Genomic DNA, 72,089 nt, shown 5'->3' with positions numbered 1-72,089 from the left:
TAAAAATAAAATAAAAAGAAAGAGAATAACAATATATATTCACTTTGCTGTTTCTAATATACAGAGACAAATGAATAATGAAATGCTCATAAGTTTTTAATTGTGAAGAATGCATATATTTCAAATAAATGCATAAAAATTTTTAATCTCCATCAAATAAATCATTTAACAGGCATTCCTTAGAATAGCCAAGGTCAGGCTATAACTGAAAGACAGAATAGAACATTAAAAGATATGCTTTTAAAACAGAAAAGGGGAGGGCAGTATACCTCCCCCCAAAACAGATTATCTTCAGCTCTATTTACTTCAAATTTTTTAAATTTGAATGATGAAAATGAAACGCCAGCATTTAAGCACTGGCGTGTGGTCACACCGCCATCTACTGACCAACCAGTATATTACAAGGACAACATCAACAATCAGTGGATGCCCGCCACTGTAGTAAAATGGGGAAGGGGATTTGCTTATATTTCCACAGGAGACCATAACTTTTTGGTTCCAGATAAAAATATTAAACTCAGAAGTATTACCCATGAAGAACAAAGGGCAGAGAAACCTGATGAAAATTCGAGTGAACAAATTAGCCATGAGATTCCAGCGTCTAACCTTGATACACAAGAATGGGAAGAAGAAGAAGATGACATCAGTGCACCCAGAAACGGTGACCATGCAACAAATGCAGAAACTGGGGAAAGCCTCTGTGACAAGTATACGCAAACAAAAGCGTACGTTAACACCTGTGAATTTTTTTTTAATCAATGTTTGTTTTCCTTATGTGAACTGTAGAAGGAAAGGAATTTCATTATTGGACTTATGTCCCTAATACACCTCTGCTGTGAGGGGTTAGTTGGACAGAACCCATAGTCCCCATATTTACAAATGGATCTGTCTGGCTCCCAGGACCATATGATACCCGAGGACCATTTAAACCTGAAGAAGAAGGAGTGAAGCTTGTTAATCATACTACTGGGGTCACTGGCCCTTCCATTTGCTTTGATCAACAATGTCAGTGTTTAAATATGACTGTACAGTACTGGCTAAGTCATTATGACTGGCCAGCTTCTGGGAATGATGTCAAACATGAGATGTTTATGCTAAGTGCTAATTCCATCTCTCGTTTTATCCCAGGTTTTACTCCTATAGATGTGGAAGCTCCTCATTGTAAAGAGCACAGTTTTACATTACAAAAGGAATGAGTGCAATGGACTCGATGTAAAGGAAATCAAACTTTTTTCTTAACTAATACTTATAAAGGTCCTATAATGGACTGGAGTCCAAAGGCAACTTTACTTGACAATAATAAAAGACCTATTAACATTGAGTTGCCAAGAGATGAGTCTACCTACCCTATAAATAAAAATAAAATTAATATTAATATGATAAAACCTATGAGTTGGACAGATGTTGGGTTTGCACCCCCCGCACCTGGAATTTATGGCTTTCCTAAACAAAATCATTTGTCGAAGGTGGCACCAGCCCTAAAACCTATGAAGTGTTGGACTGGTGGATTATTTTATCATCAAACCACCACACCTCATATGTATCGTATGGAATTTACTGTCCATGATGAAAGATACAGTCAAGCTTGTGTTCAATTACCCTTTGTGTGGCTTAAGGGCAACATAAAGTAGAATGAAAAAACAGGAGAATTATTTTGTCCTGTGTGTCAACTGTTTACTTGTATTAATAGTTCTCTAAGTTTTAATCCTCAAAAGAAACAGCTGTATTTATTGATAGCCAGCACAGGTGTATGGATGCCAGTGAATTTAAACAGACTGTGGCAAGAATCTCCTGCCCTGACAGTCCTTCAACTTCTGGCTGATCGAGTCTTGAAAAGAACGAAGAAATTTATTGGACTTTTACTTGCTGATTGGCATAAAGACTCCGAACAATTATGGACTGCTCAAAAAACAAATTGACACTGAATTATATAATGAAATTGCTGATTTAGAGCAAGCTGTTGTTATGTTGGGGGATGAGTTAGTTAGCTTAAAGAAAAAATGAAGTTTTGAAATGTGATTGGAATATAACTACTTTTTGTATAACCCCTGTTAAATATAATGAGAGTAAATTTCCTTGGGAGAATGTTAGAAAGCATTTGTAAACCATGATAATTTGACTAAGGAAATTGTAAATTTACAACATGAGGTATATTCCACTTTTGAAAATAAGTTACAAAAAATAGATGGAGATCAGATTTTACAAGGCATAGCAGATGGAATTGAACAAATGAATCCTATTCCATAAATACAAGGACTTATAGGAAGTTCAGTAGGATCATTAGTATTATTTTTAATTATTGGATTCATTTTATACTTGATTTGTAAGAAAATGAAGCATGCACAAAGTGAAAATGAACGTTATGCGCAGGTGTTTGCTTTAAAGATGACAGATATGAATTATGTTTGTCAAAAAACAGAAAGGGGAAATGTAGGATAATATTTAGATATAAATATATCCTACATCAAGCACACAAAGTGAATTCAGTGTGAATTTAAAATGACTTGCTTTTCTCCAGAGGCTTAAGGGACTTTGACCCCCCTGGGTTACACGGTTAGGCTTTCTTGGAGTTATAAATTCCTTAGGCCTTTTCTCTGAATCTGTACACCCAGTGAAGCCTGAGATGAAAGGGCATGCTGCCCTTCCTCAGAGATACGGGCCAGAGGGTTAACATATGTTAACAACATATTGTCAGAGGTCTATAGGTATTCTGCCCTGAAAGAAAGACACAGTCATTACTTCATACTGAGTAAACTGAGTGAATGCTTGAAGATATTATTCTATTTACTCTGTTCCCCTGTGGCTACTTTCTTCTTTGTGGTCTTCCTTTAGATACCTGCTCAGAAATTAGTCAATGTTTAGAAAAAGAGGTTTACTACAAAGGTGATTGTATTGATATGATAAGAAAATATTTCCTTTCAAGTTAAATTTCAGATAGGTAAAAGAAGATAATGATGAAACTAATAGATAATAGATTAAGTGTGCACGTGGCTGGAAATGCATAAAGTCAAAACCTGTAATAAAGATTTTTGCTACAAGCCATCTCATCTCATCTAATTGTGTGTCGTCTGTTTCTTGAGTTAATAATTACAGGAGCGAGTTTACACCCACGGCAAAGCTGCTGTTCGTTTGTGTCTCCGGTCACGCAACATCACTTATTGTAAACTCTCTGTGCTATGCTCATGAGTTCCTCCCTCTTCTTTCCCTCAAAACCTCCTAATTTTTGTAGCTTTTTCCTAATATCTGGGATCGACTGCATGACAAAAGCCAGGTTTACTGCTTGTCTATTTGTGGGTGGGTAGAGATCTATCAGAGTCTAAGTCAGATATGCCTTGAGCAGCCACTCTAAAAAGGCTGCAGGGGACTCTGAGGGCCTCAGTTAGGTTTGTCAATTCCCAGGCTACTGTTTTCAGGTCAGTTAAAAGAGCCTGGAGATACTCATCAAGGAACTCCTTACCTTGGTTAGTATTTGGATCCCAGTCAGGGCAGTTGGAAGGGAAAATACGTGCAAGGGTTCCTGGTGGTCGGGGAGTGCATCCCTCAGCCTTACGGGCCTCAGTGAGAATGTGCTTGCTCTCTTCTGAAGTGAAGAGAGTCTGCAACAGTTGTTGGAAATTATCCCAAGTGGGATGGGTGAAAAAGACAGATTCTAGAAGGGAAATAAGGGCCTGAGGTTTCTCTGAAAATGGAGAGTTTTGTTGTCTCTAGTTATATAGGTCACTTATGGTAAAGAGGACATAAACAACTCCCTTTCCTCCTGGAGCCTCAGGCAACTGAAGAATTTCAGATGGACATGTGGTGGAATCAGGATAGGGTGCCCTCTGCCAGTAAGAGGAGCCTGCTTTAGTGTGTTTGTGTGGGGAGAAGTGGTAGGTGAGGGTGAGGTCTCGGTGGGAGGGAGGTAGGGTGGAAGGCCCAGTAAGGGGTCCTATGGTCCCTCTGGAGCTGGAACAGGGTGGCTCCTCAGACTTGCCTTTGTTACAAGGACCATGGTCCCTAGGTGGAGAGAGCAGACACAGAGTCAGGTTGTGGGATTATTGACTTGTTCAGTTCAAACATCAATACAGAACTGATCCAGGTGACCCGGTTTTCCTGCCAGACCTGATGACAAAGGGAGGAGACAAAGGAGCCTTAGGGGGGGTCAGTCCACACTGAAGGTTGGCCATTTGAGTTCACAGAGGGTCTGGAGATGTCTCCCAGAAAACTTGATTCTTTATTCATCATTCTTATCTGTAGAGAAAACATCTTTAAAATACTTTAATAAACAACCTAGTGGGGTATCTGCCCTACAAGAGGAACCCATTTTAAAAGGACAAAAGGGTCTGTGAAGCATAGAGAGGTACAAAAAAGCACACTGATAACATTACAATGCACCAACAAAAACCAAACTGACAACCAGAGAAATTAACCAAATTAATCAGAGGGACCCAGACTAGAGGGACCCACACCAGACGGATCCAGACCAGAGGGACTCAGAACAGAGAGACCAAGACCAGGGACCCAGACCAGAGAAATTCAGACCACAGACCCAGACCAGAGGGATCCAGGCCAAGGACCCAGACCAGAGGGACCCAGACAAGAAGAACACAGATCAGGGACCCAGACCACAGGGACCTAGACCAGGAACTCAGACCAGAGGGACCTCTGGACATATTGGGGTCCCAGGCCCAGGGAATTATGTCCCATCTGACTTCCTCGTAGAGTCATTCCATGTCCATGGACCATGAACAGAAACAGAAACCATACAATCGCTTACCCCTGAAGGTGACCAGACAGACTCAGCTTTCTACATTAAGGTGGTCGTGAGTCAGTCTTCTGAGGGCTCCAGGTCCTCTGAGGGCCCTGGAACTTCTAAAGTGCCACCTCCCATCTGAGGAGCCATGGCTTCTTCCTCACTGGGAGGCCGTCTGAGGACCAGTAAGGCCGGGGTCTAGAGATCTCGCTGGGGCCTCCAAATGTTATGCCCTGTAGTTCCCCAGAGACCACACAGCCAGACAAGCTGAATTTGCAAAGGAGTCCTTTATTGAAGAGCCAGCCAGGGATTGTCTCAGTGTCCCAATGAGGGGTTTCTGAGAGCAGCCCCGAGTGCTCAAGGGGTCAGGATTTTAAGGCTTCATCTGCATCCTGGTTGTTGCGTAGACTGCCCAGGTGCATCTGGGTAAGGTAGTAAGCAAGCCTTGTACAAAAGTAGAATTTTGTCACATATACCAGAGCTGGCAGATTTGAATCCAGCCTGGGTGTGCCAAACAACAATGACAACTACAACCAAAAAATAGCCAGGTGTTGTGGCAGGTGCCTGTAGTCCCAGTTATTTTAGAGGCTGAGGCAAGAGACTTGCTTAAGCCCAAGAGTTTGAGGTTGCTGTGAGCTATGATGCCATGGCACTCTACCCAGGACAAAAGTTTGAGACGCTGTCTAAAAATAAATAAATAAATAAATAAATAAATAAATAAATAAAATATAAACAATGTCTGTCTCCTTGTTTGCCATACCCTAAATGAAACAGCAAGTTGAGAGAAGTCTAGATATTTAGCATAGATTGTTCTATATTAAATAGAACTTTGGAAGAGTTGCGGAGAAAAAGCCTACTGCAGAAGATTCCCAGGATACCTCAATTGTGGCATCAGAAAACAGAAGAAAAATGGACTCTAGGGGTGTCTCTTCTTCCCTTGGTTCTTTATTCATTTAATCTTTATGCATTCCCTGGTTTGTTTTATTTCTGAGAACTTGTTAGGTGGGATTATCTTAAAAACACAAGATGATCATATGATTTCTCACATATACATACATGTATTTCTTTCTTCTCCTTTTCCTTCTGCCTCTTTCTCTTCCCCTGCTTATTTTCCTTCTCCTTCTCCCTCCTCCCCTCCATCCCTTTTCCCTTCCCCTCTTTCTTCTTCACCTCCTTATCCTTCTTCACTGTTATTTACATATCTACAAAAAGCATGCCAGTGTGGGCATTTCGGTTCAAGCATCCTTATCACATGCCTTTTAAAAGAGTCCTATAAACAAAAACATGCAACTTTAAAGTCTCACTGCATATTTCTTTCTTTTTTTTTTTTTTTCTTTCTGAGACAGAGTCTCACTTTACCTCCCTCAGTAGAGTGCTGTGGAATCACTGTGCACAGCCACCTCCAACTCCTGGGCTTAGGTGATTCTCTTGCCTCAGCTTTCCTAGTAGCTTGAACTATAGGCATCTACCACAACATCTGGCCATTCTATTGTTGCAGTTTGACCAGAGGCCTATTCGTACCTGCTACCCTTGTTATATGCGACTGGAGCCCTATCTACTGAGCCACAGGAGCTGCCCTTTATTTCTTAATTGTTCATCAACAGTTCATTGGCCAGCTTGGTGCCCATAGCACCATGGTTATACTGCCAGCCACATACAGAAAGGGCCAGCTAAACAGCAATGACAACTGCAACAAAAAATAGCCACTGTGGCAGGTGCCTGTAGTCCCAGCTACTCGAGAGGCTGAGGCAAGAGAATTGCTTAAGCCCAATCATTTGAGTTTGTGAGCCGTGATGCCATGGCACTCTATCAAAGGTAACATAGTGAGACTCTGTCTCAATAAAAAAAAGTTCACTGGCCATTTGTACTCTGTTTTCAACATATATTGGTATGTAATATGTGATTCTGTATATAACCTATATAATTTTCAATATATATATCCTGTGTTTGTGAGTATATGTAGATATTGTAGCTCCTGGAGAGATGGGCCCATTTTATCATTATATGACTTCCATCTTTTTGTCCTGGCTATGTTGATCTAATGTGTATTCTGTGTAATATCATAGCTAGTGTACTCACTTTTACTTACTTTTTGCATGGTGTATAGATTTTTTTTGTCTTTTTACTGTTAGCCTATTTAAGTCCTTAAAACTATAAGGAGTCTTCTGTAGACCTAATATTGTTGAAACAAACTCATTGTAATGCTATTCAGCCATATCATCTATTTAGATTGGGGAATTTGACTCGTTTATATTTAATGTAATTAAGTTACTATTATCTTATTTCTTCTAGGTATGTTATCTCTCATTTCTTCTCTTGCTCTTTTCATGTTGGTTTTATGGATTGTTGTAGTGACTTTCTTTGACTATTTAGTTTCTTTCACATAGATTGTTTAGATATTTTCTTTCTGAACACCTAAATGTACCATTATTTATAAAACATTCATTACATAATTTTATAAAATATTTCTTTGTGTTGATATCAAAACATTACAATACAAAATGTGTGTTTCCTATATATGTGTACTTTTAGGACACTTTTTAATTTTTTTGAGACAGACTCTCACTATGTCACCCTTGGTAAAGGGCCATGGCATCATAGCTCACAGCAACCTGAAACTCTTGGGCTTAAGCTATTCTCTTGCCTCAGCCTTCCAAGTAGCTGAGACTATAGGAGCCTGCTACAACGTCTGGCTATTTATTTATTTATTTTATTTTTGGTTGCAGTTGTCATTGTTCTTTAGCAGGCCCTGGCCAGGCTCAAACCCACCAGCCTCTGTGTATGTGTATGTGTATGTGCATTCATGAATATATACTCTTTTGTGTTAAACATTTGTGTGATGAAGATGTTGTTTGAAAAGCCATGTAACTCTAGGTAACTCTATTTTTTGTATTGTTTTCTGTTAAAAAAACACATAAAAGTGACAATTTTTAATATTTAATTATACAAATTAGTTGTGTTAAATATGTTGACATTTGTATGCAATATATATCTCTACAATGTTTTCATCTTGCAAAACTGAATCTAAATATACATGAAACTACTCTCAAATTTCCTTTATGAACACTACTCTATTTTTCTTTTGTTTCTACAAATGTAACTATTTTAGATACTTTATATAAGGGGATTCAAAGGTATCAGTCTTTTGGAGAAACTACATTTGTTTTCATTTACCATAATGTTAAGATTTGTCTTTATTAGAGATGTTAGATTTCCTGATTTTTTTTTTTTTTTTTTGAGATAGAGTCTCACTATGTTGCCTTCCGTAGAATGTCATGGTGTCATAGCCCACAGCAACATCCAACTCTTAGGGTTAAAAGATTCTCTTGTCTCAGCCTCCCAAGTTGCTGGAACTACAGGCACCCACCAAAATGCCCAGCTATTTTTTGTTGCAGTTGTGATTGTTTGGCTGGCCTGGGCCGGGTTTGAACCCACCAGCCTTGGTGTATGTGGCTGGTGCTATAACCACTGTGCTACGGGCACTGAATTTAAAAAAGCTTACCTTATCAGATTGTTCATGATAAAAGAAAAGAAAGTTGAATTGGAAGTTCCAATATTTAGAAGATGTAATTCAAGTTATATGGGGTTATTATAATAATAGTACCTTAATTCAATAGGATCAGTGGTTGTAAGAAGAGGAGCTTGGTGTGATGTGGTGGCTAACACCTGTAATCTGAGACCTCAAGGAGGTGAAGTTAGGAGGATTGCTTGAAGATGGCAGTTCTAGGCCAGTGTAAAGAAGAGTGAGACTTTGTCTTTACTAAAAATATAACAAGTAGCTGGGTATGGTAGCAAGTGCCTGTAGTCCCAGGTGTTTGGGTATCTGAGGCAAGATTATTACTTCACCCCCTGAATCTGAGGTTCTTGTGAGCTACAATGACACCATGGCTCTTTATACAGGGTGACACAGTGAGACTCTGTCCAAAAAAAAAAAAAGAAAGAAAGAAAAAAGAAATAGAAAAAAAGAAGAGGAAGAAAACACATACAAGCTTGGTGCCTGTGGCTCAAGTGGCTAAGGTGCCAGCCACATACACCTGAGCTGGTGGGTTCAAATCCAGCTTGAACCTGTCAAACAACAATGATGGCTGCATCCATAAAATAGCCAGGTGTAGTAGCAGGTGCCTGTAGTCCCAGCTACTTGGGAGGCAGAGGCAGGAGAATCACTCCAGCCCAGAAGTTGGAGGTGGCTGTGGGCTGTGATGCCCATGGCACTCAACCCAGGGCAACAGCTTGAGGCTCTGTCTCAATAAAAAAGAAAGAAAAATCAGAAGAGTAACATACACGTACAAGTGTATGTGCAGATAAAGGCATTAAGCAAAGGGTCAAACATGGTGGCTCATGCCTGTAATCCTAACACACTGGGAGTCTAAGGCATAGGATCACTTGAGCTCACATGTTTAAGACCAGCCTGAGCAAGAGACCTACTAAAAGCATAGAAAATAATCAGCCAGGCATTGTGTTGGGCACCTGAAGTGCCAGATATGTGAGACTAGAGGATCACTTGAACCCAGAATTATGAGGTTGCTGTGAGCCAGGCTCATACCCAGGGACTGTAGTCAGGGCATCAAAACGAGACTGTCTCAAACGAAAAAAAAAAAAAAAAAGAAAGAAAGAAAAGAAAAAAAGGCTTTGGTTAGTGATGGATTATGATAATATTTTCACATATATCTACATAACAAATTGCTTCTAACTTATCAAATTATATATATTTCCAATGTGTACAATTGTTTGTATGTTAATTATATCACAATAAAAAAGGTAGGAAAACATATGGATGTATTCACTGTGTGTACAATCTCCATTATTAATAAAAAGCTATGGGTGCCCATAGCTCAGTGGTTAGGGTGCTGGCCACAGGCTCCAGGGCTGCTGGGTTTAAACCTGACCCAGGCCTGCTAAAAAACAAAAAAATACCTGGGCACTGTGGCAGGTACCTGTAGTACCAGCTACTAGGGAGCCTGAGGCAAGAGAATCGCTTGAGCCCAACAGTTTGAGGTTGCTGTGAGCTGTGAAACTACAGCACTCTACTGAGGGTGACAAAGTGATACTCTGTCACAATAAAATATTAAAAAAAAACTAAAAATAATTATTCCAAAAACCAAAATATTGTGCATTAATTCTAACATCTAAGGAAAGAAGTCATTGAATGATATAAAATTAAGACCTTTAACACATCCTTCGATGGTGCTGACAAAGATAGCAAATATTTATGCTATCAGCCATGTCCAATAGTTTTGAAGTAGTCTTGAGACCTAGACTTCTAGGTATTTTTTGTTAGGCTTAATATCAGTTTCAGCACAGTTACATTCCAAAACAATTACATCAGCATTGCACAGGAGCTATGGTCTAAATAAGATAGCAAGATAAGCAGGCTATCACACAATCCCTAAGGAGCAGCTACTATTTCCTTGCACATGGTATATTTGTATATTTAATGAATATTTTGGAATCCATAAAGGAAGAATTCCAGCCTAGGTGACACCCGGGCCCAGTGGGTAGGGTGCTGGCCACATACACTGAGGCTGGCATGTTCAAACCTGGTGCAGGCCAGCTAAACAACTGCAACAACAAAAAAAATAACCAGGCATTGTGGTGGGTGCCTGTAGCCCAGGAGTTTGAGGTTGCTGTGAGCTGTGATGCCAACGTCACTCTACCGAGGGTGACATAGTGAGACTCTGTCTCAAAAAAAAAAAAAAATTCTTATTCCTAGTATCACGCTGATTCAAGTTGTGATTTAGTGTTTAATTGCTAGGGTGAAACAAAAGCAGGCCTAACTCCACTTTATTGTGCCTCTTATTTCTGAGAATCAGTGGGGAGTAAAGACAAACAGAGTCCATTCTGTTGTTTGGTAACATTTTATTGCTTTAAAAAAAAGAACAGTTCCGATTGCTTCCCCACCCATTGCATGGTATTTTAACTGGACCAGGTTAGAATGGTTAGAATTATTAGCATTGTATGGAAAGTCACTAACTACCCTCGTGACAACAACCCTCTGATTCTATTAAGGTGGTCTTCATACCATCTGTATATGATGTTGAAATGTTAAAAGAACAAGCTTGACTCCATTTACTATTTACTCCCTTTTACCTTCAAAACTAGTTCCTCTTGTTTGCCCTCCCATTCTCACTTTACCACCCTCAGTAGAGTGCCGTGGCATCACATAGCTTACAGGAACCTGCAATCCCTGGGCTTAGGCGATTCGCTTCCCTCAGCCTCCAGAGTAGCTGGGACTAGAGGCGCCCACCACAGGGCCCGCTATTTTTTGGTTGTAGTTTGGTGTGGGCTGGGTTTGAAACCACCACCCTCGGTATATGGGGCTTGTGCCCTACTCACTGAGCCACAGGCGCCATTTGATTATAGCTTTTTATGATCATGCCCTTTATGACCTTTACCTGTAAGATCTCCTCCCTGCATTTCCCCCCAAAGACATTGTGGTTTGTACCTATTTTGTAAGAAAGAAAAATCACTAGTGGCTCTCATGATCATAGCATTATGTAAAATGACTCACCTCTCTACCCTCGCTGACCCCTGTAACTGCCATTTTTGCTACTGTAAAAACGCTTGCTTACCCCTCTCACCCCCTGGAAAAGTTTTGCCCTACAAAACCAGAGCCACCAAGAACTCTGGGCTGCTCTCAGAAACCCCTTGTTCGGAAACTGAGGCAGTCGCCAGCTGGCTGTTCAATAAAAGGACTCCTCCTTAAATTTGACTTGTCTGGTGGTGTGGTCTTTGAGAAAATCCTGGGCATAACATAATGATCATTTATTCGATACAAATATTTATCAAACACTTAAGAAGTGATAAGTTCTGTCCTAAATAATAAAGACACTGAGGAGAACCAGACAAACACCATTTTAAGGGTTCAGCCATTTTTGTCAGCCATTTTGTTCAAAACTGATGAGTCGATGTGAGTCGCCGGTTTTCCGCTTGAGTCATCGGCCTCCAATCAGAAACTGCCTTCTGGAGTGTGCCATATGGCAGGACAAGTGGCAGCCAATCCAAAAGCAGTCCCTTTGTTTAAAATGTACATGCCCACTTTGCTGTACTACACTATAAAATAACCCTGTGACAGAGCTCGGGGCTCTTGGCTTGGATCCGTTGTAACAGAGTCCCTGGGAGCCCAAGCTGGAGCTTGTAAAAAATGGCTCTTTTGCTTTTGCATCAGAATCAGCTCCCTGGTGGTCTTTGGGGACTTCGTGATCTAGGCATAACATCTGGTGGCTTGTCCGGGATCCCCCAAAACTCCCTGAGGACCCCCGACCAAAAGAGCTGATAAGTGGTAAGTGTTTTGTCTATCGTGTTCACTTTTGGGGATTGAATGTCTGTGAATGATTTGGTCAGCCTAAAGTCAAGGTGGATGCGCTGGAGGCAGCCTGCCAGGAGAGCCATGGAGACATCTCGGCCTCTTCTGAGGTGCAAAATTCAGTGTATGTTGTAGAGGTTATCCCACCAGACTGGGACGTGGACTCCCCAGGGCGTGGTTTGGAAGAAATGGTTCTGGTGCCTGGGCAGTTTCGTGGGTCGCTCAGACAGCATGGTCTGAGACTGTCAGATTACTTTCGGTTTTGTTTCCACAGACCGTCTGTCTGGTTTGTCCTTTTGTGTGCTGTGTGTTTCATTGTTGTCTTTGTGTGGTTGTGGTTGGTCCTGATGGGGCGACTCTGACTTTTACTGTAACATGGGACAGACTCAAACAACCCCCCTTGCCCTTTTCCTTGACCATTTCTCAGATGTCAAGTCCAGAGCGCAGGACTTAGGACTTATGGTGAAGAAAGCTAAACTTATTACTTTTTGCAGCAGCGAGTGGCCAACTTTCAACATCGGCTGGCCTCTTGAGGGAACCTTTCACCTTCCCATTATTTTCCAGGTTAAAGACATTGTTTACCGCCCACGGACTGGTCACCCCAAGCACGTTCCATACATTACCACCTGGATGGACTTGGTGGAGGATCCCCCTCCATGGCTAAAGGCTCTTTTGCCTCCAGCAGATGTCTGAAACAGTGTAGTGGTTCTTGCAGTGCGTGAGAAGCCCCTCACTGAGAAATCCACTAAATCCACCAAACCCAAACACTCTGATCCACTTTATCCTGTGTTACAGGACAGCACAGACCAAGATTTCTTTTGTCCTCCTCCGTATCATCCTCCTGCCCCTCCACAGGTTGACTCTCCATCTCCTGGAGAGGCGGCGGCCGGGGAGCCCGCTGCTGAAGTTGAAACTGCAGTCAGACCTGGTGCTGGGAGTCCTCTGTACACAAGGCAGTGGGCCCAGCGAGAGGCAAATGCTGACTCTATCATTCTTCCTCTGAGGGTTGCAAGCCCCCCAAATGCGCATGGGGCACAAGATCTTTATTATTGGCCCTTTGCCACAAGTGATTTGTATAACTGGAAAATGCAAAACCCTACATTCTCTGAAAAGCCTAGTGTCTTAGTTAATCTCTTAGATTCTGTTCTCTTTACTCATCAGCCTACCTGGGATGATTGTCAGCAGCTTTTATAGGTGCTCTTCATTACGGAAGAGAGAAAGAGAATTCTGTCAGAGGCTTGGAAATCGGTCATGGGTGCAAACAGAACTGTGACCACTAACCCTGCTGAGATTAATGCTGTTTTCCCCCTTACCCGCCCTGATTGGGATTTCCATACAGGGGATGGTCAGACGAGTCTCCAAGTCTACCGCCAGACTCTAATGAGGGGTCTCCAGAAAGCCCATAAGCCGACCAATTTTGCTAAGGTAGGGAACGTGCAGCAGGAAAAGAATGAGTCTCCTGCTGCCTTCCTAGAAAGGATCATGGAAGCATTCCATACTTATACTCCCACGGATCCTGAGGAAGACAGTAGCAAGGCTGCGGTTATCACGGCTTTTGTTAACCAATCTGCCCCTGATATACAAAAGAAACTTCAGAAAGTGTATAGGTTGGCTGAGAAAACTTTACAGGATTTGCTTGCAGTGGCTGAGAAGGTTTATAATAACAGAGAGACACCAGAGGGAAAACAGACCCACGCATGGACTAAACAAACTCAAGATCTGGCTAAAATCCTTCTGGCCATCACAGCTACCGAGCCAAAAGATTGGCAGGCTCGACTGAAGCGACTAACCGCTCAAGGTGAGGAGAAACCCTGGGAGGGGGGACACCAACGCTTACAGAGGGACCAGGGCGCCTACTGCAAGGCGATAGGGCACTGGGCCAGAGAATGTCCCAAGCGGAGAGCCAACAAATCCACCTCCTGTGGCAAAACTCAAATTTTGGAAATGGGGGAATTAAGTGATTAGAGAGATCAGGGTTCAGCACCCCTCCCTGAACCCAGGGTAACCCTCAAAGTGGAGGGGACACCAATTGTTTTCCTTGTGGACACTGGTGTCCAGAATTCAGTGCTTTTAAGAGATCAAGGTAAACTAGATACAAGAAAATCTTGGGTTCAAGGGGCAACTGGGATGAAGCAATACTCATGGACTATCCAAAGAACAGTAGACCTGGGCACAGGCCAGGTATCCCGTGCATTTATGAATATCCCAGACTACCCATACCCCTTACTTGGGAGAGATTTATTAACTAAAATCAGGGTTTAGATATCTTTCAGGCAGGATGGTGGCCCCCAGGTCACAGATGGGCAAGGGCGCTAATACAAGTTCTGAGTGTTCAGTTAGAGGATGAGTACGTGCTCCACCAAACACCGCATGGGGCCCCGGCTGACATAAATGACTGGCTCCACTCTTACCCATTGGCATGGGCAGAGACAGGAGGAATAGGATTAGCCTTTCATCGGCCTCCCGTTTTATTGGAACTTAAGCCTGGGGTAGAACCCATAAAAGTGAAGCAATATCCCATGGCCGCAGAGGCAAAGAAGGGCATAATTCCACATATTAGATGCCTCCTTCAGGCAGGTATTTTGATCCCTTGCCAGTTTGCTTGGAATACCCTCCTGTTGCCTGTTAAGAAACCCCTTACCGCCCAGGACAAGATTTACGGGAAGTAAATAAGTGGGTAATGGACATCCACCCCACAGTGCCTAACTCGTATACACTTCTCAGTGATTGTCACCAACTCAAAAGTGGTAGACAGTACTAGATCTAAAAGATGCCTTCGTCAGTTTGCCTCTTGCCCCACAAAGCCAGGCTCTATTTGCTTTTGAGTGGAGTGACCTAGAGGAAGGCCTCAGTGGACAACTGACATGGATCTGCCTACCGCAAGGCTTTAAGAATTCCCCAACCATCTGTGATGAGGCTCTACATGCAGACTTAGGTGAGGTCCGTAAATCTCACCCCAGCTTAACCCTTCTCCAGTACGTAGATGATATATTAATAGCAGCCGCCACAGAGCAAGATTGCCTGAAAGGGACACGAGACCTACTTGCTACCCTGGGAGACATGGGATACAGTGCATCAGTGAAGAAAGCCCAAATATGTCAGCAAACTGTGAATTATTTAGGGTATGTGCTTAAAGATGGCCAGAGATGGCTGAGTGAGGCCAGGAAGCACACAGTACTCAGAATTCCTGTTCCCACTACCCCCAGGCAAGTGCGGGAATTTCTGGGGACGGTGGGATTCTGTAGACTATGGGTGCCGAGATTTGCTGAAATGGCTAAGCCCCTTTATGAGGCCACCAAGGAGGGACAGCCTTTCCAATGGACAGCAGAAAGAGATCAGGCATTCAAAAACCTTAAGACTGCCTTGTTAACCTCCCCTGCGCAAAGCCTCCCTGATATCACCAAACCTTTCCATCTATATGTGGATGAGCATAAGGGAATTGCAAAGGGGGTATTAACCCAGACTCTGGGACCCTGGACCCGCCCAGTAGCATACTTGTCCAAAAGACTCAATACAGTAGCTTCGGGATGGCCCCCTTGTCTACGTATTATAGCAGTAACTGCCCTCCTAGTGAAAGATGCCAAAAAACTCACCTTGGGGTAGGAACTGCTAATAACAACCCCTCACACCATTGAGGGAGTTTTGAAGCAGCCCCCAGATCGATGGATGAGCAATGCACAACTGACTCATTACCAAGGTCTTCTTCTGAATCCACCGAGGATTCAGTTCTTTCCCTGTACAGCCCTGAATCCAGCCACTCTTCTGCCCAATCCCGATGCAGAGGTGCCGCTACATTACTGCCAAGATATACTGGTGCAGGTCCACAGCCTCCACCAAGATTTGACTGATCAGCCTTTGCCTGATGTCGACGAAACCTGGTTCACGGACGGCAGCAGCTTCATAAAAGATGGACACAGATATGCAGGGGTGGAGGTGGTTTCAGAAACTGAAACATTGTGGGCTGAGCCCCTTGTGAGTGGAACCTGTGCCCAACGAGCAGAACTTATAGCCCTTACCAAGGCCTTGGTACTGGGAGAAGGGAAGAAGGTCAACATCTATATGGACAGCCGTTATGCATTTGCCATAGCCCATATCCATCGGGCCATTTACTGAGAGAGAGGATTGATGATGGCAGAGGGAAAAGCGATAAAGAATAGGCAGGAAATACTGGACCTCCTGACAGCCATCTGGTTGCCTAAAAAGCTGGCCATCATTCACTGTCCAGGCCACCAGAAAGGAAATTCCCCAGTGGCCAGGGTTAATCGCCGAGCTGACAAAACATCCAAGGATGTGGCCCTTAGTATGGCCCAGGAGCTAGCTCTCCACTTGCCTGATCCAGGAGCACCAGTGTTACCTGAAAAACCCAAATATACCCCTGAGGACCTGGCTTGGCTCCACACCATACCTCAAGCCCATTACCCAGAAAAATATGATGGCTGGTGGCAAACCACAGATGGCAGGACTATCCTCCCAGCACAATTAGGAATGGAGATGCTCCAACGCATGCACCAGGCCACCCACATGGGCAACAGAAAATTAAAAGATCTGGTTCGCCATGCAAAAATTAAAATAGAGCACCTAGACACCAAGATAGACCAAATCATTGGGGCCTGTAAGGCCTGCCAGATCAGAAATGGCAGAACGGGTCCTTCTGCTCTGGGAACCCGAGAGCGGGGAGACAAGCCTAGTGCGTATTGGGAAATGGACTTCACAGAGGTCAAACCAGGTCAGTATGGATATAAGTATCTTTTAGTCTTCATTGATACTTTTTCTGGGTGGGCTGAGGCATTTCCAGTGAAGCACGAAGCCATCCAGGTAGTGGTGAAGAAACTGCTAGAAGACATCCTCCCCAGGTATATACTACCAGCCCTGATAGGATCAGACAATGGCCCTGCTTTCATGTCACAGGTAACGCAGGGAGTGGCTATGGCTCTGGGAACTACCTGGAAATTACATTGTTCTTACTGGCCCCAGATCTCAGGGCAGGTAGAAAGAATGAATAGAACTCTAAAAGAGACCTTAACCAAATTAACTCTTGTGTCTGGCGGAGACTGGGTGGCTCTCCTTCCTTTTGCCCTGTGTAGGGTCAGGAATTCCCCATATAAGCTCGGGCTAACTCCCTATGAGATACTTTATGGGAGACCACCTCCTATAATTCCCAACCCTCATATAGATTTAATAACTAAGGCAGATGATAAAAATTTCCTCCTTTCCCTTCAGTGTTACCAGCAGGTACAGAAAGAGTGTTGGTGTCACCTGCGGGATACTTATGAGGCTAGTCCCGTACCTGAGCCCCACAAGTTCCAGCCTGGTGATTGGGTCTACTTAAAGAAGCATGGCTGAGAGACTTTGGAATCCCGGTGGAATGGCCCATATGTTGTGATCCTGGCGACACCCAACACTCTCAAAGTAGACGGCATTGCCTCCTGGGTACACTACACCCATGTAAGACTTGCAGACCAGTTCGCCATTCAAGAAGACTTCATTGCACAATGGAGAATCCAGCAGGCCGAAGACAACCCTTTAATACTCAAACTAACACGGTCCCCACCTACTCGCTGCTGATATTGTTTGTATGTACCCCTTTGAGTGCATTCCCTTACCCTAATCCTCATCAGCCATATAATGTCACCTGGTATGTCTATGGGGGAACTGTGCGTGGGATGTTCGGGGGCACCTTCATCCGGTCTGCTAACTGGTTGCTGTTAAATTCTACTTGGGGTATCCATACTAAGAACATCTGGTACCCAGATTTATATATAGATCTAGACCAAGTAGTGGGTCTCACACAGAGCCCCTGGAGCCCCTGACACAGCTTATATTATGTGTGCCCAGGTCACAAAACAGATAAGTACGGGGGGAAAAGATTATTTTTTCTGTCAACATTGGAGCTGTGTATCCACAGGTTAAATCTGGTGGACACCACCAAACACCCCAGATTTAATTGAGGTAAAAATAAGTCCTGATCCTTGGTCTCATACAACTGGCAGAGACAATTGCCACCGTAAAGAGCTCCTTGGGGAAGTGAGACTCTTTGACCCAGTGCACATTCAGTTCACTGGCTTGGGGAAAAATCGTTTCATCACTTGGGAATTTGAAAAAATATGGGGACTCCATCTTACAGCTCTGCCCGATGGGGTTCAGACTTTGCCATACACAACAAGGGGGGATTTATTAAGATAAAAGTAGAATACAGCCCAGTTCCTGATAAACCCACCCGAGTTGGGCCAAATAGTATCCTCCCTGACCCAGCAATTGCCCAAATATTCTCCAGATCAATAACTCATGCACCTGTGATGTCCCCATCACCATTCAATTCCAGTAAGAGTCAATTTGCATATCTGGACTCCACATGGGAACTGCTCACCAGTACATATCAAGTACTGAATTTAACCCGGCCAGATCTAACTGCAGCCTGCTGGCTCTGTCTTAGTGTAAAACCCCCTTATTATGAAGCTGTTGACATCCTAGGGCAATACACTTCTGCAGAACCTGCAGCCCCTGCTGATGGCATCAAAGTCACCCTAGACTCACTGCTCAGACAGTGGTGTGAAAGGGCTTGTGTGTTGGAAAGGTGCCCACATCTCACCACCATCTATGTAATGCCACTGTCCCATGGAATGGAAACAGGTATCTGACACCCTCGAGCGATACCTGGTGGGTTTGCTTAACAGGTTTGGCTCCATGCATACATGTGGGGATTCTAAACCAGAATAATGATTATTGTATTCTAGTTCAGCTCATACCAACAATAATCTATCATGAAGAAAGTACAATACTGCAGAGATTTTCAGGCACCTTGAGCCCAGTCCCATGCAGAAAGTGGAAAGTAATTATGGCTCTCACTATTGAGACCTTATTAGGACTAGGAATAGCTGGGGCCGGGACTGGAGTGTCTGCCCTAGTCCTCCAGGATAAGAACTATGGTGCCCTTCAGGATGCAATTGATCTGAATAGTCAGTAATTAGAAAAATCTAATTACTCTCCTCCAAAACTCCTTAACCTCCCTTTCCAAAGTAGTCTTACAGAACCTGAGGGGATTGGACTTGCTGTTCCTCCAGCAAGGTGGGCTGTGTGCCACCCTAGAAGAGGAATGTTGTTTCTATGCTGATCATTCAGGGGTCGTAAAATAATTTATGGCTCTTGTCCGAGAAAGCCTGCACCAGCACAAGATAGACAAAGAAAATAGTCAGAGCTGGTATGAGTCCTTGTTCAATTGGTCCCCCTGGTTAACAGCACTAACATCAGCATTAGCTGGGCCTCTGGTGATATTACTGTTGCTCCTAACCATAGGCCCCTGTATTATCAACAGGTTCATAACATTTGTGAGAGAACGTGTAGGTGCAGTACAATTGTTATTTCTCAAAGGCCAATATCAGCCCTTAGCAGAACAAGAAATGATGGAGACGCAGATGTTGGGGTAGGGCCCATGATTGGGCCCTTCAATTTATGAGTAGAGGGGGGAATAAGAGAACCAGACTAATGCCATTTTGAGTGTTCAGCCATTTTTGTCAGCCATTTTGTTCAAAACCGATGAGTCACTGTTAGTCCCCAGTTTTCCAGCTTGAGTCATCGGCCTCCAACCAGAAACTGCCTTCTGGAGTGGGCCATATGGCAGGACCAGTGGCAGCCAATCCAGAAGCAGTCCCTTTGTTTAAAATGTATATGCCCACTTTGCTGTGCTACACTGTAAAATAACCCTGTGACAGAGTTCGGGGCTCCTGGCTTGGATCCATTGTAGTGGAGACCCTAGGAGCCCAAGCTCGAGCTTGCAATAAAACAGCTCTTTTGCTTTTGCATCGGAATTGGCTCCCTGGTGGTCTTTGAAGACTTTGTAATCTGGGCATAACAGATACAGTAGTAAAAAAGTATACACATTCCACCAGCATGGAAAAAGTTGACAGTAAAAGTTGAACAACTACAGGTTGGTACAGGTATCTATCGAAGAGGGTAACTGTAGAGACACATGTAGCTACAGATATAAGGAAGGGCTCTTTCAGAAACTGTTTCTTCAAACTAAGACCTGAGCATGATGACATTTTATCACCAGAGGAAAAGGTGCAAGAGAAACATAGGAATGAGTAAAACACAATTGAGATCTATAATTAATAAGCATGATATAGCAACTTAGTGGAAGTCTCATGAAAGAGAATTCATTTTTTTTTTTATTTTATACTTTTACTATTATTTAATTTTTTAATACTTTGAGACATTCTTTTCCCTTTAACAAAAAGAACAGTGGTGATACTATATGCTGCAAGTAGAAAATTAAGATCTGTTCTATAAAACGCTAAGATCTCTTCTCTAAAATGGAAAAAATTTCAATTATTACTGTCTTATTCTAAAACATGCCAAGCAACAGACTTAACCTTGAAGCAGACCCATTTCTCCCTGAACCAAGGATTTTTCTATGCTCCTAAATACTCCTCCAGAAAAGCCCTTTTCTAAATTAACTGACTAGTTCAGAACACCAAGTATGGACAGACCAGGAATGTGAGCAGGCCGTCCAATGTACACATACACAGACAATGTGGAAGTCAGTGAAATGAATGAAGTCTTTAGGAGCAGGTGGGGAAGAAAACACTACAACTGCATGAGTTGTCAGGAACCCAGAGCTGTATGCTGCTGTCAATCTCTTTCTATGATCCGAGGGTCAAGTGTTCAGTGATATATAATGGAAATAAAACTGAACAGGATCTGAAGAGAAAATTAAAAATGAAAGTTAGGCCTCAACATTTTTTACTTTTGGTGAAGTCATATGGTTTCCACCACTGAGCAAACTGTAGCGCCTTCTTCCTCTGATCCTCAAAGCTTTCTCGGATTCCTTTCCTCCAAAGTCTTGGTTCTATATCCAACATCCCACCAATGATTTCCTTTCCAAAGTATGGAGGAAATTTGTGCTGATCTTCAATGACATGGGCAAACCCTCCTCGGAGGCCAAAATCCACAGAGAAATAAGGTTAACCTTTGGGAACAGACTTCCTGATGTCTTTTGAAGAGAGATCAATCAATTTCTTATTCATGGACCATTCTTCATCAGATTCCATTATGGCTTTCTTAAAATAGATAGGAGCCATATCTCCCACCTCCTTTGGGAGAGGAATACATTCATAAGCCATGTGGGACTGTCTCTTGGTACGCATATTAGTTTCTAAAAAGATACAGTCCAATCCTTTATCTTCAAACATCTTTACCAATGATTTCCTGAACATCTGAACTTCCTCCCAGATGTCTTCATCCAATAAAGTAGCTGCTCTGTGGTGCTGCAAAGGGGCTATCAGGCAGTGGCCCTCAGTGAGAGAGCAGGAGTTGGGTAAACATAAGTAAACCCGACACTGAATCTGCTGGCACCTTGATCTTGGATTTTCTAGCCTCCAGAACTTAAGTCCTATTGCAATAATAAGGTGCTTGGGAAACTGAGAGCTGTCAAAACAATACAGACATTTCTCCATCTGTGCAGCAAGATTCCGATGCTCAGCAACAGCTTTCCTCCTCTGTTTCTCTTCTTTGCTGCGACACTCTCTCTCGGCTGCTTTGGAGACAAACATGTCATCCAGAGTATAATAGTCTCCATCTGCTTTTCCCATAAACTTAGATGCCATTCTCATAAAAAGGTTGTTTTGATTTTCTGCTGTTCCCATCTTTTCATTTCTGACTAAATCGTTTAGGCTTAGATTATCATCATCATGAAAGTATCTGACCCTTTCTTTTTCCTCATGGGTTGAAACCATCTGTCTCTTTCTTCTTCCTCCTTTTGGTTCCGGAGATTTTCCTGGTGTGTTCACAGGCCATACTCTTCCAGACTGATCTGTTCTAACAAGGATCACTTCTTGCTCGTCTTCATTCTCTTCTCCAGATTTTCTTGATATCTGTGTTATAGTTTCTTTGAATTTATTTGCCTTTTCTAGTTGAGATTTAAGCTGTTCAGCTAATTCCATATTCCCCATCATCTCTGCCTTGATAATCTTGGCTCCCAACTTGTTCTTCTCATCAACACTCAGGATGTGGACAGACCCATCTTCTGGACTCGCAGATGTAGACTTTGCATCCCGCAGATATTCATCTCTCAAGCTTCTGCCTTGTGATTTTTCTCTCGCATCTTCTGGAATGTGCCGGTATTCAACACTGCTGCTGGTTTCCAGTGGCTTTTCATTTGAATGTTTCTTGTCTCCTGTTCCATCAGACTGACTCCACGATGTTAAACGTTCTTCACTCACCTCAGTAGGTTTTCGAAAACCACAATGCGAAGAACCCCGAGCTACCAATGCTGAAGATGAACTAGCTGGTTCAAAATTTCTGCCCTTGCTGTGATATGATAGTTCATCATCATCAGAGGGTCTTAAAAACTTAGGTCTCAGATTTCCAAGGGAAGAAAACTCTTGACTCTGCCATGGGTTGGATTCTCTTCTACATGTTTCTAAAGATTCAGATTTCTTACCTTTTTCATCACCACTAAACTTCCCTTTATTGCTGTTGTTTGTAATATCCATTGTAGTGTATCTATCCCTTGAACTGTTATGTTTTACTAAGTCTGATTTTCTACTTTCTTGACTATTTTGTGCTTTATCTGAAAATGCTGGTTTCTTCCACTGTTCTCGTCTATAATCTTCTTTTGTAGATACAGTTTTTTCAGCTGCTTCTAATTTCGACTGAAATATTTCCATTGACCCGTATCTTTCAGCTACAACATCCTCAAAATTTCTGTTTTGTTTCTCAGCTTGTTCCTTCATTCTTTGGTAAGACTTCCTTAGCCAGCTCAATCCACCATCTTCTACCACTGAAACTTTAGTAATCGATGATACACTACAGTCTTCTGGGGGAAGACCTGTCCCACCATCCTTCCAATATGGATTCAATTCTCTTTCCAGGAGTTTGGACTGCTCAAGTGCTTGAGTTTTCTCTTGCTCTATTTTCTTCATTGTTTCCTTCTCAGCTTTGAGTGATGATGATGACACAGTTTTAACAGACATAAAATCAACAGTCATCCATTCGTCCCTCTGAATAACTTGGTCGTCATCTTTTTGTTCTGACTTTTCACCTTTCACTCTCCAGGCCTTTTCCTTGCCAAGAGTCTGAGGTGGAACAGCTTCAACCCACTCATCTTCAGAGCTTGATGAACTGTCAGATGACTCATTGTATTTTTCACATTTCTGTTTCTTGCTCTTTTTTTTCTTCTCTTTCTTTACTTTTTTTGAGTGTTTGTCTTTTTTCTTCTTTTTCTTCACAGAGTGTTCCTGTGAGAATTGTTCAATTCGCTCATTCACATCAGGTAGCATCCATGTATCCTCACCCCGAAGTCGCTTAAGTTCTTTACGTCTTTCTTCTTTTTCAAAATTGGCTTTAGCCTGACGCAGCACCTCGGCCCTGACGATCCGGGTCTGTTCTTTACGCTCCTCAATACTCTTCGCACTTTCAAATTACCACCGGCAGCCGCCATAGTTGTTGTCACCGTCAAGAGAATTCATTTTTAACTTCAACAACTGCTTTTAGGTTCACGGAATTGTTTAGAATTCATGATGTATACAGAAAGAGGGAGCTTACCAGGCTGTGACAGGGGATACTTCCAAGGACTCACCACTGCCCACTGCCAGATGGTATCTTCTAAAAGGTGGTTCCCTCCAGTGACCCTCACATCCTGAATCCACACAGCTTAGGAGCACCTAACACTTGTGGGAGATAGCCAGGAAGGCAGAGGCAAGCATAGACTAAGAGGAAAAGACCTGAGTGTGCTGGGAGGAAGGGACTAATGAGGCAGCTGAGCAGAATGTTCTCATTCTGTCCTGGGATCTGCTACCCTAGGTTGCCCCCCACCTCTGCTCCATCTTCCTGGCTGGTTTCTCCCATCTCCTTGCCTGCTCACCCCAGAGGGCACAAGGGCTCAGTCTGCACAACATCAGTCTCCAAGTTCTAAGTGTACCCCTGTATATCCCTTGATGTCCTTCATGTGGATGTGCATACCCCTCAGCTCCTCTAAAACAATTAGCCCCACCTCTCTGAGAGGGCCCTTCATGGCTAGGCAAAGTTTACCAGCTAGTATCCCAGGCCAAACCCCCAGGCATCATCCCCAAATGCTGTCTCACACCCACAGTCCATCCAAACCCAAAGAAGCTGCCAGCTCCCCCTTTATATTCCCATAGCCACCACCCCTCTGACTGGGCTGTGGCTGTCACCTGCAGGTAACATCAACCCTTAGTTCATCTGAACAGGAGCAGCCCCCTGGGCCCCTGTGCACTGTTATATTCACCTGTGGTGGTCATATAAACTCGGGCCAACATCAAAGTTCCTACAGGCCAGCCCTCGCCTTCTCACTTCCTGGACACCCAGAAACCTGTACCTTAATATCCCTATCTTCAATATGGCTGTCCCCCTCCTAACCCCAGCCTGTCACACAGATCCCAGGCCCAGGTATCCAGAGCCATTTAGATGACACAGCCACTGATCCACCCTGACATTCAGTGTGACCCATGGGAGGGTCACAAGACCCTAGGCCTTGATTCCTCATCTGTCTATTAAGGGCAGGAGTTGGTGGGTAGGCTCGGTGCTCATAGCTCAGTTGTTAGGGTGCTGGCCACATACACCAGGGCTAGCAGGTTCAAACCTAGCCAGGGCCAGCTAAAAACAACAATGACAACTACAACAAAAACAAAAATCACCGGGCGTTGTGGGTGCCTGTGGTATCAGCTACTTGGGCGGCTGAGACAAGAGACTCGCTTAAGCCCAAAAGTTTGAGGTTGCTGTGAGCTGTGATGTGATGGCACACTACCCAGGGTGACATAATAAGACTCTGTCTCAAAAAAAAGAGTTGGTACATAGAAAGCAAGTCCCACCCCCAGCCAGCTCAGAATGCCCGGCATCTGGTCTCACTTATGTCTTATTGTTGCAGGAAGACAAGGCCCAGTGGAGAGAAAGAGCACCCAAACATCACGTTTATAAGAGGAAGGGCTTCATCCACCAGCCAGGAGCTTATGGCGTAGAAGAATTACAAATAGCCATGCTCCCCGACTGGATTGGTCTTTCCCTTTTTATTGACAGTCAGAAAGTTCCACCCCACGGGTCCCCTTCTCATTAGCCAGTTTGAATCAAGCTGGAGATGCTATTCCAGCCCCTACGGATTTCAAAAAACTTGGAAATCTCCAAGTTCCAGGAAGTTAAGTTTACCAATTCCCAAGAGCTGAGTCACCATGGAGAGGTCCCTGCAGGTGTATCCTTGTGCTCTTCTTGAGAAGATCTGTTCTCCTAGACCTCACCCTTCTTGGGTATCCTCTCTCATTATCTTTCTAACTTCCTATTCCTCCTGCAATGAGAATATAGCACCTGCAATGCAGCAGATGGTGCAAGTGGGTAGAAAAGTTTCCTTTTTCCTCCTTGAGTTATACCAGTCCAGCATCTGCTTCTACCAGCATCCCCACTCCCACCCTCACCCCGTCCAGGTGCTGAACTCAACCAGCTGCCTCATACCTACAACAGCCCACTGGTACAGCTCAAGGGGTGCTGAGTTCTGAAGAGGCCTGGCAGGCATTTGGCAATGACAGAGTCTGGCTTTGCCAGTTATCGGCCCCATATCTCAGTTCCCCTGACTGTGGAAAGATAAAAATTCTACCCTCAAGGCCAGTGGCCCAGAGAGCTCACTACACCATGTTACAGGGCTGAAGGGGGTGTGAGTGGGTGGAGGTGAGAGATGTTCCCTAGGCTGAGTCACTTCCTTGGGGACTGAGGTCAATTAGGCTGTTGTACTCATGCCACTTGGAAGAAAGACTCGGACCCCACTTCAGGTATAAATCAGATGGTGATTTTTTACACCTGTGCAGGTGGGTCGCCGCCCCGAGGGGCAAATGGCTGCAAAGAGAAAAGCAGGTTGCCTTTTATACCTTTTTTGTTGCCATGCAAAGAAGCAAAACAAAAGCAGAATATGGCAGTTAGCTGAGGCGGAGTTACAATGAGTTGGCTCTGGGGGTTACATTGTGGCGACTGCCTGGCGTACAACGTGGTGGCTGGCATGGGGACAAACTTGGCTTGGGAAATTTTGCTCCACCATTGTTTAGCCATTGTTAGGGGTTTGGGGTAAGTTCAGGGGGGTTACAGAACATGGGAAGCTCTGCTTGCGTGAGTTTTCACTATTGTTTGGTAAGGGAGTCAGGGAACTCAGAGAGAACTTCCTTGTAACCTGTTCTCAGAATTAAACTAATAAGGGGGGTTTGAGATGGACGACTCAGGCTGAAACAGTTAGGGGCCTTTAGGGGTCTTCTTGCTGTGTCAGTTACAACAGGCCACTGCCAGGGTGTTGAGGAAAGGCATGTGTCCTGCCTGAGGAGCTCTTCTCCAGTTCTGGGTCTCCAGAATTGAGGCAGGGATAGGATGCAGGTGGAGCAGTGCAGCATAAAAAGGACCTTGGGTTAACCTCAGGGAAAAAAGCTGCAAATTCAGCCTCCTCTCTGAAGCTGGCCATGCCAGGGGATTTGAATTTTGGGGTGGCAAGAATCTGGGGTGAGGGAACAAAGCCTTCTGGTTTTGGACACACCTGAAGTTTCTTGCAGCTCTCTGAGGTACAGCAACTGTTACCAGATGCATGGTTTCAGAGAACCTAAGGAAAGGGGGGAGGCACCAGGAAGGGCCCCTGAACCCAAGGGCAAAAGTCATGAAGCTTCCTTCCTCCATGCCTGTTTCCCCCCTTGGACACTTCAGTTTTTTGAGAAAGTGTTTGCGGAGTGGCAGGAACTGGAAGGACCGGCGGGCTGAGAACTTACCGCAAGTATAAATCTGATCGTTGAAACAAGGCTGCCATTACAGGGCCTCTCCGACAGGTGAGGAAACTGAGGTACCAGACCGACACATGGGTGAGTCACTGGCTGCCTGGAACCCTGGAGATCCAGGCAGATCTTCCAATTCCCAAGAGAGGTGGCCCCATTCTCTGCTCGCTCTCTCCAAAACCTCTTAGGCCTGCGGGTCTCTTCCCTCCTCCAACCCCCTCCTCACTAGGCCATGGCTTCTTTACTCTCTGCTGCCAGGCTGAAGATTGAGGTGCCTGTGGTCTCTCTTCCAGTCGGGGAGCTGATCGTCCCCAGGGGAGGACTTCTGGTAGTTGTCCTCTGCGCCTAAACCAGGAGCGCTTACCCTGTTTATCAGGGAGCCGTGTGGACCGTAGCGCCTACACCGTGTAGACCTGGCGGCCCCTCTTAGACCCTCAACGTCCCACAGGACCTTGACCTCCAGTGGCCCATTATCCCTGGGATATCCTTGACCTGGCTTTGCCATAGCAGCCCCATGGACAGATTCTTGAGACCATCAGGTCACGAAAGCAGGGGGAGAAATAGTGGCTCCAGGGGGTGTCATCTCATCGGTATGGGGGATCATTGGCCGGCTTCAGCTGGGGCACACACACCGTCCAAAGTCCATCCTCAAGCTTTGATAGAGACTGGTCAGGAACCACGGCAAGAGGCAGGGGTCGGTGATGCTGATCCTAGGCTGGTTCCCCAGCTGTGGCTTCGTCTTTGGATGGCAGCCCTGAGGTTCCAAGTGCCCCAAAATTTAGCTGCACCAGCTACGCTCCGATCTTCAGGGAGGACAAGTTACAGCAATGCGTGTAGCGGTCCAGTAGTGACACTCACACCGGGCGATCCCTCCCCACTTGGCACCCGTTGGTGTCCCTGAGCCTCTTCCTGCAGGGCCCCGGCCCTTCCTTCCTTCTCATCTGCCAGTCTTGGCGGAACACTCTACTCGGTGACCCGAGGCTCTGAGGAGGTGCAGCCCACAACAACCACCGCCAGGCGCAGGCGCCCACTAAGTGCCACGAGTGCTCAGGCTGCGGCGCTAGCAGGCGGAACCCCGCACCCCTCCCCTGCTCGCGCAGGCACCTGCAGGAGGAGGGAGAGCTGCGGAGTCTGCAGGAGGAGGGCAGTTGACCCCGGAGCTAGGTGCGCGCAGGGGCGGAAGCGGCGGTGGCCCGGCTCCTACTAGCCGAGCTCTCCAAATTCCAGCCCCCGTCCTGCGCCGCCCGGGCCGGGACAGCCTGTCTCCCGCCGCCTCCTCTGCGTGGTGTTCCCTGTCCCAACTGCTATTGAGCCTCCCCCTCCGGCAGAGGAGCAAAATTTCCAGGACCAGAACCATCTCCCCAGCCACATTCATCTCAGAGACGTCCCAGGATCCGACCCCACCCCCCACCCCAACGGTATCTCGGACTCTCAGAGCCCGGCCCAGACCTGGCTGCGGCTGGCAACAGCCCCCACCTTGTACCTCTGCCTGGGGACCCGCAGGGGTGGCGAGCCGTAAAGCTGAAAGGGGACGCTACGCCCGCTGCGCCCACAGTTCTCTGGGGTTTGGGGGCACCAGCTTCCTTTAGGGTGGCTGCTGGAAATGTTTTTTTTTTTTTTTTGTGACAGAGTCTCACTTTGTGGCCCTCGGTAGAGTGCGGTGGGGTCACAGCTCACAGCAACCTCATACTCTTGAGTTTAAGAGATTCTTCTGCCTCAGCCTCCCGAGTAGCTGGGACATCAGGCGCCCACCACAATGCAGGCTATTTTTTGGTCTGGGAAGGGGTGTATTTTCGGCAGAACAGTTTGTGAAAAGCGGCTGTTTGTTTCCCTAAGGGGAGAGCCTGGCTTTATGATTACATGCTTTTCTTACATTCAAAAATTGGTAGAGTCTAATTAACATATGATAGCCTCCTGATTCCGTCAGTAAATATGAGCACATTTTAATTTGTTTTTGTCAGTTTGGGTAGTCCTTTTGTTAGTTTCTGTGTTTTTTTTTTTTTTTTTTTGTGACTGACGGTGCTCTTTATTTATTTGTTTTTTTTTATTTTTATTTTTTTTTCCATTTCTTTTTTTTGTTGTTGGGGATTCATTGAGGGTACAATAAGCCAGTTACACTGATTGCAATTGTTAGGTAAAGTCACTCTTGCAATCATGTCTTGCCCCCATAAAGTGTGACACACACTAAGGCCCCACCCCCTCCCTCCATCCCTCTTTCTGCTCCCCCCCCATAACCTTAATTGTCATTAATTGTCCTCCTATCAAGATTGAGTACATAGGATTCATGCTTCTCCATTCTTGTGATGCTTTACTAAGAATAATGTCTTCCACATCCATCCAGGTTAATACAAAGGATGTAAAGTCTCAATTTTTTTAATGGCTGAATAGTATTCCATGGTATACATATACCACAGCTTGTTAATCCATTCCTGGGTTGGTGGGCATTTAGGCCGTTTCCACATTTGGGCGATTGTAAATTGAGCTGCAATAAACAGTCTAGTACAAGTGTCCTTATGATAAAAGGATTTTTTTCCTTCTGGGTAGATGCCCAGTAATGGGATTGCAGGATCAAATGGGAGGTCTAGCTTGAGTGCTTTGAGGTTTCTCCATACTTCCTTCCAGAAAGGTTGTACTAGTTTGCAGTCCCACCAGCAGTGTAAAAGTGTTCCCTTCTCTCCACATCCACGCCAGCATCTGCAGTTTTGAGATTTTGTGATGTGGGCCATTCTCACTGGGGTTAGATGATATCTCAGGGATGTTTTGATTTGCATTTCTCTAATATATAGAGATGATGAACATTTTTTCATGTGTTTCTTAGCCATTCGTCTGTCGTCTTTAGAGAAAGTTCTGTTCATGTCTCTTGCCCATTGATATAAGGGATTGTTGGCTTTTTTCATGTGGATTAATTTGAGTTCTCTATAGATTCTGATTATCAAGTTTTTGTCTGATTGAAAATATGCAAATATCCTTTCTAATTGTGTGGGTTGTCTCTTTGCTTTGGTTATTGTCTCCTTAGCTGTACAGAAGCTTTTCAGTGTAATGAAGTCCCATTTGTTTATTTTTGTTGTTGTTGCAATGGCCATGGCAGTCTTCTTCATGAAGTCTTCCCCCAGGCCAATATCTTCCAGTGTTTTTCCTATGCTTTCTTTGAGAGTTTTTATTGTTTCATGCCTTAAATTTAAGTCCTTTATCCATCTTGAATCAATTTTTGTGAGTGGGGAAAGGTGTGGGTCCAGTTTCAGTCTTTTACATGTAGACATCCAATTCTCACAACACCATTTATTGAATAGGGAGTCTTTCCCCCAAGGTAAGTTCTTGTTTGGTTTATTGAAGATTAGGTGGTTGTAAGATGTTAGTTTCATTTCTTGGTGTTCAATTCGATTCCAAGTGTCTATGTCTCTGTTTTTGTGCCAGTACCATGCTGTCTTGACCACTATGGCTTTGTAGTACAGACTAAAATCTGGTATGCTGATGCCCCTGGCTTTATTTTTGTTACAGAGAACTGCCTTAGCTATACGGGGTTTTTTCCGGTTCCATACAAAATGCAGAATCATTTTTTCCAAATCTTGAAAGTATGATGTAGGTACTTTGATAGGAATGGCATTGAATAGGTAGATTGCTTTGGGAAGTATAGACATTTTAACAATGTTGATTCTTCCCATCCATGAGCATGGTATGTTCTTCCATTTGTTAAAATCCTCTGCTATTTCCTTTCTGAGGAGTTCAAAGTTTTCTTTAAAGAGGTCCTTCACCTCCTTCGTTAGGTATATTCCTAGGTATTTCATTTTCTTTGAAACTAGGGTGAAGGGAGTTGTGTCCTTAATTAGCTTCTCATCTTGACTGTTATTGGTGTATACAAAGGCTACTGACTTGTGGACATTGATTTTATAACCTGAAACATTACTGTATTTTTGATGACTTCTAGGAGTCTTGTGGGTGAGTCTTTGGGGTTCTCTAAGGATAAGATCACGTTGTCAGCAAAGAGGGAGAGATTGACCTCCTCTGCTCCCATTTGGATTCCCTTTATTTCCTTGTCTTGCCTAATTGTATTGGCTAGAACTTCCAGCACTATGTTGAATAGTAAAGGTGACAGAGGACAACCTTGTCTGGTTCCAGTTCTGAGAGGAAAAGCTTTCAGTTTTACTCCATTCAGTAAAATATTGGCTGTGGGTTTGTCATAGATAGCTTCAATCAGTTTTAGAAATGTGCCACCTATGCCTATACTCTTCAGTGTTCTAATTAGAAAAGGATGCTGCATTTTATCAAATGCTTTTTCTGCATCTATTGAGAGGATCATGTGATCTTTATTTTTGCCTCTGTTAATATGGTGGATAATGTTTATGGACTTGCGTATGTTAAACCAGCCTTGCATCCCTGGGATGAAGCCTACTTGATCATGATGAATGACTTTTTTGATGATAAGCTGTAATCTATTGGCTAGGATTTTGTTGAGAATTTTTCCATGTATATTCATGAGTGAGATTGGTCTGAAATTCTCCTTTTTGGTTGGGTCTTTCCTGGTTTTGGTATCAGGGTGATGTTTGCTTCATAGAATGTGTTGGGGAAGATTCCTTCTTCCTCAGTTTTTTGGAATAATTTCTGCAGTACAGGAATAAGCTCTTCCTTGAAGGTTTGATAGAATTCTGGAGTGAAGCCATCTGGACCAGGGCATTTTTTAGTTGGAAGCTTTTTTATTGTTTCTTTGATCTCAGTGCTTGAAATTGGTCTGTTCAGGAGGTCTATTTCTTCCTGGCTAAATCTAGGGAGAGGGTGTGTTTCCAAATATTGATCCATTTCCTTCACATTGTCAAATTTCTGGGCATAGAGTTTCTGGTAGTATTCAGAGATGATCTCTTGTATCTCTGTGGGATCAGTTGTTATTTCCCCTTTATCATTTCTGATTGAGGTTACTAGAGATTTTACTTTTCTATTTCTAGTTAGTCTGGCCAATGGTTTATCTATTTTATTTATTTTTTTGAAAAACCAACTCCTTGTTTCATTAATTTACTGAGTGATTCTTTTGTTTTCAATTTCATTGATCTCTGATTTGATTTTGGATATTTCTTTTCTTCTACTGAGTTTAAGCTTAGATTGTTCTTCTTTTTCCAATTCCGTGAGATCTCTTGTGAGATTGTTGACGTGCTCTCTTTCTGTTTTTCGAATGTAGGCATCTAAAGCGATGAATTTTCCTCTCAAAACTGCTTTTGCAGTATCCCACAGGTTTTGGTAGCTTGTGTCTTCATTGTTGTTATGCTCAAGGAAGTTAATGATTTCCTGTTTTATTTCTTCCTGCACCCATCTGTTATTCAACAGAAGATTGTTTAATTTCCATGCCTTTGGGTGGGGTCGAGCATTTTTTTTAGAGTTGAGTTCCACCTTTAGTGCCTTATGGTCTGAGAAGATACAAGGTAAAATTTCAATTCTTTTGATTCTGTTGATATTTGTTTTGTGTCCTAGGATATGATCAATTTTGGAGAATGTTCCATGGGGTGATGAGAAGAATGTATATTCTTTATCTTTGGGGTGGAGTGTTCTATATGCGTCTATCAAGCATAGTTGTTCTAGGGTCTCATTTAAATCTCTTATATCTTTGTTTAATTTCTGTTTAGAGTATCTGTTCAGCTCTGTAAGAGGTGTGTTAAAGTCCCCTGTTATTATGGTATTATCAGATATCATATTGCTCAGACTGTGTAAGGTCTGCTTCAAGAATCAGGGAGCATTTAAATTGGGTGCATAAATATTTAGAATTGAAATGTCTTCTTGTTGTAGTTTTCCCTTGACCAATATAAAGTGACCATCTTTGTCTTTTTTGACTTTAGTTGCTTTAAATCCACATGTATCTGAAAATAAGATTGGAACACCTCTTTTCTTCTGAATTCCATTTGCCTGAAAAATTGTCTTCCAACCCTTGACTCGGAGCTTTAATTTGTCTTTTGAAGCCAGGTGTGTTTCTTGCAGACAGCAAATCAATGGCTTGTGTTTTTTAATCCAGTCAGCCAATCTATGTCTCTTTAGTGGGGAATTCAAGCCATTAACATTTATGGAGATAATTGATAAGTGTGGTAGTATTCTATTCGTCTTATTTGGTGAGAGTCCATTGCTTAGTTTTATCTTTTGCATCAGTGTGGAGGTTAGGTTCTGTCCTTTGATTTCTGAGTTCTTACTTTGCTGCTGATCCATTGTGGTGGTCAGCGTGCAGAACAGGTTGAAGTATTTCCTGTAGAGCTGGTCTTGTTGTGGAGAATTTCCTCAACGTTTGTATATCCGTAAATGATTTGATTTCTCCATCAATTTTGAAGCTTAGCTTAGCAGGGTACAGAATTGTGGGCTGAAAATTGTTCTGCTTAAGTAGATTAAAGGTAGATGACCATTGTCTTCTTGCTTGGAAAATTTCATTAGAGAAGTCTGCGGTCACTCTGATGGATTTGCCTCTGCAGCTTGCAGAATCTTTTCTTTTGTCTTGACTTTGGACAGGTTCATCACAATGTGTCTTGGAGAAGCTCGGTTAGAGTTGAGGCGACCTGGGGTCCGATAGCCCTCTGAAAGCAGTGTGTCAGATTCTTTGGTGATGTTTGGGAAATTTTCTTTTATAATATTCTCTAGTATGGCTTCCATTCCTCTGGGGCATTCTTCTTCCCCTTCTGGAATTCCTATAACTCGTATGTTGGAACGCTTCATAAAGTCCCATAATTCTGACAGTGAACGTTCTGCTTTCTCTCTCTTCTTTTCTGCCTCTTTTACTATCTGAGTTATCTCAAAAAGTTTGTCTTCTACCTCTGAAATTCTTTCTTCTGCATGGTCTAACCTGTTGCTGATACTTTCCATTGCATCTTTAAGTTCCCTAATTGACTGTTTCATTTCCTTTAGCTCTGCTATATCATTTTTATATTCTTCATATCGTTCATCTCTGATTTGATTCTGTTTTTGGATTTCCTTTTGGTCATTTTCCACTGTATTAGCAGTTTCCTTCATTGTTTCCATCATTTCTTTCATTGTTTTCAACATGTGTATTCTAAATTCCCTTTCTGTCATTCCTAACATTTCTGTATAGGTGGAATCCTCTGCAGTAGCTACCTCATGATCCCTTGGCGGGGTTGTTCTTGACTGGTTCTTCATGTTGCCTGGAGTTTTCTGCTGATTCTTCCTCATGGGTGATTTCTTTTATCTGTTTCCTTGCCCTAATTTTCCTTTCACTTCCTCTTGCTCTTTAAGTTCTTGTTCCTGTGGACTGAGGGTTACAGGACCAGAAGGGTGAGAAGGTTGAAGAGCAAAAAAGGGGATGAAAGAAAGGAGGACCGAGTGATAAGAAAAAAAGAATGATAGAGAAAGGAGAGGGGGTGGGGATAAGAAATATTGACAAAAAGAAGAGAGGCACAGAAAGAGGGAGACAGGGCAATATAGGTGTACAGTAGGGTACTTTGACACAACCTTAAAAAACCCCACCTTCTGGGGGTGGCCAGTGGGGTGGTTCCCTTGAAGTCAGCAGCTCTTTGCTAACCTGATCAGACACAGTACCCCATCTCCACCAAGTAGAGAGGAAAGACAAAAATGCTATAAAACAAACCAAAACAAGCAAACAGAAAACTTTACCGGGATAAAATTGGGTGAGAAACCAAGTGATAGCGGTAGAAACACTAACAAAAATGAAGTTGTAGTTATTAAAAAAGGCAGCAATGGGAAATTATAATTAAACTAGTAAAATTGAGAAAGAAAAAGGGATCTGTATGGAAAAGATTGAAATTAAAAAAGAAGAGAACATCAACAACGTCAAAATCAACAAACAAAAAAAAACAACCAAACAAAAAAAGAAAAAAAAATACACAACCAAAAACAAAGCAGTTTGTATATGTTATTGAATATTGTCTGGGCAACACGTGGTCTTCTGGGGTATGAGATGTTAGTCACAGTTCTGATACGACTGGAGGCTGCTGATTTCTCAAACCCCAGCAGGTAGACACCCTAAATCTCTCTTCAGCCTACTTAAAAGGCACTTTGAACTTGTAAACTTACTGAGCAGAAGCTTTCCCAGCTTTCTCGCTGGAATCACTGCTGAAGTGGCTCTCCACTTACCCAGTGTGCCAAAACTGGTCTCACTCTGCCCCTGAGGGTTAGGGCTGCAAGGCTGCTCAGACCCCACCCTTAGGGTACTTGGTAGCTGGGTTACCATCTCCCACCTGTTTCTAGCTCTGCGACCCTGAGGGTGGAGCTTGCCGGGGCAGATCACTGACAATGGCTCCGTGTGACCCACCACCAAACACTTTTAGCTCCTTCTGGCTCAGCGGCTAAGACTGGGCCCCTAGACAACGGCCAAAGTTCTCCGTACTCCCGCTCAGGCCTTCCCCAAGGCAGTTCAACTCAGTGCCAAGTCCAAGGACATCAAAACAGTTCACAGGTAAGGCCTTTCTGGTTTGCAGTCTCGCTGCTACTGAACTTACAGTTGTGGGCGGGTTTAGACGGATTGAACACACGCGACCACTTGCCGGTTTTCCACTGTTTTAGTCCTCCTCTTGGGGTCCAGAAGTCTCTCGCTGACTCCCTGTATCCTCATAGGAGTGGTGATAGGCAGTTCCCACCAGCCAGAGATGCCTGGAGTCCTATCTCCCCAGACTTACGGTGCCCAGATGCAAGGAAGCTGTTACTCGGCTGCCATCTTGCTCCACCTCTCTCTATTTTCTAGTTTCTGTGTTTTTAAGTCGAATTGTAAGTCTTCTGAAATCATTAAGATACCAGAAGAAAAAGTGAAATGAGAGGAGGAGGAAACTTTTATTTCCCCCAGAGGAACTTACATTGATAGAGGGTACCCAGGAAGGGTGAGGTCTAGAACAGAAATCTTCTCAAGGACTCCACAAAGATATACCTGCAAGATCCTCTCCATGGTGACACAGCTTTTAGGAATTTGTAGACTTTACTTCCTGGAACCTGGAAATTTACACTTTAGTAAACTCCTGTAGTTCTGTGTGGGCTGGAACAGCATCTCCCACTTGATTCAAACTGACCAATGAGAAAGGTACCTGTGGGTCGGAACTTTTTGACTGGAGATAAAAAGGGAAAGGTCAAGCCAGACTGGGAGCATTGCCATTTTGAATTCTTCTCTGACATTAGCTCCCCCGGCTAAATAAAAGCCTTTTTTCCTCTTAAATAGTGTTTGGGTGCTCTTTCTCTCAATTGGACCTTGTGTTCCTGAAACAGTTTTGGTTTCCTGACTGAGAATCGAGACCATCCGAGGAGAGAACAGGCTCAGATGTACCTCCTAGTTGTCACCAATCCTCTGCACACCCACCTGGGGGGGCTTGATCAGCCTGGGTGATGTGAACCACTGAGCTCACCAGGGAGGCAGCTTGGCCTTCCTGTGTGGATGCCTCAACTGGGCAGAGAAAGGACCCCCTCAGTGAATCTTCAAGGAGTCAAACACTGGGAGGAGCTGACAGGCAGGAACTGATGAGAGAGGATACCCAAGAAGAGTGAGGTCTGAGAGAACAGGTCTTCTCAAGAAGACCACAAGGATACACTTGCAGGGTCCTCTCTATGGTGACTCATCTCTTGTTAATTTGTAAACTTAACTTCCTGGAACTTGGTAATTTCCACTTCTGTGAAATCCTATAGTTCTGTGGGGCCTGGAAAAGAATCTCCTGCTTAATTCAAACCGGCCAATGAGAAAGGTACCTATGGGTTGGAACCTTTTGACTAGAGATGAAAAGAGAAAGACCAAGCTAGTTGGGGAAGGTAGCCATTCGTGATTCTTCTATGCCAAAGCTTCCAGCCAGTGAATAAAGCCCTTCCTCTTATAAACATGATGTTTGGGTGCTTTTTTTCTCCATTGGGCCTTGTCTTCCTGTAAAATTTTTGGTTCCCTGACCTGGAAGTGAAACAAAAATTTTTGGTTCTCCTGACCTGTTCTGAGGAGAGAACAGGCTCAGATGCACCTGGTAGTTGCTGCCAATCCTTTGGACACCCATGTGGGGGCCCCTGATCGGCCTCGGTGGCATGAACCACTGAGCGTGCTAGGGAGGCAGTTTGGCCTCCCGGTATGGTCGCCTCGAGTGGGCAGAGAAAGGATCCTCTGGGCATGTCTTCAAGGAGTCAAACAGCAGGAGGAACTGGCATGCAGGAACAGGTACCTACACAGGGAGATGAATAAGGCAAGGTATGATCAATCTGGGGTTCCCACCATTTGGTTGGAACCGGGGGGTTGTGATCAACCCTTGGGGCATTAGATCTCTGTCAGGATGAGATGGTTGTCTGGTGAGCCAGGGGCCCAGCTCCCCTTCCTGTAGTTACTCCAGAGTTGGGAGGGGAGGCTGAGCAGGGGACACATGGGGTGAGGCCTTGAAGAACACACACAAGATAAGGCCTTGCTGATTTCATGGTACACACACAGGTAGGATAAGATCATGCTGACCCCATTGATGTTAAAAATGGTTTTGTATCTAGCTATTATTTTGCTTAACCAAGTAAGTGCAAGTGACATACAAGCCGGTTGTGGAGTCCTGCAGCCTGCTTGCTGTGTCATCCAACCTACAAAAACTGTGCATTAACCCTGGTTGGGGCTGCTGTCCCCTAATCTCTCTGAGACTTGCAGAGACAGCTGGCCAGCTGGTCTAAATAAAGGCTCCTTATAGGCATTTTGAAGATATTTGCCCGGTGGTCTTTTCTTGCCCCATAACATCTGGAGGATCCAGCGAGGTCCCTGGGATTTAACCGAGGCTACGACCACTGGTTGCGGCTAGGTCACAAGAGCCAGTTTTCACCTAGGGGGTGGCCTCTGAGAATTCCTCAGCCCCAGGTGAAAGACCGACTCTGTCCCCCTGTCCCAAACTACCAAATTAATAGACTAAATTTGGGCACCTTAACAGAGTCATCAGTTCTGAATTCCTTACTGGTAAGTCTGTTTGTTCTGGGACACCCAGACACTGGACGCAGCCGTAGATTGAGGGTGTCTGTAGCCTTCTGTTAGACTCTTCTGGTATTTGCAATCTCTATTAGCCTGTTCTGGTTTTGGTTTTTTGTGTCTTTCATGTGTTTGTGTTATTCTACGTATGTCTGTTAGGTTGTTCTTGTCTTGCTTTTGTGTTTTTGCATGTTCCGTGTTATGTATGAGTGAGTTAAAGTGTTTGGATGTGATTCTACGGCCCTGAGGTTACGGAATTCGGGTGGGCCTCTACCCACGGTTCCCTGACTTTATCATACAGCTTAGTGAAAGGCCCCCTCAGGGTGACCTGGAATGAAGTTTATACATCTCCACCTATGCCAACATAGAGTTTTCAACCTTTCAGGGACGTGGCTGGGAAGGCATCTGAGCGAGGGTCAGATGCAGCTCTGTGCCTGACTGATTCTGTGTCCATCTGTCTCCTTTGTTCTGTCCATCTGTCTCCTTTGTTCTCCATGTCAGACGTATGTCTCTTCTGTAGATTTGGATATTTTCTGCGGTGTCTCCTTACAAATGCCTCCTGACCTTTTTCCAGTATCTGTGATCACGTTCCTTTTATCAGGGAACTCTCCAGCAATTTCATCCTGTGGAAACTAGCCTTTTTACCATCTTTCTCTTATGTCTCCCTTGTCTCCCATTGCCTTTGACATCGCTTTCTGGGTGGGAATCAGACTTTTAATGTACAGTGTTGTGGCTACTGGCTTCTATTTTTCTTACATGGCGCTTTTGTACTTCCTCATTTTTTATCTTGACACTGTAGTGTAAATGAGCCACCTATGTTTAGGACTATCTGTTTTCCGCTGATTAAAGAGTTAATACAAAGTTTGTTAGAGAGGGAGACAAGATGGCAGACTGAAGCCAGCTTTCAACAGAGGCTCCCATCCAGAAGGAAAGTTAAGGGACAGGAATTTAGTAATATCCTAGTGGACTTGAGCCACACCAAGAGAGAAGGTTGAAGAATGCACATCAACAACGCTGAGGCAAGCTGTGATCACAAGGACACAAACAAAAAGTACACAATCCACCACCAAGTGGACGGGAGTCCCCCTCCCCCATGAGACCTGATCAAGAGCCCCACAATTAAACAAACGGGCAGAAATTAAAGGCCCCCCCCACTACACTCCACAGGAGAGACCTTCTAAAAACTGGACCTACCTCCCCTACTGGGGTGCCATGGCGTTCTCCTGCCGGGCATAAAACTGAATAAAACTTTAAAAATCCTTTACCGGCAACCTTGAATCCACAACACTCCCCCCGCCCACTAAGGCCTGGAGGCCTGTCCCCCAGGAGTTCGGATGCTTGAGTGATTTCTCAAGGGGAGTGGACAGTCCCCGAGTTGCGACTGATCAGCATTGACTCTGAGGCATGCGAGTGAGGAGAGGGCACCAGGCTGAGGGGGAGTCACGCCTCGACGGCACTTCCTTGTGGTGTGGTGCAGCAGCCCTCCCCATGCATCAATACAGCCAGACATAAAACTAAATGAAACTCTAGCTTCCCCCCCACTCTCACTCGGAGTCTGGGGGCCTATCCCCCAGGAGTTCGGATCCTTGGGTGATTTCTCGAGGGGAGCACACAGTGCCCGAGTCGGGACTGGTCAGCGCTGACTCTGAGACACGCGAGCGAGGAGAGGGCACCGGGCTGAGGGCGAATCACGCCTCGGTGACACTTCCCTGCGGTGCGGTGCGGTGCAGCAGCCCTCCTCGGGCAATGCTACGGCTGGGCACAAAACTGAATAAAACTCTAGCTTCCCTGCTGAGTGCCCCTACTCTCACTCGGGGTCAGGAGGCCTATCCCCCAGGAGTTCGGATCCTTGGGTGATTTCTGGAGGTAAGTGCACAGTGCCCAAGCTGCGTCAGGTCAGCGCTGACTCTGAGACACGTGAGCAAGGAGAGGGCACTCTGCTGAGGGGAAATCAAGCCTTGGTGGCACTTCCCTGCCATGTGGTGTAGCAGCCCTCCCCGGGCAGCAATATGGCCGGGCATAAAACTGAATGAAACTCTAGTTTCCCCCCCACACCCACTTGGTGTCTGGGGGCCTGTCCCCCAAGAGTTTGGATTCTTGGGGGATCTCTCGAGGGGTATTGACCCAGCATAAACTGCGGCTGCTCAGTGCTGAGTCTGGGACGCGAGACAGAGGAGAAAAGGGTCGGCTGAGTGCCCACACCAGAGCGGCAGTTCCCTGGAGGCAGAGCAACAGCCGTTTTCTCTTTAACGGCAGAACGGCTCACTTCTGGATATTCTGAGGCCACACCCCCTGTCTCCCTGGGCAACCAGAGGAGGCCACCGGTGAGCAGGGGATTTCCTGACACTGCTCACAAACCTGGGAAGCTTCCAGGGTGGGGCTGACCCAGAGAGGTGATAGGACGCAAACATTCAGCAGAAAAGAGGACGCAAACCTCCAGTAGCAAAGACGTTTGAACTCAGAACAGCCCGTCTTCTGTTGGTGATTTCGGCAGGAACAGAGACAGAACGCCGCAAACTTGTCTGTTCTCTTCTGTTCTGTTTACAGCATCCATCAGGGACGGGGCTAAGCCTGAGTGAACACCTCCTTCCCATCACCTGCATCAAGCACTCAAAGATGTCAGGCCCCATCTCCTCCTGCTAGATAGTGGCAGTCTGCGGGGGCCTGGCAGACTTCCTTGCGATTCAGGCAGGTGCAAAACCCTGAGTGTCTGTTCACTGCAGGCAACTGGGTTAGCCATCTGCAGAGATACCAGTGACTGGGTCTGATGGAGGGGCAAAGTGGGGAAGGAGACGTCAACTTTCCCAAACTGCTCTGTTTGCTGGGTGGCTCCTTCTGACTCCACGCTGCACTGGGATGAGCCATGTCAGAGGAGACATCAGGCCCCTGTGATCCAGTTCCCAGAGACCTCTTGAACTCTCTCACCCGAGACAAGTGCCGATTGAGACAGTTGATTTGGACCTTTTGAACTGGGCTAATAGACTGAGGACTTTTCAGGCGGTGCCCTAGTTGTGTGGTTGTAGGAAGGTTTGATTCTCCTTTCCAACTGGGGCCAGAGGGGGGCAGGCGGGGTGACTTAATTGCTGATTTTTAAACACAGCTGAGACTTCAAGCCAGAGTTGAAGTTGCAATAGGATCGAACAGAAACCAGCTGAAAACAAGACAGAACCACTTAGCTCCACCACACCAGACAGGGCCCCAGTTTCTCAGGCCACAACACTGTACCGGCCCTTGATAAAGCCCCAGTTGAAAAATCAAAGGGAGTAAAATAACCATGGGGCGGAATCAGCGGAAAAACTCTGGTAACATGAATAACCAGAATATATCAACGCCCCCAGGAAAAGATACGGCAGATGTGATTGAAGATCCCATTCATAAACAACTGGCTGAGATGTCAGAAATCGAATTCAGATTTTGGATTGCAGACAAGATTAATAAAATGGAATTAGGAATTCGAGGAGAAATTCAAAATTGTCTCAAGAATTTAACGAATTTAAAGACAAAACCACCAAAGACTTAGACACCCTGAAGCAAGAATTTACAGCCCTCAAAAATATGAAAAATACAGGAGAATCCCTCAGCAACAGAATGGAGCAAGCAGAAGAAAGGATTTCTGACATTGAAGATAAAGTCTTCGAGCGCTCCCAATCTCTCAAAGAGGAAGAGAAATGGAGAGCAAAAATGGATAACTCACTCAGAGAGCTCTCAGATAATTTGAAAAAAAGCAATATATGAATTATTGTGATTTCTGAGAATGATGAAATGGCCTCAAAGGGCACTGAAGCCCTTCTGCATGAAATTATGAAAGAAAATTTTCCAGACATGCCTAGAGAATCTGAAATTCAGATAGCAGACAGCTTCAGAAACCCAGCACGATTCAACCCCAATAAGTCATCCCCCAGACATATCATAATTAGCTTCACTAAAGTTAACATGAAAGAGAAGATTCTCAAAGCAGCCCGGCGAAAGAAAACTACAACGTACAAAGGTAAGAATATTAGAATAACTGCAGATCTCTCTCCTGAAAGTTTTCAAGCCAGAAGAGGGTGGTCATCAACTTTTAATCTCCTAAAGCAAAATAACTTTCAACCCAGGATCTTGTATCCAGCTAAACTGAGTTTCATCTATGATGGAGAAATTAAATACTTCAATGACATTCATATGTTGAAAAAATTTGCCATAAGTAAACCAGATCTTCAGGATACTCTGAGACCTATCCTCCACAATGACCAACAGAATCCTATACCACAAAAGTAAACTCACTCAGAAACTTCGGATCAAACTCCAACTTCCACACTGGTTAAAGGATTAAAAATGTCCACTGGACCTTTGAAAAACTCGATACCCAAAATTCCACCAGTCTTATCAATACTCTCCATCAATGTGAATGGCTTAAACTGTCCTCTAAAGAGGCATAGGTTAGCTGACTGGATACAAAAACTCAAGCCAGATATTTGTTGCATACAGGAGTCACATCTTAATTTAAAAGACAAATAAAGACTCAGGGTGAAAGGATGGTCATCCATATTTCAGGCAAATGGTAATCAGAAAAAATAAGGTGTTGCAATTTTATTTGCAGATACAATAGGGTCTAAACCAACAAAAATAAGGAAGGACAAGAATGGTCACTTCATATTTGTTAAGGGTAACACTCAATATGATGAGATCTCAATTATTAATATCTATGCACCCAACCAGAAGGCACCTCAATTTATAAGAGAAACTCTAACAGACATGAGTAACTTGATTTCCTCCAGCTCCATAATCATCAGAGATTTCAACACTCCTTTGGCAGTGTTGGATTGATCCTCCAGCAAGAAGCTGAGCAAAGAAATCTTAGATTTAAACCTAACCATCCAATATTTAGATTTAGCAGACATCTACAGAACATTTTGTCCCAACAAAACTGAATACACATACTTCTCATCAGCCCACGGAAGTTACTCCAAAATTGACCACATTTTAGGTCACAAGTCTAACCTCAGTAAATTTAAAGGAATAGAAATTATTCCATGCATCTTCTCGGACCATCATGGAATAAAACTTGAATTGAATAACAACAGGAATCTGCATACCCATACAAAAACATGGAAGTTAAATAACCTTATGCTGAATGATAGCTGGGTCAGACATGAGATTAAGAAAGAAATCGCCAATTTTTTGGAACAAAACGACAATGAAGACACAAACTATCAGAACCTCTGGGACACCGCAAAGGCAGTTCTAAGAGGGAAATTTATAGCACTGCAAACCTTCCTCAAGAGAATGGAAAGAGAGGAAGTTAACAACTTAATGGGACATTTCAAGCTACTGGAAAAGGAAGAACATTCAAACCCCAAAACCAGTAGAAGAAAAGAAATAACCTAAAATTAGAGCAGAATTAAATGAAATTGAAAACAAAAGAATAATACAACAGATCAATAAATCAAAAACCTGGTTTTTTGAAAAGGTCAATAAAATAGATAAACCTCTGGCCAACCTAATCAGGAAAAAAAGAGTAAAATCTCTAATATCATCAATCAGAAACAACAAAGACGAAATAAAAACAGACTCATCAGAAATCCAAAAACTCCTTAATGAATATTACAAGAAACTTTATTCTCAGAAATATGAAAATCTGAAGGAAATTGACCTATACTTGGAAGCACGCCACCTTCCAAGACTTAACCAGAAACAAGTGGAAATGCTGAACAGACCCATATCAAGTTCAGAAATAGCATCAACTATACAAAAACTCCCTAGAAAGAAAAGCCCGTGACCAGATGGTTTCACGTCAGAATTCTACGAAACCTTTAAAGAGGAATTAGTACCTATATTACTCAACCTGTTCCAAAATATAGAAAAAGAAGGAAGACTACCCAACACGTTCTATGAAGCAAACATCGCCCTGATCCCCAAACCAGGAAAAGACCCAACAAGAAAAGAAAATTATAGACAAATATCACTAATGAATATAGATGCAAAAATATTCAACAAGATCCTAACAAACAGAATCCAGCAACACATCAAACAAATTATGCATCATGACCAAGTTGGTTTTATCCCAGGGTGTCAAGGCTGGTTCAATATACGTAAATCTATAAATGTAATTCAGCACATAAACAAATTAAAAAACAAAGACCATATGATTGTCTCAATTGATGCAGAAAAAGCTTTTGATAATATCCAGCATCCCTTCATGATCAGAACACTCAAGAAAATTGGTCTAGAAGGGACTTTCCTTAAACTGATAGAGGCCATCCACAGCAAACCCACAGCCAATATCATATTGAATAAAGTTAAAATGGAATCATTTCCACTCAGATCAGGAACCAGACATGGCTGCCCATTGTCTCCATTGCTTTTCAACATTGTAATGGAAGTTTTAGCCACCGCAATTAGGGAAGAAAAGGCAATCAAGGGTATCCATATAGGGTCAGAAGAGATCAAACTCTCGCTCTTCGCAGATGATATGATTGTGTATCTGGAAAACACTAGGGACTCTACTACAAAACTCCTAGAAGTGATCAAGGAATACAGCAGCATCTCAGGTTACAAAATCAACATCCATAAATCGGTAGCCTTTATATACACCAATAACAGTCAAGTTGAAAAAGCAGTTAAGGACTCTATCCCATTCACAGTAGTGCCAAAGAAGATGAAATATTTGGGAATTTACCTAACAAAAGACGTGAAAGATCTCTATAAAGAGAACTATGAAACTCTAAGAAAAGAAATAGCTGAAAATGTTAACAAATGGAAAAGCATACCATGCTCATGGCTGGGAAGAATCAACATTATCAAAATGTCCATACTACCCAAAGCAATATATAATTTCAACACACTCCCTATTAAAGTTCCACTGTCATATTTTAAAGATCTTGAAAAAACAATACTTCATTTTATATGGAATCAGAAAAAACCTCGAATAGCCAAGATATTACTCAGAAATAAAAACAAAACAGGAGAACCTACCAGACACACTACCAGACCTCAGACTTTACTACAAATCGATAGTGATCAAAACAGCATAGTATTGGCACAAAAACAGAGAAGTAGATATCTGGAACAGAATATTAAACCAAGAGATGAATCCAGCTATTTACCGCTATTTGATTTTTGACAAGCCAATTAAAAACTTTCAGTGGGGAAAAGATTCCCTATTTAACAAATGGTGCTGGGTGAACTGGCTGGCAACCTGCAGAAGACTGAAATTGGACCTACATCTTTCACCTTTAACTAATATAGACTCTCATTGGATTAAAGATTTAAACTTAAGACATGAAACTGTAAAAATACTATAGGAGAATGCAGGGAAATCCCTTGAAGAAATTGGTCTGGGTGTTTCATGAGGAGAACCCCTCGGGCAATTGAAGCAGCTTCAAAAATAAACTACTGGGATTTGATCAAACTAAAAAGCTTCTGCACAGCAAAGAACACTGTAAGTAAAGCAAACAAACAGCCCTCAGAATGGGAGAAGATATTTGAAGGGTATATCTCTGACAAAGTTTTAATAACCAGAATCCACAGAGAACTCAAACGCATCAGCAAGAAAAAAACAAGGGATCCCATCGCAGGCTGGGCAAGGGATTTGAAGAGAAACTTCTCTGAAGAAGACAGGCGCACGGCCTTCAGACATATGAAAAAATGCTCATCATCTTTAATCATCAGAGAAATGCAAATCAAAACTACTTTGAGATATCATCTAACTCCAATGAGACTAGCCTATATCACAAAATCTCAAGACCAGAGATGTTGGCGTGGATGCGGAGAAAAGGGAACACTTCTTCACTGCTTGTGGGAATGCAAATTAATACATTCCTTTTGGAAAGATATATGGAGAACACTCAGAGATCTAAAAATAGATCTGCCATTCAATCCTGTAATCCCTCTGTTCGGCATATACCCAGAAGACCAAAAAATCACAACATAACAAAGATGTTTGTACCAGAATGTTTATTGCAGCCCAATTCATAATTGCTAAGTCATGGAAAAAGCCCAAGTGCCCATCGATCCACGAATGGATTAATAAATTGTGGTATATGTACACCATTGAATACTATGCAGCCTTAAAGAAAGATGGAGACTTTACCTCTTTCATGTTTACATGGATGGAGCTGGAACATATTCTTCTTAGTAAAGTATCTCAAGAATGGAAGAAAAAGTACCCAATGTACTCAGCCTTACTATGAAACTAATTTGGGGTCTCACATGAAAGCTATAACCCAGTTACAACCTAACAATAGGTGGAAGTGGGAAAGGGAGGGGGTTGGTGGGTAGAGAGAGGGGGATCGGTGGGATCACACCTGTGGTGCATCTTACAGGGGTATTTGCGAAACTTGGTAAATGTAGAATGTAAATGTTTTGGCACAGTAACTGAGATAACGCCGGAAAGGCTATGTTAACCATTGTGATAAAACTGTGTCAAATGGTCTATGAAGCGAGTATATGATGCCCCATGATCATATCAATGTATACAGTTATGATTTAATAAAAAAAAAAGTTTTGTTAGAACTGTTTTTCTGTCTTTTTGCCTGCTAAAAACTGTGGTTGCTATGTTACAAATAGCCCCAGCTCTCAGCAGAAGACTCAAGGTCAATTACTCATTTGGAACTGAAGAAAAAAAAAAGAGTCCTTTTTACCTTCTGAAACAGCAGCCATTTTCCTTTCTGAATTGGCATTACTCTTTCTGGCTCTTATTCTGCTGATTGCCAGGCGGCCTCCAGAAGAGGGTCAGGCTGTGATCCCTCTGAGGGGAGGTGCAGCCTGGAAACATCCCAGGTCCCCTGGTGAGCCTGGAGCCCTCAGGAGACCGGCTAACTTCCACTCCTAAAATTCACCTGTGAGTCCACCTCCGGAGGTAAGCCACTTTAACATCTAATTGGCTCTTGTCTGCAGACGTTTGTGTAACTATTGATGGCATTTTTGTTGTGCTTCTTTGTTGTGTAGATATGTAACTGTTCATTGAATTCATTTGTTATAATTTGTGTAGAGCCCTTAGAAACCTCCGAGGGAAGGCCAAAGAGAAGAAACTTTGGACAGGGACCCCGGATTGCTGGGCTATTGGCCTCTCAAAAGCTCACAAAGGCATGCGTTGGTAAAACCACCCAACCAGTGGAAAGCCTCAGCCCAGCTGGCCTGTTGGGGCTCCCAGAAATGTGTGTCAAAACCCCTCGCCAGAAACACCATTGGAATGAAAGCGGGGGTCAAATAAACCCCCGGGTGTTAGATCACCCACAGGTCTGTTAAAATGTACATGAGAGTGTCTTTCGGTTCTGCTTCTGAGAGTACAAGAGGGTGAGAGTTAGTGTGGACTATTAGATATCGTTCATGTCAGGCCCATGTCTGTCTTGTTGTTTTATGTCATTTGTTCAGTGTTTATTGGGGGACTGGTCCCGACCTGAAACAGTCCTGGATCCTGCAGATCTTTTCCTTCAAGAGACCCTTCAAACTTTCCTCCTTCTGAGACCTCCTTATTTACCTACTTGCTCTTGTGTGTCCTACACCTCTCACCACCTGGTGTGCCTTTGACCTGGCAATCATTAGTTTCTTCATCCTTATTATGGGTATTGGGCTTGGTAGTGCTGCCCCTCCAGATTGGTCCACCTGATAGCATGTGGCCCTAACTTGTTTATATCTTGGTGTTGACCTTGTTCATATTTCTGTCCCCACTCTGAGTATTTTTCCCAGCTAATTCTAATTCCTCTGTGTCTTCCTAGCTCTTTGATGCCCCATCATCACTGGACTTTGGGCCCCTCTTTTTTCTGTCCCCTGGGGAGGTCTCTTCCTTCAGAGTTACTAACCCTCAACATGGAGCCCTCACTTTTTCCTAGTTGAGGGAGGTCTGTATCACAGGAAGTGAAGATAATCTTGAACCACATAAAGACCCCGGCAACTTGTCTCTTCTCCCACTATCAACATTTGTCACTCGGACTCTCTTTCCTTTCAGGATTCTCATGGTTAGTATTTGCTTGATTGTGCTACTCTTGGTTGTCATCAGTCAAGAGAAAGTAATTGGGTAGATTTTTATAATAATATTATCCCCTGGTGGGTCCAAAATTTCCACCCTGTTGACTAGTTAGTACATTTATTTTGTCATCAGTCACATTTCCTATAAGGTTTCATTCTCAATTACACGGGCAATAGTGTTGCCGCCAGCAATGGTAGCAACCGGCTAGAAATTCAGACATAGTAAGAGAGTTTTGACTCTTTCCACTGCCTATAAAGACTTGTCCACTCCTTTTGATGGACACCTGACTTTCCCATCTCACTGCGTCTATCTCCTCCCTTGGGACCAGCCTCAGCCAGTCTATCCACCTTGACTCCACCACTTGTCTCACACTCAGGCCACGGCTCCTGGGTGGCAAGTGGGTACTTTGCAGGGTTTAGCTATTGCTTCCTTGTTGTGGCCCTTAGCTGAAACATCCCTGATTCTCTTCCTTGAACAATACCTGGACCAGAGCCACTCCCTGTTCCTATATTTGGGCAGAATAGTGTAGAAATGGAACAAAAATTTTCATTCTAGGCAGGGGGACCCCTGTCCTGCCTCCTCCAAAAATTTCCAGTACTTGATAAATGGAAACATATTTTTACAAACTGGGTACTCTAACAAATGGATGAATACAGCCCTGCACAATGGGGAAGGTTATTAAGCTGTTGCAGTTTTTATCTGGGAGAAAACTAGGGTGTGTACTCCCTACTCAGAGTGGAGCCATTCAAAATGTTTGAGACTGCTTTATTCAGTCTCACAATTCAGTCTCCCAAAGGGTATGGCCTGAAATATGTTTGTGTCTAGAGATGGAAATCAGATTTTTGAGCCTTCCTGAGCCTGATAAATAAGGATTCCCTGTCCAGCCTTGAGTGGAAAAATTCTGTATTAATGTTATATTCCATAAAATGTCTCTTATTGGTAAAATGTAATAATTTGGTTATGTAAACTGTTGGAAAAACTGAGTCTTTGTTAAAGAAAAAGACTCTTGCCTTTTAAACCTTCTAATTATCAGTTTTGTGAGTGAATGGTTCACTGTGATCCTGTTTTGTGAAAAGTGAGTTTTGGGGAGTGAGAGAAATCAGACAGAAAGAAAAATGGCATCGTGTAAGGAAAGAATCTTGTGTGATAAACTTGTCCTTAAATAGCATGATTGTTTAAGAAAGTGAAAGGCAGGGCAAAAGTTAAAGAAGATTTAGTAATCAGTGTAACTGGCTTATTGTACCCTCAATGAATCCCCAACAATAAAAAAAAAAAAAAGGAAAGAAAAAAAAAAAGATTTAGAGTGCTCACACATTGTCTGTGCAGGTTGAATGAAGCTCATAAAAGAGATTTTGTGAGGAGGTTTACATGTGACCCAGTTGACTCTGAATTTCCTTTAAAATCGTTGGGCTTGTAATATGTTTGAATAAAAGTTTTAAGCCTTTGATATGTGACAAACCTTCCAAAATCAAAATTCTAAATTTGGGGCTTAGTGGTTGTAGTGCCGGCTACATACACAAAGAATGCCAGGTTCTGAATTTGAGAAAAATAAATTGGACTTATTTGGTTTATCAAAAATGTATAGAAAATATTGTCAAATATGAAATGGTAATTAATTATGTGTGGATTATCTTTATATGTATGTTCCAATATTATAAAGCATTTGTCTGTCCTGCCATGTAAGACATTGGTCTGTTGGCTTGGCACCTGTAGCTCAAGTGAATAAGGCGCTGGCCACATATACAAGAGCTGGTGTGTTCAAATCCAGCACAGGACTTCCAGAGAATAATGACAACTACAACGAAAAAAGGGTCAGGCATTGTGGCGGGTGCCTGTAGTCCCAGCTACTTGGGAGGCTGAAGCAAGAGAATCAAGTAAGCCCAGGAATTGGATGTTGCTGTGAACTGTGATGCCACAACACTCTACCCAGGGAGACAGCTTGAGGTTCTGTCTCAAAAAAAAAAAAAATAAATAAATAAAAAGAAAAAAGAAAAGAAAATGTTTTTTGTAACTGATTGAGTCAAAAGTTTGTCCTAAAAAAAAAAAAAAAAAAGAGAAAAGGAAATATTAAGAGAGGCCAATGAATTCTCTCAAATTCAAATCCCTAATATCTTTGGAAATTGAATACCTTCTGATTAAAAACAGACTTTTAGAACTTTCATTGGAAAGTTAACATGTCTATGAGTATTGGTAACTTAACTTCAAACAGAAGAGAAATCAGTTATGTGGAACTGGGCTAATTTGTGATGACTATTTGTTTGAAATATTGTTGATTCTTTCTATGTTGTGCTTTCCAGAAGTTTAGAAAACCATTTTCTTCTCCAGAGCATTCTCAGCTAACTCCTGGGAGGCAAACTGCACAAAAGCTTCCCCTGTTAATTTGCCCTCGGGGTCCACGGGTAATGTGATGCCATTTGGCACAATTTCCAACCCTGAGAAGAACTGGACAATTTCTTCCTTTGTGCATCTAAATGGGAGTCCTCGAAGATTGACGAAGCCATCGTTGGCGCCGTCAGCACTATTGGGACCGCTGTGCTTCAATACCAAATCCATCTCCGTTCTGTGGGACTTGAACACCTAGATGTACTGGTGTCCCATGCTTTCCCTGTCTTTTTTCAGGGCCATTTTTACATCATGTTCTGATTCAAGTTCAACAAAAGCCTCACCACTCTGCTTGCCCTCTCTAGTGTAGATGAAGTGGACACCTGCGGTCCCATCATGAATCGTGCAGTACGAGAGGAAGTTCTGCACATCTTCAATAGAGCAGAACCAGGGTAGGCCATGGAGCTTGACCACAAAACCTTCACCTCCCTCGGGGCCCAGCATGATGGACACTTGGTAAGACAGATGTCAGACAACCTGGGGCACTGTTTTTTTGTTTGTTTGCTTGTTCGTTGTGGCTTAAAGAACTTTGGATGCCTTCAGTGGGAGACACTTCCCGTAGGTAACAAATTGTCCACGGAGTTGAGCAGGACAGATTTCTATTAAGTAGAAAGGCTACTTAAGGAGCCTTAAGGCCCTCAAATTCCACTTGAAGCTTAACAATGCAGAGAGATCTGGGGAAATTCCAGTTGCATCTTTTTGTTCTTAACCTTCTTCAGAGGACATGATGCAGTCCTCAAAATATCCTTTTATCATAAAATATTTCCACTAGATTGTTTATTGCAGCTCAATTTATAATCATCAAAACGTGGAAGCAACCTAAATGCCCAACAACCCAGGAATGGATTAACAATCTGTGGTATATGTATACCATGGAATACTGTGTAGCTATAGTATTCTTTTGTATTAATTAATTTTTGTATTAACCTGGATTGAGTTGGAACACATTCTTCTTAGTAAAGCCTCACAGAAATGGGGAAGCAAGAATCCAATGTACTCAATTCTCATATGAAGGGAGTAGAGGACCTAATACAAAGTGGAGGGTAGAAGGAGAGAGTGGGTAGAGGGGAAGACGGAGGGGCATGGGGGTTGTGGTGTATGGCAGACCTCTTAGAGATATGGCACAATTATAAGAGGGACTTTACCTAACCAATGCAATCAGTGTAACCTAATTCTTTGTGCCCTCAATAAATCCCAAATAAGAAAGAAAAGACAAAAACAAAGAAAAGAAAAACTTCATTTACTAAACTAAATATAAAAAAGATGTAGTTAACCATATAAATTCATATATAATCTATTTCTATTTATTCACAATCAAACAGCTATAAAGTTTAATAAACTTTTTTTTTTTTGGTAATAAGTATGACATGTGATAACCTTTTTTTTTTTGAGACAGAGTCTCACTATGTCACCCTCAGGTGAGTGCTATGGCGTCACAGCTCACAGCAATCTCCAACTCTTGGGCTTAAGTGATTCTCTTGCCTCAGCCACCCATGTAGCTGAGACTACAGGCACACACCACAATGCTCGGCTATTTTTTGTTGCAGTTATCATGGTTGTTTTTTAGCTGGCCTGCACTGGGTTTGAACCCGTCAGCCTCAGTGTATGTGGCTGGCACCGTAACCATTGTGCCAATGGGCACTGAGTTGACATGTGATAACTTTGAGTGCACTTAAATTTCCAAAAACTTCAGAATTAAAGAAATTACATTTGTTATAATGCTAATGTTAAAGTTTATTTCCTTGTTCTTTAAAAAAGCAGTAGATTTAATATAACTCGGAGTTAATTAGATATTAAGTGTGTCAAGATCACCCTGGCGCTTTGTTACTGTGAATGAATGGGATTAACTTATTTTATCAAGTTTTTTTTTATTGTATCAAGATTTTATTTACAATTCATTCATCTTTATGACTGTTTCTTGCACTTAAGCAGATATGAAAATGTATTACTGAATATAAAACAGTCAGCTCTTAAGACAAAAAGAGGAAAGACAAAGATGAAATTACGAATGTCACTGCTACACAAGCATGAGACATGTACTTTTCTATCCTGTAGAGCAGGCATCCTCAAACTTTTTAAACAGGGGGTCAATTCACTGTCCCTCAGACCATTGGAGGGCCGACTATAGTTAAAAAAAAGAAAAAACTATGAACAAATTTCTATGCACAGTGCACATATCTTATTTTGAGGTAAAAAAACAAAATGGGAGCAAATACAATCACACCGCCTCATATGGCCCGTTGGCCGCAGTTTGAGGACCCCTGCTCTAGAGTGTATCTGTGAGAAACAAACTTTATATTTGACAATTTTGTATGGACTAGATTTTGAGTCTATGTAATGCCCAGGTACACTGAATGGTGTGCTCAGTGTTGAGAGTGCTTTCTCCAATTATGTATGTAATAAGAATAAGAAACAGAGCAAGATTGACTCTTTTCTTTTCAGAAAGAACCATTAAACCATGAGAACACAGGAATTGTATTGATTTTGTATACTACTGTATAAATTATTTTACTGTATTTTAAACATGTGATTTTGTATAATATTGTGTAGAAAATCTGTACAGCAAAGCAAAGTACAAGAACATGTATGTACAGCAAGCCTACTTCCTTACGTTGGCCACTTCCACTTGTTCACCAGTTTGTGGCAATCCCAAGGGCAGTCAACTTACAGAGGTTTTCCTGTATTTGTTAAAGATATCAGTTCTTCCTTATAAAATACTGGACAGTGACTCTTTTATGTGATTATCTAATTTAGGGTTGAGAAAAAATATGATTGAAATTCAGCTGGTCCCTGAATACTACAATAAGAGGGAGATGAAGAGTTTGTGAGATTAGACTACCAAACGTCAGGAGTAAAGCTTAGTTACATCCTCATAAATTCAAGGACAAGCTTTGGTTTCTAACCAGAGAAATAATAATCCTAAGGAGTTTTATTAATACACATCAGTTACAGTTAATGTCCACAGCATCTTCCTAAGCTCTACATCAAAATAAAGTTTCCATCCTAAATCAACACAATTAATATTTGTCTGTAAAATGGAGAGATCTAGCATGGATTGTTAAGTGTAACTTGGGTTTCCCCAATCCCTGACACTTAGTTCAACCAGCATAATCTAGATATTTAGAGAATAATCCTGTAATTTTTCTTTCAACTTGGAGTGTGTGAACCTGTTCAAGAGATATCTTTTCTTTCTTTTTTCTTTTTTTTTTTTTTTTTTTGCAGTTTTTGGCCTGAACCCACCACCTCTGGCATGTCGGGCTGGTGCCCTACTCTTTTGAGCAACAGGCGCCGCCCCTGGTCAACAGATATCAATGGAGAAGTGTCTACGCTTATTTCTCATGTACTAAAACATTGTGTGTTTGAAAATTTGCAGATAATCAGTGGTGAACTTTATGCACATGTTTACACTTTCTATAAAAAAAAGTTAAAAATAAAGTGTAGATTTTTGACTGCACTGATTGAAGCTTACGTAGGAGTATCAGCAATTGCCTCCTCTTCCTCTGTTTTGTCATTTAAGTCACAGTTACAAGAAACATTAAAGGAGGTGTCTTTACCTTGCGAGAGAAGAGGGACAGAGCTAGAGGAAGGGAAATGTGAGAGAATAAGGAACTGAGAAAGCAGAGAAAAGTGGTCCAAGATAGGAATAAGGGGAGGAATGAATAAAGGGGAGGAGATGGTGACATAGTGCAGAACACCAGGGCATACGAAGGAGACCCAGACCTCAAGAAGACCCAGCAAATATAGATACACATCTTCATCAAGAAGGGAGGGGAAGCCAGAGGGACAACCTTTGTAGAAACTAACGGAGAAGTAACAAACTCAGAATCGTCCTGCTCAGCCACTTAAGACTCCTCTCATGGACTCTCAGTCAGGCTGAAGAGTGACTACAATACGATCCAAGACCAAATCAGGTGTGGTCACTTTATGGTCACCCCTGGCTCTGATGTTTCAGCTATGGAAAGGAATGCTAAACTGTCCAGGATGATCTGGTCAGACTCCTCAAAGGGGTCTTCCTCTGCAACTTCACTCCAGGGACAGGCAATAGGTTTAGAGGAAAAGAGGAAGCGCAATGGATGAGTGCTGCAGGTGGGCTCATAAACACAGCATATTCTCAAGAGCAAAACCACAGTTGCATGTGAAATGACACAACAGATACAGTCAAAGGAAAAATAATGCCAGAGAGAAAAGACAAAAGAAATGGGTTAGTACTAAAAACTTTCAATCTAAAGTAGGGATAAAATTAATGCATGACACTTCATAAAATGAAGTACAAGATCTACTTTTTTTTTTTTTTTGGAGTTTTTGGCTAGGGCTGTTTGAAAATGCCACCTCCAGTACATGGGACCAGTGCCCTACTCCTTTGAGTCACAGGAGCCGGCAAAGGATCTACTTTTAAAGAAGAAAAAGCAGAGTAATTTTATCATATAAAATTTACAAAAATAAGCTAATTGAATTATTATTTTCAAACTGTTTGCAAGAAGGTCTTATGAAGCTAAAAAACATTATTTAATTTTAAACCTGGTTGCTGACAGACGTACAAAGCATTAGTAAAAATACCACCATACCTAGTCAGTAGCTGTAGACAAGCAGAGGTCCTTTGAAACTTACAAGGACATAAAAACAAAAATGATAACTACATTGTGTCAAATTAGGCAAAATGAAAAAGATACTTCCTGATATGCTGTGCTCCTCTGTTTCAGATATAAGGAGTTACTCTACTGGGTGCCTTGTTGGAATGATTACAAAAACATGTTTCTGACAGTGTCTCAGAAATTGAAGGATACCACCTTATTGGACAGAATTTCTATCATTTTCAAATATAATTTTTAAACAAATAATATTTCAAGATGATAGCCAAAAATTCTTTTACAATGAAATGCAAAAAAATTAATGTCTCCTGCTGTATGAAGCACTTGTACTTGTGGCATGAGCCAATGTCCACATGATCCTTGAGACCTCCTCCCTGCTGCATACTAGGGGCTCCTGGTACAAGATTCCTCGGGCACTGGCAGCTACTTTATCAAGCAAGTTCATTATAAATTCATGTTACATGTCTTTGAAATTTTCAAAGTTAGTATAAGAAAACATTATAAATGCATAGGCTGATTTCATTTGTTTTTTTTTTTTTTTGTGAGTATGCTTACTTCCCATGTTATGCATAAAAAAAAAAGTTACTTTGTGCAGACCTGGAAAAGAGATATGAAGAAATCCAAGACTCTTCCAATCAATAGTACAGTGATTTTAGTGGCATTTGAAAAACACTTTATAGGTTATTTGCCCATTCACTATGGTGTATGCACAAAATGAAGCCAATGGCAACACACCATCTTCTACTCACTTTCACAAAACAGTTACATTTCCTTAAGGATGACTTGATCAGTTATAGTTTAAAATTTTTCATAAACAACGTCTTTGTTCTTGTTGAAAATTGAAGTCAACATAATTAAAATCACAAAGACATAGGGTCCACTTTAAAATTTACTTGTAACAAACCAAATATACATTTTGAATTATCTTAGCATTCATAATTTAGGAATCTTGCCAGACGATTATGAAGAGAGTTGAAAAGTCCAGTAAATTACTTACTTGCATTAATACAATTTGCATGAAAATATTTTGTAAAAAATATTAGAGACCACAGTGAGAGCCAGCAAGAGCCTACACATATTTGAAAGTTGGAAAATTTTATCAATTAGAGAATATACAATGGCTAATGTTGAATATTTGATTTCTGAAACAGAAAATGCAACAGATAACCTTGAGTCTAGCCAAACATTTAAAACCACATATGGTACTAATGTTCTGCACCTTTCAAAAAGTGTAGGACTTTAATTAGTCTTCTCAGTGTCTTTCTGCTATCCATATGTCATATGATGGCAATGATGACGACACCAGGGTCATTTGATTTAAACTCTCCAGAACAGACAAGAATGTCCCTCATTGGACTTGTCCAAAGCACAGATTTCATCTCATAAGGAACGGAAAATTTCAATTACTTTAGAATATATAAATCTTAACATTTTATGGAAATCCCCCTTAAACAGATAAACAGACAGCATGTAAACAATTAACGGGAATGGGAACATTGATTGAGTTCTCAAAATGCCACCAAATAAAAGAAACTAAGTTTTAGATTTTTACCAAAGTCTGAAAGGAAAGTACTCTGCATTGTAACCAACTGAACTACATATGGGTCTCGAATCACAGATTTTTAAAGGATATACCCTGATCATGGAGCTGGACAGTGGAAGAGGCTCTAACATCACCTAAAACACCATAATCTGGGAAAAATGTCAGAATTACAATTGTAGAGTACAATTCTTTGGAGTTGCTTTGATCTTGCCTGGATTTACTTCTGAATCTATCTAGTGCAACAAATAGTTACATAATTATTAAAATGATTCCCTTCAATAAATATTAAAACTTATTCCATAAGGCCATCTTTAATGCGAACACCATCCAAAAGATAAGAAAACCAAGGTAAATTTGAGGAATTTAACTATGCTCATGTTTAATATTTTTCATTTTTTAAGTCTTTCTTTTCCATGCATCAATACAATGGACAGTAAATCTAATATATAGACACCTTCCCCACCCAGCATCCCTGGCACTCACGTGGTCTCTCTTCATCTCTCCTACTCAATGACACATTAGGGAAGCTACTTTCATCTCTTCACTCATGTATTTTCTTAGGCCAGGGACCTGAACATTTTCTAGGCCTCTTCTTCATCCCTCATCACCATCATGTACAACAGGGTCCTTGGATACATTTCTGAATGTGAACCATTCTTCCTTCCTCTAGTTCTACTTCACCTTTTAAGAACTTGGAATCCCTTAACAATTTTTCAGAGGTTTTCTTTTTAACTTTAATAATATTTTAATAATTTTCCTTTGGAAATTATGTGTATGGCCATGATTAACTCCTTTGCTTATGGTTATGATTTCAAAGCACCTATTACAAACACTCAGGAATCTTTGGATAATGAAAAAATATGCCATACACAGTGGTTCTCAACGTTTGTGTCACGACCCCTTTGTTCAATTTTTAACAAAGTGGGCTTTAGGAAGGTTGAGAACCACTGCCATACTTTGAGAGACAAGATCGCTGACCAGAGACAATAATGCTGTATCATCTGAGGAAGTATTTTAGATAAAAAGAAAGAATCAATTACAGATTGGGTGTAATTTCTGTGGAAAAGCTTCAGAACCTGTAGATGATTCCATGACAAGGTTGCAGAGTAGAACACAAAGGAGCAAGACAACCTGGTGTACAGTGAGAAGGGTTGAGGGAGCAATTGTCTTCTCTTTACCCCACAGCTCTGGGAGTTGATGGGTTCTGTACCTGCTGGAGAGACTTTCTCCCCACATGAGCACAGAGGCTGCTGCCACAAGTGAGCTGGGAACTGCTTGTGGAGGGGTCATGGGGCTCCCAGCCCACACAAGAGTACTTTCTGCCCCCACAGATTCAAAATGGGATGGCAGGTGCCATATTGCTTCTTTACCTAACTTGGGCCTTTGTCCTTCTCAGGGGTGTTCAATTCATTAGTTTTTGTTATGTTTCTTTCCACACACACACATTTTTCCAGCCCAGACTGTGCAATCCACAGGTTCTAGGTAATTTGCTTGACTCCAGAACATGGACCTTCTGGGTAGATGCCCAGGGTGGGCATCCTGTTTGTACTCCTGCAAACAGACTCTTTTCTGTTCCTTCCCTTCCCACACATGTCACCGCCAAAGGCAACTCAACATGAGCCCTTTTCTCCCACACATTGTCAGGACCCAATCTATGCAGCCTCAGAGACATGCCCATAAACAAGCATTAACAGCCAGATTAGGCTGCAGGTTCTTCAAAAAGACACTTGCAACCTGAATGTTTATACCAGCACAGTTCACAACTGGAAAGATGTCAGAACAGCCCAAGTGCCCATCGATTTATCAGTGGACAAATAAAATGTGATATATGTTAAGTATAGAGTAGAAATCATTCATTAAAAAAATGATGATCATCTATGTTTTTTAACAACCTGGGTAGAACTGGAGGCCATTGCACTTGGTGTATCACAAGAATGGGAAAAATACCACATGTACTTAACACTAAATTACAACTAGTAGATCAATACTTACCTGCACATTAGAACTAAGACTCAATAGAAATCAGGTAGGTGGGAGGGGAAAAAGGGCTTGAGTAAATTTAACCTAACTGGTCTAATGCACACATTCTGGGTGAAGGGCACACTTAAAACTTTGACTTAAAATGTATAAAAGCAAATTAAGCAACTATAAAATGTGTTCCCCTGTAATATTCTGAAATAATAAAAAAAGACCAATACAGGTTCAAATGTAACATATTAAAATTTGTAGGAATGTCAAATTAAAAGCTGACAAAATGCTGACTCTGCATCCTTTAAGCACTCACCTCTCCCTCACTTATTCCCTTAGTCCTGCCACCTCTGCTTCCTACAATGCTTTAGAAACTCCGGCCATTCCACTGGCTGCCTCCTCACACTTCAAGCCTCAACTGACTTGCTTCTTCCTCAGTAGGCCTCACTTCCCCTGTGCTTCACTCTAAGTAGTGCCCTTGCTCATACTTTCTACTTTCAGAAAATCATTTTCCCTCGCACACCCCACCGGTCACCATGCAGCTTGGTGGTTTGTTCTCTTAAAAGGACGACTTGCTTTCTTTTTAGTTCAATTTTCTAATCTTGGAGGATTTGCCATTTTAAATTGCTGATCTACATTGATTTTCATTTTGATATTTGATCTTTAGATAGAACATTTATTTTTACTTTCTGTGTAATTACTAGAGGATTTATTTTACCTTGCCAAACTTCAGACGGAGTATTATTTATATACTTAAATTATTCTAGCCTAACTTATAGGAACAGAAAAAAGAAAACACGGCACATGTCAATGAGAGATAAAGGTAAGTTAGTTAGAGGTGGTGAAGAAAATAATGCTCAGTTCCAGGTTACTGTCTAGATTTTCATGGGGTAAAAAAAGAACACAGCCCTAAAACAAGAGTTCACTGATTGTCTGGTCATGTGTTGGCATCAAAGCCTTCCTATTTTTTTTTTTTTTGAGACAGATTCTCATGATGCCACCCTCAGCAGAGTGCTGTGGCATCACAGCTCACAACAACCTTAAAGCCCTAAACTCTTGGACTTAAGCAATTCTTTTGCCTCAGCCTCCCCAGTAGCTGGGACTATAGGCACCGCCACGAGGCCCGGATATTTTTTTGCTGCAGTTGTCATTCTTTAGCTGGCGGGGCTGAGCTCGAACCCACCAGCCCTGGCGTCTGTGGCTGATACCAAAACCACTGTGCTATGGTCGCCGAGCCAAATGTATGGGAGAGGGCACCAGGATTTGACTTCCTATTTTTTACAGTAACACAATAATGCTTTTGATGACTTGCTCATCAGAAGAATTATAGTGTCCCAAGCACAACTGGAAAAATAAGGGATTACTATGCTATTGGTTGCTTTTCCTTATAAAAATTATTGTTTTCAGATACAAACCTCTGTCACCCTCTCAGCTAACTGCCCATATGACATGGTGGGTTTCCCTGAGCATGGTTTATACAAAGAGAAATAAAAAATCCATTGGCTTATTGTTCTCTTAAACACTAAAATTCACCATATAGGAGTTATAGAGCTTCAGAGTTTCAAATAAGTTCTGAAAACAAACAGAGTTCCAGAAAGAGCAATAATTTCTCATGGGGCATTAAACAACAGTGACTTCACTGATTCAGCACTTGCTTAAATTCTCTGTGTTAAGGGGTAAGGCTTGTAAAATATTTACATGGATTCACACTTTTATTTCCTTAAAAAAGGGCTCAGAGTTGTTAATGAGCTAAAAGATATTCTGACTGATGTAGTACATTCATAATTCACTTTCTTTTTCTTTTTTCTTTCAGATTAATATAGTACAAATGATTAGTTTACAGTGTTTGCATTAGTTAGGTAAGGTCCCTATTGTAGTTGTGTTCTGCACCCAGGAGGTGTGCCATATACCTTTACGTTGTGCCTGTTAGTTAGGGGAGTATAATTCACTGAATTTCAGTAATTACTATTTGCAAGTATGGACATTTGTTTGAAGCATGGTCCATGGTTCCCTTATACAGTTATATATTTTTTCTTTTTGTTAGTTGGAGACAGAGTGAATAGAGTTCTGAATAGAGTTCTGTGGCGTCATAACTCTCAGCAACCTCAAACTCTGGGACTCAAACCATCATCCTGCTTCAGTCTCCCAAGTATCTGGGACTATAGGCATGTGCCACCATGCCTGGCTAGTTCTTTCTATATTTAGTAGCAAAGATATTTTTTTCTTGCTCAGCCTGTTCTTGAACTCCAAAGCTCAATCAATCCACCCGCCTCAGCCTACCAGAGTCCTAGGATTACAGGATGAGCCACAGCACCTGGCCTCCTTGTGTATTTTTTATATGGCCTTATGATATTACACTAGACATTCACCAGAATCAAGATTTAATAACTGTATACAAAAATGCCCACCAACAAATTATAGGATAGATCTGTCTCTATGTGTCCACCTGCATCAAGGTGTTTTCTAGGAAAAATAGATCAAGACCAATGGATGCCACTATTCCACTCATGAGAGAGCTGTCTTATCTCTTAGCAGTATCTGGTCTATTTTACCTAATTATTTAAAATAAAAGTTGTTACACCTAGGAATATACCTAATGAAGGAGGTCAAGGACCTCTATAAATAAAATTATGAAATCCTCAGAAAGGAAATAGCAGAGTATATTAACAAATGGAAGAACATACCACGCTCATGGATGGGAAGAATCCACATGGTTAAAAAATCTATACTTCCCAAAGCAATCTACCTATTCAATGCCATTCCTATCAAAATACCAACATCGTACTTTCAAGATTTGGAGAAAATGATTCTGCGTTTTGTATGGAACCAGAAAAAAAACCCATATAGGTAAGGCAGTTCTTAGTAATAAAAATAAAGCTGGGGGCTTCAGCATACCAGATTTTAGTCTGTACTAAGTGGTCAAGACAGCATGGTACTGGCACAAAAACAGAGACATAGACACTTGGAATCGAATTGAAAACCAAGAAATGAAACTAACACCTTACAACCACCTAATCTTTGATAAACCAAACAAGAACATACCTTGGGGGAAAGACTCCCTATTCAATAAATGGTGTTGGGAGAACTGGATGTCTACATGTAAAAGACTGAAACTGGACCCACACCTTTTCCCACTCACAAAAATTGATTCAAAATGAATAAAGGACTTAAATTTAAGGCATGAAACAATAAAAATCCTCAAAAAAAGCATAAGAAAATCACTGGAAGATATTGGCCTGGGGAAAGACTTCATGAAGAAGACTGCCATGGCAATTGCAACAACAACAAAAATAAACAAATGGGACTTCATTAAACTGAAAAGCTTCTGTACAGCTAAGGAGACAATAACCAAAGCAAAGAGACAACCTACACAATGGGAAAGGATATTTGCATATTTTCAATCAGACAAAAGCTTGATAACTAGGATCTATAGAGAACTCAAATTAATCCACATGAAAAAAGCCAATAATCCCATATATCATTGGGCAAGAGACATGAATAGAACTTTCTCTAAAGATGACAGACGAATGGCTAACAAACACATGAAAAAATGTTCATCATCTCTATATATTAGAGAAATGCAAATCAAAACAACCCTGAGATATCATCTAACCCCAGTGAGAATGGCCCACATCACAAAATCTCAAAACTGCAGATGCTGGTGTGGATGTGGAGAGAAGGGAACACATTTACACTGCTGGTGGGACTGCAAACTTGTACAACCTTTCTGGAAGGAAGTATGGAGAAACCTCAAAGCACTCAAGCTAGACCTCCCATTTGATCCTGCAATCCCATTACTGGGCATCTACCCAGAAGGAAAAAAAATCCTTTTATCATAAGGACACTTGTACTAGACTGTTTATTGCAGCTCAATTTACAATCGCCAAAATGTGGAAACAGCCTAAATGCCCACCAACCCAGGAATGGATTAACAAGCTGTGGTATATGTATACCATGGAATACTATTCAGCCATTAAAAAAAATGGAGACTTTACATCCTTTGTATTAACCTGGATAGAAGTGGAAGACATTATTCTTAGTAAAGCATCACAAGAATGGAGAAGCATGAATCCTATGTACTAAATTTTGATATGAGGAAAATTAATGACAATTAAGGTTATGGGGGGAGGTAAAACAGAAAGAGGGAGGGTGGGGGGTGGGGTCTTGGTTTGTGTCACACTTTATGGGGGCAAGACATGATTGCAAGAGGGACTTTGCCTAACAATTGCAATCAGTGTAACCTGGCTTATTGTACCCTCAATGAATCCCCAAAAATGAAAAAATATATATATAAGTTGTTACTTATCTAAAATATATTAAAAAATAATCAAAAAGATTTCCGCTAATAAACAGTATTAAAATAAAATTTCAAAATTGATATTATATATCTCTGTGCATATATACATATAAGTATATATATGTCTCAAAATGTATATATATATGAAAATAATCAATGAAAAGTGTAGGAATACTATTTCTTCATGGAGAATATTGTCCATACTAATCACTTTCTATTACATAGAAATAAAAATTAAGTCCTTCATAAGGCATTTTAATATAAATCTACTTTTAATTCTTTTATAGAAAACATATTAACACCAAAGTAGACCAGGTAATGAGATGCACATATGAAGTAACATCAGTTTATTTCCATGTGTAACTCATATAAAACTACAAATATGTAGCTGATTATAACTACAATAGAAAAAGAAATCACATTTAAACATATCTCTCCTTGGGTTGAAGAACATATAAATTGATTTCCTTTCTTTTTGTAAAAATGCTGTATTTAAAATTATTCTCTTGAAACAATGAACATTTTGTATCATGGGAAGTCTTATAAACTTCATTAGAAATTTTTTAAACTCAAAAATGTGATAATGGTAGAAATGTTTTATGTTAATTTGAAGTAAGGTGCATATGCTAAAAGCCCTTAGGATTTCATTTATTAATTCAAGTTCATTTACCATTGAATCCAAGTTCTAGAAATTGAACCAAATAAACCACACCATAATTAAGTCTAACAACTCATAAGCAAGAATTCTTAAGGAATATTTTTGTTCACTAAGGACAAAGTTGGGATGGCGCCTGTGGCTCAGTCGGTAGGGCGCCGGCCCCATATACCGAGGGTGGAGGGTTCAAACCCAGCCCCGGCCAAACTGCAACCAAAAAAAAAAGAACAAAGTTGAGGATCCCTTATCCAAAAGTGTGGGTCCTGGAATGTTTCAGATTTCGGATTTTCTCAGATTTGGAAAACCTGCATTATGTATACTTACTGGCAGAGCATCCCAAATTCAAACACCTGAAATCCAAAACTCTCCAATGACCATTTCCTTTGAACTCCTGTTGGCATTCAAAATATCTCAGATCTTGGAGCACTTTGGATTTCAGATTTGGGATGTTCAACCTGAACAAAGAGAATGTATATTTAGAGTGAAATTTTCAAACCAGTACAAAATTATTTCCTTGTGAATATGTGTAATGAGCATTTTCTTTACTCAAGGAAAGGAATGGCTATCCCTCTAAAGTATTTCTGGTAACACTGTTAACTAGATCAACATTTTCTAACCTTATTGTTTTCAAGAAAGGTAAGTGAAATCCAAAAGTATTATAAATGTATTTACCTTCAATGAAAGGCGCATAGATGCACAAGGGAGAAGTACGCTTAACCATTGGTGTTTCCCTGCGGATGGAGGTGTTTGCCTGGCAGACCTGTGCCAGGGTCCGGCCACTGTACTGAAATTTGGACCAGGTGAGAAATCTGGCTTTAGGTGCCTGCTCCAGCCTATACGGGAAACAAAGGGACTAAGTTAGATGCGAGGGCTTAAAGAAACTTTAAAACTACATAGATTATTAGATGGTATCTCAAAAACAATGCTGCCTAAGCTTTCTCATGAGAAAAGAACATAATAAATGCTCCTAAACAGACAGCTTTATGACAGGAACAATGATGTGTAAATTTACACTCGTTGATAAACAAATAAGTTTTTTTCTCAACCTAATCAAAGGAGCAGAGGTTGTCACTGTTTTTCAAAGGTTATTTATTTGTATTAGATTAAATCATTTCTTTATATACCCATGTTTGAATTGTTCCTCCCAGCTGTACATGCTAAGTAGCAGTCCATTACAATTAGTGTTTCTTAATACTTAACTCTATTTCTTCTGGGGAAAAACACCTAACTGAGAAATTTGCTTCATCCCCTGATGCTTTCCCTCAAGAACACAACACACAATGCCTCTGCAGAGATGACTAAGATTCTGTCTTGTTAGCACAATTCTACTTTTTAAACGCTGGGTTCACAATGAAGTCAAATTTCCTTGAGGTCAAATATATCCAGACTTTTGTAAAAGCATGTTTAGTAAATAAGACAATCTTTTTGGAATAAAATGGACATTTTTTTTTGTTTTTACTATATGATCAAGAGCTCACAAAACAAAGACAATCTCAGAACTCTTGTACAATTCATTAAATAAGACTTCAGTTGATAGCACAAGAATATGGAGAGCTCTTTCAAAATTCTCCTATTATTTGCCCAATTTCAAGTATTACAAGACCTTCTGTATGATTTTTTAGAACCTTCTGCAATGAAAGCTATCAAATTCTGGGTGAGTCTAAATGTCATAAATACAGGAAGGGATTCTCCATCAACTCTATTCACCTGGACAAAGAGCAGATCAGAACTAATTGATAAAAGAACCCGTACACTCTGGATTTCCTGGCTTGTATCTATTCATGGAGGGTAGCAGAGGTGTTTCTTGCTTTTCAAAGGAAACACAGGTGATGCTACAGAGAAGTGCAGTTTGCCAATGGCCAGTGCTTCCAATTGAGCGTTGAAAAGTCTCCCATGAGAATGCTGGAACTGCAGAAAGGTAGACTTGTTACAAGACTCCCTGTGTAACATCAAAATCACTAAAAGACATCTATCATTTCACTTTGGAATTATAAAAATAACTAAAAAGGACTAACCTTTATAAAAAGTTTAAAGGCCTTGAGATAGATGTACATCAATGATGCATCAAAAAGGAATTCATATATAAGAAGTACATGACCATTTGAATTTTTTAAATCTTGCCATTATAAGTCAAATATCATTAGTGATTTTTATGGAGTATAGAAGAATATTAAAAAATCAATTTATCTGACTCAGCTCCCATAGCACAGTGATTATGGTGCTGGCCACCTGCACCGAGGTTGGCAGGTTCGAACCCAGCCTGGGGCCAGCTAAACAACAATGACAACTTCAACAAAAAAATAGCCAGGCATTGTGTGGGCACCTGTATTCCACCTAACATGGGAGGCTGAGGCAAGAAAATTGCCTAAGCCCAGGAGTTTAAAATTGCTGTGAGCTGTGATGCCACGGCAGTCCACCGAGGACAACATAGTAAGACTCGGTCTCAATTAAAAAAAAAATCCACTTACTTACTGAAGTTAATCATTCGTTTAACTAATATAAGTATTTCCACAGGGCTCTCTATGAAGCCACCTGTGACATCCAACACACTTGGATTTACTCTGGCCCTACAATGCCAAGTTTAAGAGATAGTTTAATGTTAAACTACAAGACTATCATGTTAATCTCTATCAAATGACAATAATAACAATTTAGGCATTAAGAAAAATACAAAGATGTTTCTATCTGCTGTCAATACAACTGAGCAGTATAACATCATGGATATGTTTACAAAGACTTGGAGGCACACTACCTGGGTTTGAATTCTACATCCACCACTTACTACCTTAGGGCATGTTTCTTAGCTCTTCTGTTTCTTATTCTTTCTATATGGAAAGATTTGATATAAACCTTAAAACAATCCTTGTACAGCCCTTACAATTCCATTACATACCCAATCACAAGAAGTAGATTTATTATATTCTCATTCCATAATATAATATTTATTATATTCTCTAATTGCAGAAAGATTTGGTTATTTAATGACTTCAATCTGCAAGCCTCTACAAGTTTATGGAAAAAAAATCATTTTTCCCTTTTATCTAAAACAAAACAAAAACCACTGATCTGATTCCAAGAGCTCTGTAGACAAAATACATTTGCCTTTTCTTTGTTATCTATACTGTTTTACATAGCTTTGTTACGTAATACAATGCTATACAAAGTTTGAAATATTAAAAGGGCTATTGTTAACCATTATGTCAATGGTTTGCAGGATCAAATTGGTTTACTTTTACACTGAAGTCCATGATACATTAGAAAAAATAATGAAGGGGAATGATGCTGACATATCTCAGAAACTCTTGCTAGAAGAATGTAAGAAGAGGACAGCACAGTGGTGGGGATTGTGGGCTTCAGAGTCACAGGGCTGGGCCTCCGTCTCTGCTCAGTGCCTGGCTGCTGTGTTCTTCTGCAGGCACCTGCCTATGAGCACCAGCTGCCTTGCCTGGGCTAAGAAATAAATGAATCACTGTAATAGAAACCAATGAATTCTGTGTCTGACATCAAGCAATGCCGAATGTATGTTAGCATGTGTCAATCCTTTCTAAAAGAATTATTGCTATTATTACCATTATTGCACAGCAAAAGCTGCTGTCATCTGCCTTACACTTGTGTCATAAATGTCATTTACTAGCTTTATAGCAGGCAGGCTACTGTGGAATTGAGCAGAAATTGGTCATAGCTACCAGGAGAAGTTATCAACTCATCAAAGATTGATCAGATCAGTGTAACTGAGTCAGATGGATTCAAGGATTTTTTATGAGTTACATTTCTCCTTCAAAAGAAATATAGATAAATAGTCTCAAAAATACAGGTTATTTTAATTTCACAAAGAAGTTATTTGTGCCAGCTGATAACTCACTTTCAAAATAACAAAGTGTGTTATCAAACTAAGAATAATGGTGATAATTATAATGAAGACAATCTGTATAAACCACTAAAAATAATTCTGTGTTGTCTGTTTTATCCTCATTTGATTTTCATAACAATCTTATCAGAAAGATATTATGGTTACCACCAAAGATGGATGATGAAAGTGAAGCCCAGAGAGGCTGAACCACTTACCACAATTGCACAGCCAGTGTGTGGAAGAACAGCATTGGCCCCAAAGCCCAGAGCAAAGACCTTAAAGACGAATGGTTTAAACACAAAGCTGTGTAAAGTGCAGTGATAGAAAACTGCAGAAATGGGTAAAAGAAGGATAAGCAAACTACATGTAAACAGATGTCCTTGAAGAGAAGTATGAAAGGAGATAGGACATAGCTAAAGATGGATAGTTAGTCAAAGAATATTTGTTTGTTTGTTTCTAAAAAATCAAGACATGAATATTTTTATTGGGCAAGGAAGCCAAATGCATGCAATGGAGAGTACAAATTTTATTGTATAAAGCAGGAATCTTTATGAAGCACGAAATGAGGGACCAAGGCACAGAAATTGCTATCTCCTCTTTGTGACAGGAGATGAGGGAAAGAATGAAAGTGAGTTGGAGAGGAGGAATGATGCTTAGGTCAGGGCAAAAGGAGAGAAAAAGAAGGTTCACGACACCAAGAACAGTTACGACCCACAGCCCCTACCACCAGTGACCCACACGATGAACGGCATCAGAGGAGAGTGGCAGGGGGGACTAGGAACTCAAGATGACTATGGACATCTGGAATGGCAAAGGAAGTAAAAAGACTGCTTGATTGTCCAGTTCCACTGAGGATCTGGCTTATGCTATGAATTACTTATCTGTAATAGCACTAATCCTCAGAATTGTGTTAGGTTCTGTTACAAAGAATACTTTGCCTGTGTTTCCATCACTGTGCTGCTTAAGGTGGAACTGGTAGCACAGGTACAGAAGGGGTGCAGTCAGCACAAAGACTCATCCAGGACCAACAGACTGGGAAGGTCTGTGAAGACAGGGCTGGGCATGAGGGGGTAAGGACAGTTCTAACAACGTAGCCAGGAGGCCAGATGACAGGCCTCAGGCTTGTTTGGGAAAGAAGTTAAGCTAAGAGGGAGCCAACAAGATCATCTAAATGGAAGCTAAGATGAGTGACAGTGAAAAGAAGAAAGGTAGAAGGTGCAGGGCAGTGTGCCAGTGGGGGAAGGTAAGTGGTTTGAGTAAGGAAGTGGACTTCTGGACAGCTGCAGAGTGACTCAGGTCTGAGTGGGTGAGTACAAGACAGGATTTTAAGCCACAAAAATGGACATGGAAGGGACTGCAGACAAAGGAGATAAGGCACAGAGTAGAAGAGAGAACCCAAGTACACCAAGGTGGATGTACCTAATATAAGATCCATGTTCCATCTCCAAGCCAGTAGAGTCTACCAAGGACAATACCACACTATGTTCCCAAAACTACCTGAATAAGGTATGTTGTTCCACACACTCCTTCCAAAACCTTTTAGCTGCCTGGCGACATGGCATTTTAAATGCAATGGTACCATCAAATTTGTTCTTCTGTAATAAATACACAAAATATATCAATAAATAAAAGGCGATGAGAAGCTACTGAGAAACATGGATTTAGATGGCTCTATAAAAAGTCTTTCTAGGGAGGGGGGAGGTTAGGGTGGAGGGAGGGTTATGGAAGGGCCACACCTACGGTGCATCTTAGAATGGGTACGGGCCAAACTTACTAAAGGCAGAATACAAATGTCTACATACAATAACTAAGAAAATGCCATGAAGGCTACGTTGAACAGTTTGATGAGAATATTTCAGATTGTATTTGAAACCAGCACATTTTACCCCTTGATTGCACTAATGTACACAGCTACCTTTTAACAAAAAAAGTCTTTCTTCTTAAAAAAGGTAAATATTGTATATCTAATGTAATCATACAAAATGGACTTTTTATAGATTGATACACCATTGTCTATGAAAATCAAGTAGAAGTTATTCAACATCAACCAACCGACCAAATTCAGTATCCACTAAACTCCTCTTATTGCATTCCTATTCAGCTCCACCACTTAATTAACTTAACAACAAAAACCTATTGTTCCTTCCCTACTGTGTGCTAAGAATTTATGACTTTTTCTGTGCATGTCTCTGTGTGTGTGTGTGTGTGTGTGTTCAGTAACAAAAATAGGTATATGCAGGCTGATTGTCAAAAAGACTGACCTTTTTATAATGAAATAGCGAATAGTTCATTTTCTTCAATTTTAGTGGAAAGAATTCATTTAGCTCAAGGCTTTAAAGAAGCAAACTGACACAAATGATTAAGTATGCGAATGGTAATGAAGAGGTAATGGCTTACCTCTTCAAGCCTCAGTTTGAGTAAAAGCTCACTGCCCTTACAAGAGAGTTTTGAAATATTACCCCAGTCAAGCGACAGAACGTCAGCTCTTCCTTATAGATGAATGCACCATTGCCAGACACGCCCAGCTTGATGTTCTGCCAAGCATAACCCAATTAACCATAAGTAGAACTGTCAAAGTTATATAAGAGGCTAATAAGCTCTCTCAAAGAAAGAATTGCAATTTAATGCCTTTGTACTTAAATTATAGTAATAGTACATAAATTAATAGAAACTGTAAGACATAGGCACATCTGAAATCTATTTGTCTTGAGGACTCAGATTTGATTTGCCAAGCAATTATTACAACATGAATATAGGACTCAATATTCCTTTTGTTTATTTGTTTTTTGTTTTGAGACAGAGTCTCACTTTGTCACCCTCAGTAGAGTCCCCTGGTGTCATAGCTCATATCAACCTCAAACTCTTGGGCTCAAGCAATTATCTTGCCTCAGCTTCCCAAGTAGCTGGGACTACAGGCGTCCACCACAACGCCTGGCCATTTTTAGAGACAGGTCTTACTCTTCCTCTAGCTGGCGTTGAACCCATGAGCTCAGGCAATCCACCCACCTCAGCCTCCCAGTGTGCTAAGATTACAGGCGTGAGCCGTCACGCCTGGCCCTAGGACATAATATTCTTCAAAAGCCGTAAGATGTAAGTTCTCCAGCTCTGTTTGAACAATAACAAGAAAGAAAGGAAACAACTGTATTAACTATCCTGAAGATAAAGGAGATAAAATACACTTTCCTGAAGGCTATTCCAGCTATCAGAAATTATCTGTTGGTCCACCCTAAGATGCATTCAACCATCTTATTTGAGGCCAATTTAATTCAGATAAATCACCATGAATTATTTATTTATTCAGATAATTTAATTTGTTTAATAAATTATCTGAATTTTATCTAATTCAGATAAGCTGTTGAAATGATGTCAGTAGTTCACAAGCACAAATCCACCACAGAAAATTTCACTGAAATCTCTGAATTGTTTCAAGAACTTTTTCAATAAGTCAGAGTGCTGACATCCACTTCTCATCAAGCATTCCTTTGAGTGGCATACTTTAAAAGGCTATTATTGAAGCTCTTCATAGTTTTCTTTCCCTAGAGCTTTCATTTAAAATGTATAACAATTGAGAATAATTAAGAGCCTGAAGGGCCTTTAGAAAACTAAATCAGTGGACAGCCAAAGTGACAAATTGTCTCCTCACATTTTTAAGTAGTGCTAAGGATCTAAGATGCACAATCTATAAAATATACAAATCCTCATTTGTCTTTAAGGGGAGAACTGGATCTCATCCATGTCATATAAAATTCCAACCTTAGGTGCACACCTGGAAGTAAAACTCCATAGAAACCATGTAGATAGGAGGTGGGAAGATGAGTTGGTTGAATTCACATTTAACTGGTATAATGCCACTTTTTTGGGGTGCAGAACACTTTTAACTTTGACTGAAATGAACAAAAGCATATTAGGGGTAAATCTGTCTACCCCTAAGTATTTTTAAACTGAAAAAAGAAATATAAAATTAAAGAATACTATCCAAAAGTCTGTTCACTTTCTTAAAAGTCAATAACAGGAAACAAACTGTTAGAAAAACATGCTGAAACAAATATCATATTCAGTCTAACTCCCACTTCAAAAAGCATAATATCTTGACTACCTTTACTAAGAAAAGTTCAACACAATTTACATGTCTTTTAAAAAATACAAGCACAGGTTAAGAAAGTTAATGCCAATTGCTTTCTCTGCTGTGATACTTGAATAATTCATACAAACAAAACTACATTAGATCAACCCAAGTATGTTTTTAAAAATCTAGTCTATTCCTTTACTCACCTTGTCCTTGCAGCCACAACTCTCTCTAGGAATTGAATAAAAAGGTAGAGTGAATCAGGTGCATGTGCCCAAGTAAATTTGCCAAAACTAGCCCTGCCCACAGGAACAAGGAGCAAGGTGGAAGATTGCCCACTGTGTCATGTTCTCACCACAAGAGAGGAGGCAACCCAAGTGGAAACACTGAACAAGACATCTCTAGTCTGAAGGAATCTTTGGACGAGACAAGGAAGCCATCTTACCTGACTTAAAAAAAAGGGCAATGCAGATTTAAATAAATTGGTTGATTTTGGTATTGGTCTACAGCATGGTTTTAGGATTATTATCATTTGTGTGAATAGAAATTCAAGATGAACGGCAGCGAGTGAAAATAAAAAAGCATGCCTTAACCCCTCAAATGTGAGTTCTGCCACGGGGCAGCAAAGGCAAAAAAGAAAGTCTAGAAAGGAACACCTGCTCTGCCTTGCTCACCACCTCAGGAAGCTGCCCCATGTGGATAACTACGGATCCCATGATGGCTGACTGCCAAATGGGTATGGAAATTTGTCAGAAGAGATTATGGAGAAGAATGGAGGGGAGGTCAGGGTATTTTACACTCAGATTCCCTCCCTGCATGGTGTCATGGTGTCATCACGCTGCCTGAGTTCCTCTGACACTGGCTCCTCTCAAGACAACCATCTCCACACATCTGCCTTCTGGGTTCAGGTATGCAATCTGCTCTGCCACCTTCAGACCTGGGGAGGTCAAAAGGGATGCTGACACAGCCAAGGTGACCACAGATGATGCACTACTGCTTTGAGGTTTGCTTGCGCCTGTGTTAAGACTCCTTTTATTCCAAACTCTTCTAATTATCTTAACATGAATACACCATGAAGAACTCCTCTAACATTGAATATTTTTTTCCATTCTTGAGATAC

The 72,089-nt window shown here is 41.7% G+C and overlaps 1 pseudogene across 1 annotated transcript; it reads right to left on the bottom strand.

Moving 5' to 3' along the window:
- Positions 1 to 20,579: 20,579 nt before the first annotated feature.
- LOC128572745 (CWF19-like protein 2) lies at positions 20,580 to 23,478 on the bottom strand (annotated as a pseudogene). The gene has a single exon (XR_008376243.1). The product of XR_008376243.1 is annotated as a CWF19-like protein 2 (transcript).
- Positions 23,479 to 72,089: the final 48,611 nt, after the last annotated feature.

This window comes from Nycticebus coucang, chromosome 20 (genome assembly GCF_027406575.1).
Source record: "Nycticebus coucang isolate mNycCou1 chromosome 20, mNycCou1.pri, whole genome shotgun sequence".
Taxonomy (NCBI): Eukaryota; Metazoa; Chordata; class Mammalia; order Primates; family Lorisidae; genus Nycticebus; species Nycticebus coucang.
The sequence above is the reverse complement of the archived record's forward strand: the minus strand, read 5'-3'. Positions and strand labels throughout refer to the sequence as shown.